The 72,089-nt window shown below is 44.9% G+C and overlaps 1 protein-coding gene and 2 long non-coding RNA genes across 3 annotated transcripts in view; 1 reads left to right on the top strand and 2 right to left on the bottom strand.

The window, feature by feature from the left end:
* The window catches only part of DHX34 (DExH-box helicase 34), a 12,774-nt gene extending 6,898 nt beyond the window's left edge, over positions 1 to 5,876 (top strand). The window contains 8 exon segments of the mRNA XM_041121720.1: positions 88 to 330; positions 410 to 577; positions 669 to 780; positions 943 to 1,049; positions 1,135 to 1,392; positions 1,522 to 1,698; positions 1,796 to 1,919; positions 2,171 to 5,876. Coding sequence (XP_040977654.1) covers positions 88 to 330; positions 410 to 577; positions 669 to 780; positions 943 to 1,049; positions 1,135 to 1,392; positions 1,522 to 1,698; positions 1,796 to 1,919; positions 2,171 to 2,304 — 1,323 coding nt within the window. The 3' untranslated portion in view covers positions 2,305 to 5,876.
* An 11,374-nt stretch (positions 5,877 to 17,250) lies between these two features.
* LOC115337682 lies at positions 17,251 to 22,214 on the bottom strand. The gene is made up of 3 exons (XR_003922219.1): positions 22,093 to 22,214; positions 17,741 to 17,938; positions 17,251 to 17,608 (listed from the first exon to the last, which is right to left on the bottom strand). It is a non-coding gene; the product is annotated as an uncharacterized LOC115337682 (long non-coding RNA).
* Positions 22,215 to 41,071: 18,857 nt separating this feature from the next.
* On the bottom strand, positions 41,072 to 53,165 carry LOC115337683. The gene is made up of 3 exons (XR_003922220.1): positions 52,940 to 53,165; positions 47,476 to 47,716; positions 41,072 to 41,128 (listed from the first exon to the last, which is right to left on the bottom strand). It is a non-coding gene; the product is annotated as an uncharacterized LOC115337683 (long non-coding RNA).
* Between the last annotated feature and the right edge of the window lie 18,924 nt (positions 53,166 to 72,089).

Raw genomic sequence — 72,089 nt, 5'->3', positions numbered from 1 at the left:
AGAGGAGAGCTGAATTTGCCCGCGTGCCCACAACCTGCCTGTCTCCCGGCCGTGGGGGCTCAGCAACCATCTCTCCCACCGCCCCAGGAGCTTCTTTGAGACCACCAGCTGCTGGAGGAAGCCTCCAGCCAGCCCAGTGACAGCTACAGCCGGCAGAGCCGACACCGGGAACGCCGCGAGCTGCACCGGCTGTGGCGTTCCCACGCGGAGACGGAAGGTTGGAAGCGCAAGGTGCTGCGGCTGCAGGACGGAACAGATGCACCTCTTCCGGCGAGGAGGAGGACGACGGTGGCACCCGTGGGAAAGGGAGAGCGCACCATCGATATCCAGGTGACCCTTGCATCCGTCTTCTCTCCCGAGAGGCAGGCTAGGGCCATGCAGGCCCCTGACACCCTCTCTATCTCTGCAGGATGTCAAGTTTAAGCTCCGCCCCAACGTGGACGAGCTCCAGGCTGTATCCAGCTCAGTTCTCTCCTCCTCGCAGCTCGCCCTCCTCAAGCTGGTGCTGTGCAGGGGGCTTTACCCCCAGCTGGCCGTGCCTGACCAGCTCAACAGCGGCCGCAAGGACTCTGATCAGGTCCCTGTCCTCCCCCTGCCCTGTCCCCCACCCCAGGGGTCCCCCGGCAGCCCCTCGCTCTCCCTCAACTCCCATTTTGCTCTTGCTACAGATTTTTCACACCAAGAACAAGCAGGGTGTCGTGCTTCATCCCACCTGCGTCTTTGCTACCAGCCCGGAGTTGCTCCACGCCAAGGAGGGACTGGAGTGCGGTGGGATCAAAGGTGGGACAACCCCAATCGCAGAGGAATTGGCTCCCCTTCTCCCTGGCTTTTTCCACATTGGATGAAAGCGCTGTCGGCCTCAGGGGGTTTGGCAAATCCCTGGTGCTGGGGATGGGGAGAGGTTTGGGGTCCAGCTGAGACACCCCTTGTTGCCCCCTGCAGATCCCGCGGAGGAGCTGAGCCGCCACCACCAGCTCCTCGCCTTTGTCTCGCTGCTGGAGACCAACAAACCCTACCTGGTGAACTGTGTCTGGGTACCAGCCCTACAGGTGAGCTTTTTGTTCTCTTCCTCTTCCTCTCCAAGCCCTCTGGTAGCCTTCATCACCCCAAACCAGTTGCGTTCTGCTCCTCCAGGCTCTCTTGCTCTTCTCCCGTTTGCTGGACACCAGCACAGACTGTGCCTGGCTGGTAGTGGATGGATGGCTGGAGATCACCGTCCCCGATGCGGACTCTGCCCTACGCCTGCTCTCCACAGCCCTGCAGCTTCGTTCCGCCTGGGAAAAACTTCTCCACCAGCTGCTGGAAGGTCGGGGAGAGGAGTCGGGCCGCCGGCCGAGCTCCCGGGACGTATCCGTGCTCAGCCGGAGGTTGCTGGAGTTCCTGCACATGGAGGTGATGTGGCCGTGAGGGCGATGCAAGTGGTTTTAATCCATCTCCAGTGCCTTGCATCGGGTTGAAGGCTTAGAAAGGAGGATGAGGGTAGCTGGTGTGTCCCCCCAACATCCCTGTGTCCTCTTGCAGGTGCCGTACCGCCTGCGCCAGCTCACGGGCCTGGAGAAACAGAACCTCTACATCGGTCCCCAAACTGTGGCTGCTGCTCCCCAGCTCCCGGGGCTTTTCCAGGGGATGGAGATGAAGCCCGACGAGGTGAAAGGCGGCCACAGGGTGATGGACTTTCTCACCTACAACTGCTTGGCTGTGAGTACACCCCTCTCCCACTCTGCCTGCTCTGCCTGCCACCCCCCCCCTACCCTAGGGGAGTCCGAGCATCCCCTTCACCCTTTGTGTCCCACAGACGGACACGGACCTCTACAGCGATTGCTTGCGGAGCTTCTGGACATGTCCCCACTGCGATCTCCACATGCCCTTCACCCCCCTGGAGCGCATGTGCCACGAAAGCGCTTGCCGGCCCTCCGAGGGTGAGTTGTCCCCCCCCAACCCTGCCAAGGGGCTGTGACAAGGGACAGCTGGGGACAACCAGCCTGGGGGGAGCATTTCTGCTCTGTGAGTGACCAAGGAGAGGGGGTGGCAGTGAGCTGGGCTGTGTTTGTGCCAGCTTTTAGCAGTGCCACTGAGGGCCCCATTTTGGGGGTGTGATGGTGGGAAGAAAATGGTCTTGCAGGGCTTTGGTTTCCTTCTGATCTCCATTTTTCTCTACATTTTCCTGCAGCCCCCCTGGAAGAAGCGGCCGAAGCCTCGTCCAAAACCTCTGCCCTCCACAGATCCTACCACTGCGACGTTTGCCAGCAGGATTTTACCTTCACCCCCACGGAGATCCTTCGGCACAAGAAGCAGCACCGGTGACCAGGTGCTCACTGGGATGCTCTCACCGGCTGGTGGTGGAGATGGTGCTGGGGTCCTCCCGAATCCCCGGGGAGACGCAGGAGACCCCCGTAATGGCAGGGAAAGTCCCCCTACACTGCTACCTCTGTTACTCTTGGGTGAGTCTGGCTGGATCCCAAAAGGGATTTGGTGTTTTAAGGGTATTTTAGTGGCTCCTGGAGCTCATCACTGATGCTTGCATAGGGGCAACCTGATTTCGCTCCCCTTTTTTTTAAGAAAACCATGTAAATAAATAGCTTTTTGGAGAAAGTCAGTGCTGGCCCGGAGCGTGTTGCCGGACGATGGGGTTCCCCTGCCCATGCGGGTGCCCGGTTTGGTGTCTGCACCCCCAGATGCAGCATGGGTCAGGGGCTACAGGACAAAGGAATGTTTGTGGGGTCTCGGGGATGTCTCCTGCCTGCGATGCTGCCTGGCGCAGGATGGCCAGCATGTGGCACTCCTATACTGGAGTCATCCCTGCCTCATCTCCTTTTCTTTCTGTATCCTGTGGGCAAAGCATCGGAGCGGCAGGTGCGGGGACTTTACCACTACCAGGACTCCCTGCCGCCCCCACCCCCAATATTAATAACAAGGGACCTGAGTGGCCCTTCAGAGGATGCTCACTCCCAACGTGGTGAGAAGGTGCTGCCTTAATATAACAAGAGATCTTGCTTTAGGAATTGTGGCTGGTTCTGGTGCTTTTTTGGGCTGAAAATACCTGGAGAAAGGCAAATCCAGAGTGGCTTGCACCCACACACACCCTGCGGAGGCAAATGCCACGACAACAGGAACTTATCAGCTGTCTAAACCCATTTAAAATGCATTAATTATCAGCCTGTGTGCTGCATTAGGCTCAAGCAGGGTTATTAGTGGGGCCCCTTCTAATTAAAGCAATTTGATGGTATTTTTAGCTCTGTGGCATGTTGCATTTTATTTACCAGGCGAAGAAAATAATAAATAAGTGTGGTTTAACTGGCCTCATGATGCTTTGGGGTAAGGAGCTTCTCCAAGAGCAAAGTTTCCTGGTTTAAATTTTTGAAGCCCCAAGGTTCTCTGTAAGGAATTATCCATCGCCAGGGCTCAGTGCATGTTGCTGGCCGTAAAATAGGTGGCAGAGGGGAAAAGAAAAAAGGGGAAGGGTTCTGAATGCTTCCTCATCCCCTTTTTTCTTGTTTAAATTTATTTTCTTCCTTCCCCCACTCCCCCCAACTCACATCCTTTGCAACTTGCTGCTTGTCTTCCCTTTCTTGGTTGGGTTTATCTGCAATTAATTACCACTTGGGTGCAGGTAATTCCTGGCTGGTGGTGTCGCAGCACTTGCAGAAATTAATTAGGCAGGTCATTTGTTGAGCAGATTATTTGGTTTGTATGTGTGTGTGATCTATTTTGAGCCTTTACTGCAGGCAGCTGCCTGTACCTTAGCCTGGCAGGATCCCACCCCGCTTTTGGAGTGTGGGGAGAGTCGTCTCACCCAAATTTAACAGTGGGGGACATGGGGATGATGCTTCTATCGAGCCCCTGTTGCTATGGCAGCGAGGTGAGATGGGAGATGCTCCTGTCATGGCAACAGGCGTCGGATGGGTTTGGCTTTGCTCTTTTCGGCTACAGGAACCCCAATTCTTTGCTCTCCCCATTAGGTTGAGTAATGGAGGGTGAATTAAAGCCCAGCTGACGTTTCTGGAAGCCAAATGTCAGTGCTGGTCTGGTCCCGCATGCTCTGAAGAACTCGGTTTTTACCCTGAAATGCTGGGCTTTGCTTTCCAGGACGTTGATGGTAGTTTGGTCCCTGGTTCCTGTGCCACAGGGGACTTTAGCTTTGCTCCGGGCCACCTGGGCCCACTAAATGCCACCCACAACCAGCCCAGACCCACTCCTCAGGTTTCAATTAATCAAAATGAATACTCTCACCTTAATAAGAAGAACCCAACAGCTTTCAGCAATAATCATTAGGGCTCATAAAGCATAAACCTGCTCTGGCTGTTGCTCGCCCTCTTGAAAAAACACGCAATATTGCTCTTGCCTTTAAGGCAACAGCAAAGCCTTATTGCTTTTAAACTAAGCTTAGAGCAAGTTATTTACATAACAGAAAATTAAATAAGGCCACCACAGCCATAAAGAAGTGGGATTAATTTACTTTACTAATGAAAGCCACAAATTGAGGTCTTATGTGAGAAGAACGCTGGATTTTTAATGAAGTCCTCCACATTTCTGTCCCTGTGGTAACCCTGGGGTGTTTGGGATCAAATCAGACCATGCTCGTGCCCTGGTTTTGCTCCGTGGTGGTCTAAAGCCATCAGCTGGATGCTGGTGTAACCTCAGGGGGGCCAATCCTCAGTCCCATCCTGGTCACCACCTTCATTAAGGACCTAGATGATGAGGCTACCTCAACATGGGGTCCTGGTGGCCACCAGGTTGACCATCAGCAACATGTCCTCGCTGCAAAGGTGGTGAATGGTTTGACCGCATCACAGAGCTGCCTTAAAACCTGAGCTTGAGTTTTAAGATGTTGTTTAAAAGCAGAAAACTTCATTTTTTTTCTTTAAAAAAGATGCTGCTCTTCACCTTGAATCTGCCTGTAAGAGTGAGACACAGATGAAGGTCACTTGTAGTGGGTTGAGAACAGCCTTGTGTACCCGGCTGTTGCTTGTTAACGTTAATTAATGTCACAGTGTTGGTTGGGTGAGCTGTAATTTTCAATCACGCCAATTAAATGGGTGGATTGAGGTGGGGGCTGGTGCACTGTGTGCTGTGCTCGTCCTCTTAGAGGCTGCTTCACTGGAGTGGTTGGTGGTCCCCATCTACCATCCTTCATGGCACCGGGGAGGGAAAGGCTGAGAACAGGATTCTGGGGGGAAATCCTTATTTTTTCACCTTTCCAGAGAAAGCTAGACCAAGAGCAAGGCACTAATCCTCATAATTTCCCTGTATGGCACCTATAGGGTCTCTAACACCACCAATAATGCTGCCATCACACCCTGACGCACAAAAACTCTCCCCCCCCGCCCCTTTTTTTTTTTTGCCTTTTAATGACTGAAATTGTTTTCCTTTCTGGATAAATGTGTTTTATTGAGCTCACTTGCTCTGGCAGGAAGATTTTCTCTTGCTGCCTGCTCTTTTTCCCCAACTGGGGCATCCCCGTCCTACCGACGAAGCTCCTTTGAAGGTTGTTTCTGAGCATCCACTCCAACCCAAGCTCCATCCTCAGATGGGCGAAGTCCATCATCACAAATTTCCAATGAGAAAACGATTTTCCCTTTTTATTTTTTCACCTACCAAACCTGATGTTAAAAGACCCCTTGGGATGAAGACGATTTACCACATCTCATGGCAGCCCGTTCCAATGGCTAATTATCCTGGCAGCTAATTACCTGCATATTTCCTTTCTAGGCTGAATTTCTGAGCTTTGATTCCCACCAACGGGCCCTTGTGCATTGCCTTTACTGGATAAAAACAAGCCGATAATATCGAGACGGCCATTTCTTTGGGAGACAACAACCCCGCATCAAACCCTCTCTTACAACTCCTTTAATTAGCGATGGAAGAAGTTGGACAATCTAGAAAAAAAATCCCAGGGGTTGAGCGCTCCCAAGGAAAGCTTAACGCTTAAATGGAAAAAAAAAAATTAACAAGCAGATGAGGTTTTTTTCCTTTACAAACAAGGGCTTCTTCCCAGCAACGGCAAGCAGAGAGGGGTTTTTTATTTTATTTACTCTCAATTTGCACACACCAAGCAATTACCAGCCACCCTCTTCAACCCAAGTGAATGACCTCATTTGTTCTTTGCAATGGTATTATTATTATTATCATTATTATTATTATTATCATAATTATTACTATTTTCCTGGAGGTTGAGGCAAACACGTTAGCCTCTAATTGAAACCAACTGCGTGTTGTTTGGGAATAATTAAATTAATTGTTTGAAAGGTCAAGTGAGAAGGGGGGGGAATGTCTGTACCTATTAAAAATTAGTTTGGAGCAGGTAGGAGGATGCAGGAGCTCGTCCCTATGCTTCAGCTCCAAGCCAGCAAACCTTATCCCATCCCACTCCTCCCTCGTCGCATTTTTGGGGCTCCGGAGCATCCAATTTATCTGCAGGAATCTGTCTTCTCTTCTCCAGCCTTAAAATGCAGAGCTGACAGCCAGATTTATCAGCAGGAATCCATCTTCTCTTCTTCAGCCTTAAAATTTACAGATTTAAGAGCAAAAATTTGCTCCTGCTGCCCTTTAGGTTGTGTACCCTGGGGAAGTATATCATTAATAATTATAGAATTAATAACCAATAACCCAGCGATGGGTGGAAGTGCTGACTCAGCATCCTCCCAAGATTCATGGTTGGTCCAGAAGCCCAACATGGGATTTCTCCCCCTGGATACAGTGTGCATCAGCCTCTGGTGAAATATTGATCCAAAGATGGAAAAAACCTCTTCCAGCTGAATTCTGCCAATTTTGTGCTGGTAATGAACTGGAAGCAGGGATATATATATTTTTTTTTTAACTGAGATCTAAATAATTTCCAGGAGAAAAGGGTTCTAAGTCATTTGCCTGTGGAAGATGCTCTCAATAGGAAACTTCTTTGCTTCTTCCATGCTCTTATGTGATACTTTAAAATTATAAGGTGTGAGATGCAATTATAAGGGAAGGACAGGAGGCATATAAATGTTAACGTCAGTCCTGGGACTGCTCGACATCACTGCTGTAGCAAAGGGGGGGTCCCAAGCCCTCCTCAAAGCAAGCCAGACCCAGGAGTCTCGCTATTCCCACCACCCCACTTATTCCATTCCCAAATCTGCTGTTTGATCTTTTTTCAGTTTTTTGGGTTTTTTTGTTGTTGTTGTTGTTGTTAATAAAAATATATATGATACTAATAAAATAATTTAATTAAATTATTGGCTGATGACGCTCCTTGAGAGACCTTCTGGGGTTGGGCTTTTTGGACGTTGTGCAAAACTCAGCCCAGGCATCTCGTGCTGTTTCACAGCCTGCAGAGAGCAGCCTTTCCCTCCTCCATGGAAGGTCCCAGCCGCCTTCTGCTCTTTATTAAAATGCCGAAAATTGGGCAAAATCCAAGCACCCCACTCCTTCCCTTACGCTGTGACCCACCACAGAGAGATGAAGGCTCCCCAAAGGTCCCAAAATCGTCTTATCAAGCAGGAGATAAGAATTTCTTTTTTTCCTTTCTTGATCTCTTAGAGTTTGTGCATTGCATTGGATGGGGTGGAAATAAAAAATCATGTTTCTGGGGGAAAGATTATTTCATTGTCATGTGAGTCCAGAACCTGGGACTTTATAAAGCATCCTGAGACCTACAACAAAATGATGAGAGATTTGGTTCCTGCTCATGATCTGCTTGCACGGACTCGAATGAGCGAAAATCACGATACCTGCCAGTTTGGGCTATTTATGCTACTTTTTGGTGAGCCATTCCTCCTGCCGCTGCCAGGACAACCTTTCAGGACCACCATCTGCTCCTGGAGTCCATCCTACCCCATAGACCCTGATGTGGCAACCACTGGCAATGTCCTACTTGACCGGCACCCTGCAGCCAGTGCAGCACCACGTGCCCAACCCCTACGATGGAAGAAGGTTCGGAGAAGATGGACAAGGATGGTGTGCTCATGAAGCTCAGAAAAGAAAGTAGGAGGTGACCACTGCTATCACAAAGGGAGCTGAACTTACCTCAACACTAGGAGGACCAAGGGTGGCCTTCGTTGTCAATAAACGGCTCTATCAGTTGAGCTGGCCAACTGGCCTTCCCTAAAATAATCCATAGAAAGAATTATCTCCCTGAGCAAGCCAGACCAACACAAGGGAAGGTTACGTGTGGCTCAGCCCAACACAGTGTATAAAAATTAACCAGCAAAATGAGCTTTGAAGAGAGCTTCAACCTATGTCTTCCCATTGACTTGGGACACCCAGTGTCACACTGGTGAGCATCTAGAGTCTGGTAATGGGAATCGTGCTTGTATTGCGATTCAGCCAGGTATTGCAATTGCTATATTATACTTGTGTGTGATTTTTCAGTAGGCTGCTGCCTCACTTTTCTACCCACCCCCCCCCCCACCCCCCCCCCCGCCCCGTAACATCAAATATCTTCAAATAAGTAAATCTGGCATTAAAACATTAAACCCTCCTTGTGTGGAGTATCTAAAGGAACCTGGTTGAAGAGCGTTGGACTTCAACACGTGGCTGTTCAGCTCCAGTCCCAGGTGATGAAGATCCTGGGCAGTTTGGGGTCAGAGTCCCCACGCTCCTGTGCATCCCTGCTCCTACCCCCCCCTCCCCAGACTAGGAGCAATCCCACCCCATCCCATTTCCCACACACACACGTCGTGGCAATGAGGATAGATGGCTGTGAGGCGATGTCGGTGTGTCAGGTGATAATTTTATTCCCATTTTTCTGCGTGACACGGATTCTCTGCCTGCTTGACAGCTCAGCTGTCTCCAAAGCTCCTGTTTATGCAGCTGGAGAAGGAGGGAAGACAGGCAGGTGGGGGAGCAGCTTCTGCCAGCAGCAATATAGGAGCCAGAAAGAGCCGTATTTTTTTAATGTATCCATGTGTTTGTATGTAGATGGGCTCTCACCTCTCGTTGCATCATCCAAAGAGTTTCACCAGTTCCCAGCATCACCTTTGCAGAGCAAATGCTTTGCTGCAAAAATCTGCCTGATAACCCCCCCCCCAAAATGAGTCTTGGTTTGCCAAAATGCCTTGGACCCGAATCCAGAAATGCCACCTCCAAATTAATTACTAATTACTTGTTTACTGGGTGGGCTGGACCTTTGAAAGCAGCTGGTTGATGTCCCTGCTCTGTACGGGGAGGGGCAGAGAGAGCAAAACCTTAACGCAAGATGTTGCCATCCAAGATGTCCCTGCCCCACCAGGATGGGGAGGAGGTCGTTTCATGGATGTGTTGTCATCATCCCACATGCTGATGTCATCTGAGGCCAGCATTTCTCTGGGGCTGGCTCACTGCCAGGCTCCCAAAATCCACTTCTGGTGCAAAAAAGAGCTCAGGAAAGACCTTGGGAGCTGGGCACTCCCCAGAAAAGAGGAATGGAGAGCAACCCCCCCAACCCATCCTTCTGGCTGTCACAGAGGAGCCTGCAGGACCAAACAATTAATTCCTCTGGACAGGCTGGTGACAGGGATGTTCCCATCTGCATTTCATCCGTGCACCCCAGCATGGGATTCTGCAGCTGCAGGACCAACCCCCCACACTGCCCCGAGAAACGGCACCCTGGTTCCTCTGCAGACCACGAGCCAGAGGGGACCTGGGGGTCCTCCCAGAGGTGTCCTGATGCTTAAATGAGGGTCACGCCAGGCACTGCTTCCATCTCCAGCGAGGAGCTTTTCCTATTCAAAGAGCCAGGATTCGCCCAAGAATCGGCCTTGCAAGCTCCAAAATGCTGCTAGAACCAAGTTTTCCTGTTTTTCCAGGACCTTTCATTGCTCACCCACCCCTCAAACCCCCTCTAGAAGCTTTCCTTCAAACGGCTGAATCCTGCTCTCTCCGCTTCTTGCAGGATTTGATTTCCCCTGCCTGTAACTCACTGGAGAATCAATTCCCAGATCTGTGCTGAACAATCGTTAAGCCTCATTAGCCTCAAGCTTCCTTCTCTTGATTTCTGGTTATTGCCCGGGTAGGAATCAACACCTCTGTGTGATGGAGAGTCCCTGCTTTCCCTCTTAGAGTCAATCGTAACACCTCCTGAAGCTCTGCAGGAGCAAAGTGGGTAGAGAGCATCTCTTGGCTCCACTGTGGACGAAGGAGGCAGAAGCACATGAACCATCTGGGAAGGTCATGAAGAACCCAGAAATTAAAATGTGACTCCCCAAAGCATCGCATCCTTGAGCGTGAGGCTGTTCTTCCACATTGCATCAACTGCCGTGAGACCTTTGCATGCTTTCTCCTCTCCTGAATATATTCTGATCCTTCTTACGGGATAAATCACCCCGTGCTGGCTTGTCTTGCAAAGTTTTTCCTGCTGTGAATATCCTCAACCAGAGACAATTCAAGTGGCACAGCTGCATAATTAATGCCACTAATGAATAATGAAGCAAGTCTGATGTTGCATGCATTTTTCATGCTGATCGTGGGAGAGGACAAAACAGGTTGGTTTTTAAATTACTTCTTCAGCCGAGCGGCAGTCGGGAACTGACTGTGGGAGATGAAGGCTGCTAACGGCAGCGACGACCCTACGGTCCCCGGATGCTCATCCTGGAAGAAAAATGCTTGGGAAAGGCTGAGCTTGCCGTAAAAACCCACCTCCTGCGGCTGAGCAGCCGGCCTAAAATGAGATTGCTCTAAGTATGCTATGGAAAACTACTTTACTTTCTGTAGATGATGGAGACACACCAAATTGACTCTTCAGCTGGCGGACGTGCCAGCAGTTCTTAGTGACTTTTTTTTTTCCCTTTCCTTCCTATAATTCATCTGCTCCATGCATTATCAGAGAGGAGCCCGCTTATCACATGAACTTTCCTTGATGTGACGCGGAGCCGGGCTTGCAAAGGTGATGGGGACACCGGGGGAGAGAGACTTCCTTGGGAAAAGCCCACCCAAACTCAGGGATCTTGCTTGGAGAGCTTGGCACATGGAGTTTTTTGGAGACGTCTCAGTGCTTGCTCCCACCCCTGCTCCTCTTTCTCCATCCCCTCTGCCCTCGAAGCAATGCCAGAGAGGGGATAGTCCCCCCGTGCTTTTGCACAGCATCCGTTTTTCTACACCCTGCTTTGGCTCTTGCTGATGCAAATAGCTTTTACTGTTCCCTTTGACGAGCAAAAGGGGCTCCAACTGGGTGCAAAATAATTCTGGGCAGCCTGATTTTTTTTTTTCCCCTGACATTGCAGAATGAATAATTTCCTCCTCTCTTGGCCTTGGTCACCCAAAATTACGATTTTTCTGGTGTATATACCGTACCTCATAGGAGCATAACCCTTTTCCCAAGACCAGTGTCAAGAATTGACCTGCTCTCCCCTCCCGCAAGCTCTCAGTGATGTTGTCCTCCTCATCCTGACTCTGCGCCGCCACTATTGATCGCACCACCTGCCTCAGGGATTTATTTTTGCAGCCAGGCGTCGGCAGGCAAACGTGATTGACGGGCCAGAGCTGGCTGATCTGTGCTTGTGAAACAAAACAGAGGGAAACTGTGCCTTCCCCTCCCTTGATTTCAATTACAGGGAAATTTTCTCCTCCGAGACGTCAAACCTGCTTCTGGAGAAGAGGACTCATCTTTCAGCCCCCTCTCCGTCATCCTTGCCCAGGAACAAACAGGCTATTTACAGGCTCTTGGCAGCGTCCAACTGCTTCCCTAGCAATTAAGGGAGGGGGAAGATGGAGACATGAGGGGATTGTCCTCAAGGTCACGCTGGGTCTGTGGGGGAAGGACTTCCTCACCACCCTCAAGAGCCCAGCAGGTCAGCGGTAGAAGTCGTTTTCTCTTCAATTCAAGGACATTAGATATTTCTGGACTTTTTTTACAAGATGTGCTGCCTCTCACCAAGTCCTCTTCTCTCTCTGATGTCCCTTCTCCTCTGCTCCATGCGTGTAGGATGAGCAGAGCCCACCCACCTTCTCCTCTACTCCATCTGTGTAGGACAAGGACAGCCCACCCACCTACTCCTCTGCTCCATCCATGTAGGACGAGGACAGCCCTCCCACCTTCTCCTCTGCTCCATCCTTGTAGGATGAGCAGAGCCCTCCCACCTTCTCCTCTGCTCCATCCGTGTAGGATGAGGACAGTCCACCCACCTTCTCCTCTGCTCCATCCGTGTAGGATGAGGACAGCCCACCCAGCAGACCAAACCCCAGGGTGAAGCTATCCTGCAGATCACTCAAGCCTCATATTAGTTTGTATTCTCCTCCTGATAGTTTTGTGGAGCTCAACTGCTGTCTGAATAATAATCGCAGCAGAAATAAGGTAAGAGGAGGAAACAAGTCTGGGCTCAAAGCTGCCAAGAGCAGGCATACATTTTTCATTGCTCTGACACACTAAATTAACGATGCAGCTCAGCAAACCCTTGTGATGGGAAGAAAAGTTTGCATAGCAGGAAAACAAGCAAAATAAAAGTAGTGTGGTAAGCAGTGAGAGAGGCCGATGGCTTGACCGAGACTTCGCTCCTTGGTGCATTTTCCAAACAAGCCTTTGGATGTACAAATGAATCCACTGGTAATATTCCTCACAGTCTTGCAGAAAGTTCATTAGGAGGCTAACAAGGGGGCCAGGCATGGAGGATAATGCAAGAGCAATTACATATTCTCCCTAGGGTTTTTTTTGAGGTGAAAGCAGCAGAGCTTGCATGCAGCAGCAGTCTCCAGACTCTTCCCCACCCTTAATCAAAAATCTCCTTTTTTTTTCAGCTTAACAAAAGCACCTTTTCCTACAAAAGGTCACAGAACTTCGGCAGCTGAGCACTGTGATGGCATAACGCTCATATCAGCTCTCCGGTTTTCCCTGCGTCACATACAAAGCAAGGGTCATAAGCCTCCCCTGTGAGCTATACAGCTTTTATGCTCCTCTCCTCCTAGTGCTTTCACACCTCAAACCCATCCAATCTATGGAGATGACCCAGGAAAACTAATAGGTGTCTCTGGCATTTATCAGTTTGCATGACAGGGTCAAACATTTTCCTGCTCCAGTAAAAGGGCAAATACCAAGTTGCTGATTAAAATCCTATAGTCTTTTCCACTACAAAACACAAGATTGAGTTCTTCAGCTCCTGTTTCTATGGGAGAACCTCCTCGTCTCCTCTCCACCTCCTTCTTGGTGCAACTGCAACAGAAAGGCAACATGGCAGAAATTTACAGTCTCCTGTGGTCAACGAGAACGTCGAGTTGAAGACTGGACAGGAACCTCATGAAGTTCAACAAGGAGAAGAGCAAAGTCCTGCCTCTGGGGAGGAACTGGGGAGCACCTCTCTAGGCTGGGGGTCACCCAGCTGGAAAGCAGCTTGGCAGAGAAGGACCTGGGGGTGCTGGTGGACACCAAGTTGACCATGAACCAGCAATGTGCCCTCACTGCAAAGAAGGACAACCGTCTCCTGGGCTGCATTAAGTATTGCCAGCAGGTTGAGGGAAGTGATCCTTTTCTATTCAGCACTGTTGAGGACACATCTGGAGTACTGTGTCCAGTTCAGGGCTCCCCAGGACAAGACAGACATGGACATACTGGAGAGAGTCCAACAAAGGGCCATGGAGGTGATGAAGGGACTGGAGCATCTCTCTCATGAGGAAAGGCTGCAGGAGGTGGGACTAGTCGGCCTGGAGAAGAGAAGGTTCGAGGGGATCTCATCAATCTGTATAAATGAGGGGGCAAAGAGGATAGAGTCAGGATCTTCCCAGTGGTACCCTGTGGTGGGACCAAGAGGCAATGGGCACACACTGAAACACAGGAGGTTCCCTCTGAACATCAAGAAACACTTTTTTACTGTCAGGGTGACAGCACTGGCACACATTGCCCAAGGAGGTGGTGGACTCTTCATCCTGGGAGATATTCAAAAGCCATCTGGATGTGGTTCTGGGCAACCAGCAATAGGTGGCCCTGGTTGGACCAGATGACCTGCAGAAGTCCCTACCCACCTCAACCATGCTCTAATTCTGGATATAGCAGATTTTCAGAGGACCAAGGGTTGTACACGTCCTGCTATGCAAGACCGCTCATCTTGCATCCCCTGCACAGCACTGACCTTGCCTCAAAAGCTCCTCTTAATAAAACGCGAGTATCCTATAAGTCCAGTCTAAAAAAACCCCACCCAAGGTCATCTCAAGCAGCACCGTGTGGGCTGTAGCTCACGGCTTGTGTACTGCTTTGTTCAGTAGGAAGAGATGGGGCATCATTAACCACCTTCTACCTCAGACAATGCTGAGGAGGAAATACACGCCTTGACGTATGGCAGGCCATAAATTTGGCAGCACGGGTCTGTTGTGATATACATCACCTCTTCCAGAGAACATCAGTTACCCTCTGCCAGCGCATTTCTCTTTATTAGGTGACCAGACGAGCAAGGGTGTAATGCTGCAGATACCTTGCATAAAATCAAACATCTTTTTCTCCTCCCATTGACCTCCTTCCAGCACCTGAGCAACCTAACCCAATTATTACTGCAGCTGCACAGGGATTTTCTGGATAACACTTACGGTTCCCCTCTCCTGCAAGAGCATCCATGCCATGAAAGATCTTGTTTGGCACTCCAACACCTCCAGATATTTTATTGCTCTAAGCATGCCAGATTATGGCAGGTTAACATGGGCTTTTCTGAGACAGCTTCAGATAAAGCTGTCATCTACAGCTGCATTGTAAACTTGTTTTCTTAATTGCTTTGTCATTAATACTCGCTCCAACATGCCACTAGTTTGAAGGTCCCCCAAACCAGCTTGTTGCTGCAATGATCTCCCTTACCAGTAGATACTGGTGAGGACTGGCAGTGCATCCCATGAAATGCAGGTGGGCTGGTCCTCCAAAAGCAAGCTCAAACTGTGCAACCACAGGCTGCCTCCTGCAATAGCAAGTGCCTTCAAGAAAGCTCTACACGCTTCAGATAATTTAATTTGCTTTCACTTTGGGCTGGACTAAGTAAGTCACCTAGCAGCCGGCGCTATCTTTTCATGTCATATGCTTTCACATCTCTTAATACTGCTGGGACCAAAAAATATAGACCTGGAGATGACACGATTGCTGTTATTGTTCCTCAAACCATTGCCTTCTTAGAGGCTCACTGCACCTCCTGCAACACGGTGAAGGCTGCCCACCTGTAAGCAGAAGCCTTTGGTCTTCAGACAGTATTTCCACACCAGGAACCACTCTGTATATTTTTTTAAATGCACCTATATTTGTAATTATGTGTGCAAGCATGCAAATATCACCTGCAGAAGCTGCCCCAAAGAACCGTCTCAGTCCTTAATGGAGAACGAATGATCAAAGCCATAGAAGAAAGCCAACTACGATCCCTCAGCGTCCCAGAGAAAGGTTTCCTTGGCAGGTTGGGACACCAGGATGTCTTTTTTCTCAGCCAGCAAACCTTTTTAGCTCATCTGCAATGAGTAGGGGGGAATGGGCTTGGATTTGGGTCAAGCCAACTGAGTTGTGTTTGCTCAGTAGCAATGACCCTTTGCTCAGGATTCAGGTTTGAGAGTTGCAGGAATCACAGAGCTCAGGGAAGGTCCCAACCTCAAAAATGCCTTACCCGTAGTGTAGATACAATCTAATTGGCTTCCCGTATGAGTTAGAAAGCACCGTCCTTTTGCAGCTGCTGGAGGGAAGCAAGGGATGGAAGAGCAGACCCAGGTTTCACCCCTCCATGCCCCAAGGGTGGCTACAGGGGAGATAGGAGGAAAAAAAAAAGAGTGAAAAAGTCTGAATTTGGCCTCGATCAGCTGTTTTTGTGCTAAATCTGTTGGTAAAACAGGAGCAAATCCCCTGGAAAATGCCCATGCAAGGGTTTCTCCAGCCAGCAAAGGCACGCAGGATAGACACTGTGCTCTCCATCCCCTACAAGGGACCTTGTCTGCTACTTCTACCCTTGTGTAAGCAAACAGTGGCCAGAGATGAGCTTGATTAAACAGACGAAGCATCACATTTTCTTGTCGCTGGGCTCTCCTCTGCTGATTTAATTGAAAGGGCTTTGCAGAGCTGTGTCCTTGCCACTTCTTAAGTGGTCAGAGAATGGGTTTGTTATGCGGAGCAAAGCGTAGTAAGGAAAAGCAACCTCGCATCTCTCTTTTAATGAGACAAGAAAAAAAATCAGCGAAAGCTCTGGGCTGCTTTGCAAAAACCTCGCCTGGATTTTTGAAGGGTTCATGGGCACAACCTGAACGCAGTTGTGTCAACTCAACTGCGCCAGCACCGACGGCTTTCAAGTGCCATTTCGTTTCTGATTTGCTTTGAACTCTCGCTTCCCCTTGGAGATAAATTCCCTGAAAAATGTCACTCGACTACGGCAGATTCCTGCATGCAGCTGTGAAGCAGCTGCTGAGCATCATCAAAATAAGAGCTACATTTTACCATGGTATATAAGATGTGGATGGAGATTTCCTCACACCATGACCTCATGCACTGCAAAGCAGCTGCAAAAACCTCCCATTTTGAGTCGGACCATTTATCTGGCATGGCTTTCCCATCTTCAGCCATCAGAAGAGCCCATAACTGCGTGACCCAATGGCTCAGAGGGAAGGACTAAGGGTAGGAAAGTCACCGGCAGGCTTGTACCTACCTCCCCCAAAAGTATCCATCACCACCAAAGCAAGCCAAGCCATGAACGCCTTTTGCCCATTGGCCACTATCATGCAACAACCAGCACAGGTGTTTTGCTTCCCAAACCCTTTGCAAAAGCCCTTTCCCCTCCCGTAATGCTATGCCATGCATCCCATGGGCACGACAAGCCCCAAACCAGTGAGTTTGGGTGGACTAAAGCGAATACCAGAGATGGTTTCCAAGCTCCCATCATTCCTGTGTCACCAGAGGATCTTCCCCATACAAGGCAAGAGCTGAGAAGAAGCGTGATGGAGCTAGAAGTCAGGGACAGGAAGAGGAGAGCCTCTGCCTTTGGGTTTGCTGTAGGACTGGGTGCTTGGTGACAACATGCAAGAGCTCTCAAAAGCTTCTGGAAAAGCACGTGTCCTTGTTCACGTACCCTTCCTGCTTGGGGACAGGTCAGCAAGAGTTTCTCTCCCTCCCTGTACATTGGAGTTGACCATAATGGGCTTGGAAATGACATTAATTATTAATTAATCAGGGTTTTTTCTCCCCTTCTTCCTGGATTCAGGGATAAAATCTGCCAGACCCTGCAGGGCACTGACTATTTGCTTTGCTTCATGCCTCTCTGGCATTTGCAGATGCAGACCTGCAGCTTACTGACCCCTGCAACCTTGCTATGACTTTGCAAACACCTTCCCTCCAGCTTCGCTCCCCTCAACAGCCTGTATGGTTTTGCAGCATCATGCCATATTTTCTGTAGGATTGCACGTTCAGGATCAATTAGATAGACAAGCCAGGCTGAGATCTTCATCAAATTCACCCTAGAGATGCTTCTCCAGCAGTGTCGTAGGAGGTTGACAGAGGCCCATTGAAGCAGGTAATAAAGCTGGAATGTCACTTTTCTTCCATGATTACTTCTCCTTGGTGGATGCCTCAGGAGGCAGCAAGACATGGAGCTTGAAGGAAAGTGGTGGAAATGAAGCTTGTTGCTGGAGGGGCCAAGTCACCTCCTGGGCTTTCCAAGTCCAGAAGAGAGAAGCTTGCAATTTCTTCTTGCAAAGCTACCATCCCAGCTGATAAGGCAGGACAATCTCCCTGCAGTGCAGAACACAAATGAAACACAACACTTTTGCTAAGAAAAATACCTTCGTTAGATCCCAGCTACTTCCCAAAGGCTGAAAAAGTACTATGAGAAACAAATTTGGGGCAACCACCCCTGGTACTTACACATGATGGCAGCACCGATGGGATAAGCATCCATGGGGCTAGATGGCCCAGATTCCTCCTTGCAGATATGAATCTGCAGGTATTTGCTGAGGATGGGAGGTCTTGTAGGGAGAGAGATGCTCAGCAAAGCCCAGAGCAGATAGACCACAATGCGCTGATGCGTGTCCTTGGGGTAGAGCTTCATCCTTCTGCAAAGCTCTGGAGCACATTGGTGGTTTACATGTTAGACCCAAGCAGCATATGAAGAGGAAATGCAGCTCCTCTGACGTGGGAGAAAGCAGGAGGAGAACAAGAGATGCTGAGCACACATAACGAGTACCTGAGGATATAGCTTTTAGCTAACAAGTACATGAAATGATAGGTTTTTAGCTAAAAGCAGCCATCCAACTGACCCTATGGTCTTCCACAACCCATGAAGACTGGGGTTATTTTTCCAGGACCCTTGCTTTCTGGTACCAATTTACTCTTACTCAGATCCCATCACTCTTTGCCTACAATCAGGACACTAATGGGAAAAAAAAAATTAAAAAATAAAATAATTTAAAAAAAAATAAAATCAATAGGCAGCCAGATAATCCTACCATAAATACATCCTCATCCAATCTTCCTGTCCCCTCGATAAAGCAACAAGATTTGATCTAGGCAGCACACACAGAATGATAAACTGTGTGTGCATGCACAGGCGTAATGATTTAGCACAGCAGTCGCTTTGCAAGCCAACATCTAAAGCTTCCAAATTTAGCCCTTGTTCAAAGGCTTGTACAGATCTAACATTGTATTGATCTGATATGCGTGAAAGCCAAGGCAACATGTCTGAGAGGAGACAATCCCACTAGTTCCCTTTTCCAAAAATCATCGTGCATTTGTTGAATAAGCAAAAGAAACAGCAAATCCAGCAGATAGGTGAAGATCATGGGGTGGATATGCACGGTCAGAACAGATTGAGTTTCACCAACTTGCTCTGAGAGATTATGCAATTATTTATTTATTTATTTATTTATTTATTTATTTAAATGCAGGTGTTCAGGGTTAATTACCTATTAGCAGAGTCCTTGTCCTTAATGAGGATATTTAAAATGCACAGAAAGGGGAGATGAGTCCTGTTCTCAGATGATACCCTCTTGTATAAGGAAGGAGGATGGATCAGCGAGCATGTGCTGGATAAAAACTAAGTCAGTCCCCAAACCAGTCTTGCCCCTCAAAAACATCATGTTGTATTAAAGAAGAATGCATAATGGCATTCTAAAAAACAATTTGCCATCACAGATACAAAAAGCCACTGCCATTACAGCCTCTAGCTTGCAAGATCAGGCTTTCCTTCCATGCAACAGAGCCCTAAAACCAACTGGGGGTTTCAAAAACACCATGAAAATCCCCAGTCTGGGAAATATGATGAGTTTTGTCCTGGTCAGCTCAAACCTATGAGAGTTTTGAAAATGACTGGGTTTTAAATGGGGCAAAAGCTGACAAAGGAGCAACATGACTGGCATTACATCTGCCTGCCTTTGGCTCTCCAGGTAGTCACCTACGGCCACTTCTCGATGGCGTGGGCACCCTAAAAGCATTTACAGAATGCGAATCCTTGGCTCTTCTCCAACCCATCCTTTTTGAGGAGCCCAAAGTGCTTTCTAGTGCCACCCCAAGACTGGCAACTGATGGGACTGCCTGCAGTGGTCTAGACCCCGAAACGCAAGAGATGTAAGAGAGCAATGGGAAGAGAGCATGGGGATCCCAAAGGATGCTCAGTCACTGCGTGGTCGAGGTGGAAAGGGTCCTCTGAAGGTCATCTGGTCCAACCAGGGCCACCTAGAGCTGGATGCCCAGGACCACATCCAGATGGTTTTTGGATGTCTCCAAGGATGGAGACTCTGCTCAGCTCTTTGCTCCAACCACTGGGCTGCACCCACTCCTTGAATGGAGAAATAAACCCCCAAAGTGGGAGTCAAGCCCGCTGCGGTTTGCTGAGATGCCGGTTGCTCTGGACCGAATGCTTCTGGGATGTGGTTTTTTTTTTGACTGGGATGTATTTTTTTGAGGCAGCCTGGGCCTGTAGGACCGCTATCCATGTGGGTTCCTGGGCACTGTGCAGAAACACTGCTTCAAAAATATGTGATTAGATGTTCTGCACCCTGTCCTGAAGGTCAAGAACTCACTCAGTCTGTTTATATCTTTTAAAAAATCCCCACCCACAACCCAGCCCTTTATCATCTCTTAATGTGAAACGTGAGACTGCTCCCTCTGCCGCATGGTAATTTAGAGCCTCTTGCCTGTACCCTCCACAGCTTCGCCAGTCCTGTTTACTTTACATCTTCAGAAGACAAACTAGAAATATGCTTGAAATTAAAGACTGATGAAGAATTTAACTAATTTTTTCCCCATTCTCCTTTTTTTTTATTCTATTCTGTTCTATTCTATGAATTTCTATGAACTTCTATGAATTTCTATTCTATTCTATTAATTTCTATTTCTGTTTCTGTTTCTGTTTATTTTTATTTCTATTTCTATTGCTATCCAGTTTTTATTTTTTAATGTTTTTGTTGAGCTGAGCACAAATTTAAAAAGGTGAAAAAAGAAAAAACATTCCCTGCTTTTTTCCCAGGAATATCAGCATTTTCAGGAGACTGTGCAAGCTCCTTGTCACAAACCACCTGGGAATTAGATATCTGACACCCCACGAGCAGCCTGTAAATCTTGCCCGTAGTAAAAGCTGCCCTCCACACCCCAGAGACAATAGGAGGGGTGGAAAAAAACCGTCACCGAAATGCAGCATCACTATGCTCCAACCCATTCACTGCAGGCAGAGGTGAGCGAAGCATCAAGAAATAGAAGGAATGGGGGAGGTGGGTCCTTGTAAGGGTCACTGCACTGATAAATCAACTTTTTTTTCCTACAGCTCCAGCAGCATCTTTGGTCCAAAAGTCCTGGTAAAGGTGAATTCAACAGGACATTTCAGTGGCTCTGGAGTTTTGGGCTCTTTGCTGGGTGGCCCTTGCTGGTGTCAAGTATTTTTGAATATAGAACAAATACAAAATAAGCCTTTAAAAAAATACCAAAAAACCCACGACAACAACAAAAAAACCCACAAACAACCAACAACAACAATAATAACAACAACAACTCAATTTGGCCCCAAAGCCCTTTTTCTTCTTTCCAAAAGTCTCACCCTTTACACTTTTCTGAGCACCTCCACTCTCAGAGGGGCTGCTCATTAAGCCAAGCATAAAAAAAAATAATTGCTGGAGCTCTTTAACACTCACATCCATAAAATTACACGCTAAAAAGCCACAGCTCTGCCCATTTCTGCCAAAGCCATTATCTTTTTTAAACAGCTCCATGGCTTTGATGCTCTGCATCTGTTGTCTCGTAAGAGGAGACAAGATAGGGAAGGGAATGAAAAGAGGTTTTTTTGGGGGCGGTCAGGCTTTTACAGTCTCCCATAAACTATTTAGCAAGGGAAGGACATCAAAACCAGAACATTTTATTAACCTGACAATAAGAGAGTATAATCCTGAGAACAGTGCTTTTAAAAAACAGGGATGTCCAGTTTCATTAGCTTGCCCAGGTACTTGTGAAGCACGAGAGGAGGGGAAGGGCTGTAGCCTGAGGACTCATCGACACTCACAAATTAATTTGGATTAAGAGTGTGTGTGTGTAGTGAATTAAAGGAATTTTGCTGTTTCTACGCAGTGTCCAAAAAATGGTATTATTCAGGAAAAGCTGCTGTGGAAAGAACCCTGCAAGAGCTCCTGCCTCAACCATCCTGTGCTGCTGCTGCTGCTGGATGAGGAGAAACATCTCCAGAACCTGCCACGATGGAGCTGCAAGCCCTAAATTGCACCCTTTGGCAGAACATCAACGAGATTTACAGGGATGGCCCCAAAAAGGCCTTTTTCATTGGGGCTGAGCCTATGAACAGCAGATCACGTTCCAGAAGAAGCTGCAAATAGTGTCATCCTCTCTTCCAGAGCTTTTTCAAATGCATCCATTTAAAATTCTTGCAAAGCCTGAGCGTGATTTCTTCTCCCTCTGCATCTTCAGAGCTACTTGCAGCACTTTATACACACACACACACACACACACATATATATATGTAAATAAATAAATAAATAAAATATATATTTATATACACACACACCGCTATAGCTGTCCTGCTTTCCTCCATTCACAAACATTGCAAACCCATCACCATCTGCCCAGTCTCACCATCCACAGCCTGCCACCTCCATGGATAAATGAGGGTCGTGGGAGAGTAAATTTGAGGTGTCAAAGGTAAATGCTAAACCTCAGCGATGGTACAAAGGTGGCAGCCGCTGAAGACTTTCAATCTGCTGCGAGCTCTGGACTGTACTCACCGCAGAGTGAAGAGCATCCACCTGTGGAAGCTGCGGCCACAACCACCCATCAGATAACCTCGGTGTCATGATACAATCTGTGCAAGCAAACAAGGAGAGGCAGATTCTGCAGGAGGTGAGAGGAGCCTGCTGGAAAAAAATAGAAAAAAAAAAAATTAAAAATTGCGTGCAAAAGCACACCACCAATACCAACGTCTCCAGGAACCTGAAGGCAAACCCAAAGTGAGACACACTCAGCACGAAGCTCCTAAACCTATGTCAAGGTGCCAAGAGCCACCAGGGATTTTGCAATCAGTATTGATTTTGTGCCCAGGGTGCTCTGGCTGCTATGGTGATAGACAGCAGCATAAAACCTCACTACTGATTGACATCCAGCTCGTCAGGCTGGTGACGAGTACTGGATCATCCCACTTAACCTGCAGGGTAGTCCGTGGCAGAGGATCTCATCCATCTACCCCGGACTTACGAGCTCAGACTAAACTTAAGGTAAGCTTAATTACAAGCTTAACTAAAGGGAATGTTTCGACCTTTGGGGGCAGCCACTATTTTTCATCATTTCTGATAGTTAGCTAACTCTGATGTTAATTAACCAGTTCTACGTATTCTCCCTTAATTCGCCTAAGAAGCCACCTAGTTCTTCCTGGAGAGGTTGAACCAAACATCTGAAGGGTCAAGACAAGGAGGAGTCGACCAGGGAGTCTAGCACCATTTTCACATGTTTAAAGACCATGGTAAGGGTGATGGGCAACTATCCCTGGAAGCTGCAGGTGAGACCAACCAGAGATGACTGATGCATGCCTGTTTGGTCTAGCGCCTCTGAAAAATCAGATCTTGGGACTCTGAGGAGCACGACTTGCTCTTGAAATTAAGATTTTGTGTTTTCTAGGCTTCGTAGATGCTTCTCAAGCAGTCCATGGTTCAGCCAAAGCCCTGGAAATAGATGAATGACAGATCGGTGTCCCCTTAAGGGCAAGGAATTAACTCTGCAGGAAGAAAGGACACAGTTTTAGCAGCAAACATTTTATTAAAAGTCAGCAGAGAAAACTACTGTATAATTCCCAGCACTGCGGGAAATGCTGTGTGAGAGGTTACAGCCCAGCATTTGAATCAAGGCAAAGCAGATCTTCATAATGATGCCTTGTGACTTTGCCATCTGCTGCTACGGGCAGGTAAAAAAGAGAGGTGGGACATTGCCCAGATCTGGTCTTTTGGCATTTCTTTGCAGTGAAAAAGACCGTATTGAACAGCACATACATGAAGCATCATTTCAGCTGGAGGACCGACACCAGGCTCATCATCTTCATACCAGAACTGATGATCTCTCTGTTGTACTTCATGCACATTGGATTTTAGGTACTGGTCCCACCAGTCCAGTTGGACACACCTTCTACTTTTGTAGTCTTTGCATGGAGCGCATTTGCACAGTTGTCTCAAAAAGAGCATATTAACTGAATACATAGAAATGCAACATGAAAGCTGATTGAAACTAGCCCGTGGAGTGACAGAACGATTCAGTATTTTGTCATCCTTCCAGCAGCTCTTTGCTAAAAACATCTTTTCATTTCTAAAGGTTATGAAAGCCTCATTTCGAAAGGCCAAGAGGAACTTGTGCGCATTGCTGCACAAGGAGATGCACAGATGTCAAAAAAGCTGGTGCATTTAATTTTTCATCATCTTGGTCCACTTTTCCCTCTCTCTGGCAAGCTCAAGAGAGAAAATAAACTAAGGGAGCTTGCAGGAGTCCTCATAGCCACCTCCTGCCCTTTGCTGTCAACCCCCTGCATGGGGCAATAAGAAATGCACACTAACGAGCGCATCCTCGTACAGGCTCTGAAAATTGGCTCTGGCCCTTGAACTCCCAAGCATCCTCACTGTTTCCATGAATTTTTTCCTGCCTTTATTGTTCCTTCTGAGATCTGGGCATCAACTTTTCCATGCAGCACTCCTGGCTTAGGACTGAACAGCCTTGGTCTAACAAAGCACGGTATAACTGTGTTATAATCACAGTTATTCAAATTATTCTTCTTTTTCAGATACTCAACTGGTGCAAAGCAGCAAGGCGGACTAGTTTAGATTACTTCCACCTGAAAAACCACGGAGGACCAATTATTGAGCTTCATCCTGTGCTGCAGAGTCAGGATTTTGAGGGGGCTACTCAAAGACTTCCTCCAAACCGAGGAAATTCAGGTTGCAATTTGAAATGAAGCCCAGCTTGCACCTGCATTGATGTGGATGCATGCACAGTGCTGCGTTCCACAGATGGGACCAATATTTCCTATTGTTATGCATGTAGCATGCTTGTTCACATCGGAAGGAAAGCAGGGTTTTGCTTCTTGATCGAACTGGCAAGATTTCGTCCCACTTTGCACTGATTTAGTGTCTGTGTGAGGAATGGGACGTTGATGCCCACATGCATTGGGAACAGGAGTGAAGGTAAACTCAAGGTTTCACTCAAGCTGTGAGTAAAAACCAACCCTGGGGGGTTGTTGGGGTTAAAAGGATCCTTGAAAGGATGTTTTCCTCCTTTTTCTTCAAAGGCTTATAAAACCCATGGGGGTCAAAACCCCCCAGACTCTGGGCAAATTTAATCTTTGAGGAAGGACATGGCAAGCTCCTGCAGAGAGGATGAGCAATGGCAGCTGACCTCCCAGGGAACTGTGTCTCCATCACATCAGGTTCAGCATCCCAGCCCTTTTCCCAGCAAGGAGACAGCCCGTGAATTGTAGAGACAAGGACTGGGAGAAGCGGAGCGTCATGTAGGTTTGGCCAGATCCCATCACCAGAAGATGCAGATTCTGATGGATGCACCCAGTTAAATTTTTTTCTTTTTCTTCTCCAACACTATTTTTCTTCCCTTCCTCTCAACCTAACCCTCTCTTCTTCTTTAATGCTCTTTTAAATACTTTATAGCACATTTAATGATCCATTTAGCTTATACACAGCTGATATTTTCGTCAGATGATAAAGGGGCTTTTACCTCTAGAGATCAAGGGCTACAAATGCATGACATTTTTCCTTCACTGTAGCCATTAATTGCACTTTTTCATTTCAAAGATATAATAAATCATCTGAGTTACAGCTGCCCAGAGAAACATTTTTCCTTACACCTTTCCTGGCACAGCCCGTACTGCGGAAAGCCACCCAGTGCATGCTAGGGAAAAAGTAGCCCAGGTCTGAAGAGAGGGAAAAAGACAGAGCATGGCAGCTTTCTACTAAATGGCCTGATAAATGGGATTTTCTTTCTGCTGCCAGTTGTTTCTAGGATGCTACTAATTCTTCCACATAGAAAATTAGGTAGTATGCAGACAAGAGGAGCTTTGCAAAAGCCAGGAAGAACCTCTGAGTACCCAAGCTGCTGGCCACCACGTGGGGTTTTTGTCCTGATTTATTATGTAAATAAATCTCCTCCGAAGAAAAAGCAAGTTCAGGGACAGGACTCCCACCCTCCCATCCAGCATCCTTTCGATGCAGAATAACTACCAGGTTGCTCTTTCAGCTGGTGGGAAATCACTACCTCCCACGCAAGTCCCCACCAAAGAGCAAGCCCTTAGAAGACCGATGCAGTGTGTGTGTGCAGATTAAGCAGCAAGGTTTTTTTGTTGTTGTTGTTTTGGGTTTTTTGGGTTGTTCTGGTTTTGTTTTTGTTTGCAGCATTGCAGGAGGTCTTCTGGAAGATTAACCCACAGGCACTGTACATTTGAGATAATTAACGCTAAAATTGTGGCTCTTCACTAAGCACAGGAGAGCCTTGTGCATAATTAAGCTAGAAATAATAAAAGCTGGTATGAGAGAGATAAAACTACCCGCCCTGTCATTTTTATTTGCAAGTCATCCACATGCACCATGGGGAGTTCAAGCTGTGGACACTTAATTAGAGATGTTGAGTGATCATTTGTGGCACTGGTGTGACCAACCTGGTTTAGCCAAAATCACCCTGGTTCCCCATGCAGACGTGAGATGCTGATGGGATGAGGAGGGTGAATGTCACCCACAAATCCCCTGCAAGTGGGGAAAAAAGGGGTAGGGGGGGGGTCAGCAAGTTTTTTTTAATCCCCATCTTGCTCTGTGCTTTAGAGGAAGGAAACTTGCATTTCAGAGTGGAAACGGCCACAAATTGTGAATTTGCAGTTCTGCCAACATCTTAAGACTTTATATGGCCACAATAACGACATGAACTAAGAGGAGGAGAACACGCCTTCTGCTCTCCTGTCCCACTTTCACAGCTGCATGTGCTTTATGCACTTTTTTTTTGCAAGGTCCATAATGCTAAAAAATGCTCCAAGAAACATTTATGACCTCCGCTGCCTTCCCTAACGCTAGTTGCAGCAGACATACATTCCTCTGCAGCTGCCATGGCTCCAGGGAAGAGAAATATATATTAAGCCTTAGCTGATTATTTGCAATCAGACCAGAAATGGCAGAGATACAGAGAGAGGTGGAAAAGATGTGGTCCTCTTCACCCCTGGAAAGCTGCCTTCCAACATGCCGTTATACCTTGCATTGCCCTTGGATGCAGAACAGCCTTGTGCAAAGCAAATGCAATGCAATATCCTCCTTGCAGACCAATTTTCAGGCCTATTTTACATTAGCTATTTTGGCAAGGGGAGATTTTCAGAAAGGACACACTTTTTTTTCTTTTTCTTTTTTCCTTGTAATATTGAGTCAAGGTAAGCCCAGGCAGGAGATACTGCATCACTGGGGTGAATGAAGAATAGACAACTTCTGCTTCATTGTATACCTGCATTTTATGTTATATTTACTATTTTAGTGGATAGCAAGCTATAAAATGAGCCTAAATACAAGAAGCCTGGCTTAAGCTGAAAAAGCCCTTCTTTTCCCATCACAAAGATAAAACACTCCTGCATGAGCTCAAGTCCCCTCAGCCACTTCTCCAATTCATTAAAGACTAATTTCTTGGCTATTTGAGAGCTTTTCAAGGTCAGCCTGAAAGCAGCACACCTATGAACTGCCTCCCAGAAACCTGGCTTAGCCTTACATGGGCACAAAAGGCATAAGCTTGATTTTAAGAGGGGAGGTATTGTGCAAGGAGCATAGAAATGCTTGCAAACAGCAGAGCAGCCAGGGAAATTCCTGGAGAAGAAAAAAAAAAAGTATAAAAATTGCTGGAGGTGAAGTTTTGCTGGTATTGCAACTGAAGAAATAGGATATATGGAAGACATTCTCAAATGGGCAATGTGGCACAAGAAAAACTGATACAGAAATACTAGAAATCTGAATTATTCTCTATCTCTAATTTCATCAGCAGATGAAATTTTTTATTTTTGGGCACCAAAATCTGTAACAGAAGAGCTTATCCAGGAGAGAAGAGCATATGGTGAGTAAAAGAGAAGGAAAACTCCCTCAAACCCAGTGATTCATGGTGCTGGTTGCCCTGAAAGAAGTGGGTTGAGTCGGGAAATTGTTTTGGTTGGGCAAATTAAAGCCAGTTAGATGTGCATAAGGCACATCATCTAGGGTGGATAGGGGGAAAATGGGCTTCAAGTCCATAAGGAATCAGTTGCTGTGTGGAAACTTTGATTTTCCACTTCTAAACACTTACATAGCTGTAATTCTTATCATTTTGCTGACAGACACTGGTGGTTTTTTCTGGTTTTGTTTGTTTGTTTGTTTTAATTCCCCCCATTTGTTGTTGTTGTTGTTGGGTTTTGTTTGTTTTTTTTTCCCTTGTTTGGGGTGCATGGGTGGTTTTTTGTTTCTTTCTTGTTTTTTGGGGGGGGCACGTATTTTGCTTTCTGTTTTGCAGAGTCTTCCTGCCTAGACATTTACCCCCCGCTGTCCCATCTGCAGCACCCTGGGCAAGTCACACCATTTTTTCTTTTTTTTTCCTTGCTTTGCCTTTGAAGTTTAGCACCAGCCACGATTCTGCAAAGTTATAACCCAACTTGTTACAACCAGGTTAGAAACCTTGTTTTATAAACCAAATGACCCAGAAACCTACAGGCTTGGTGAGAACAGGACAACTGTAACATTGGATAAAAATGGAAATTCACGTGCACAGGGAAAGATAGCACCAGATGAGGAGATTTTAAATGCAGTTCCGATCTTGTTAAATCCTCAGCTCTCAAAAAAGAAGCAAGAAAACCAAAATACACAAACCAAACCCAAAATACACCCTACTCTTGAGTTTGCTCATATTGACTTTCTCCCATTTTTCTCCCCAGAATGCATTTCTGATGGTGATGCAGAAGTTCAAAGCGCGCAGCAGATGCAATTAAATTAAAGCTACAGCAAGGGGAAGGAGAGTCTGAAATAAGATTACACAGACAATTCTATTAAAATTTCCTTCTTATTCAGAGAGCACTTGATAGACAGCTTGAAGAACGGCTTAATTACAGTTTTAAACTTGTGCAGAATCAGATGTTTACCATACCGCTCGAGTTATTAACTCTGATTTCACAGGAACAAGCGACAAAATAGATACTGCAGGTTTACTGGTGCATTTCTCGATGCAAATTTAAAAAAAGGAGAATTTGAGGAATATACATGCACCCAAGAGACAGCAAATATCTCATAGTTGAGTGGATAGAAGTGGAACAAGATCCAGCTGTTGGAGGTATAAATCAGATGCACCCGTGCAGGAGGTGACAAATTGATGATCACAATAAAACCAGACTCACTTTGAACCGGTACAGATGACAGTGAGCACGTCAAGGTACAGAAGTCCTCCGATTTCTGAAGGAATTTCAATAAAACATTAAGAGAATAATTTTTAACATGAATTTTTAAAACCAATCCTTGTTCCCAACCTAGTTCAGTCCTTTTAACAGCCCTTGCACCATAAAAGTTCCTGAGTCATCCTCATTTTTAAGTAAATCCTTGAAAATTACTGAAGTGTGGAAAAAATGTAGACTGCTGAAAATGACACATTTTCTGCTTTAAAAAAAAATAATTAAAATAAACTATTGAATTAGAAAAAGTATAGGGGGGGAAAGCACCCCAAACCATTCACAATATATTCCCAGCATGGAGATGAGGGGAAAAGTGCCTTTTTTCCACCTAAATGGCTTAGCTGGGTTGAAAACCTTCCTAAGCACTTGCAGGAGCTCTTCCCACGATGTCACCTTAGTTCGAGCAGTAAAATGGGGTGAAGGTGAAGGGTGTGTGCAAATTCAGTCCTGTTTGACTGAATTAAGAATATAAATTGATTTTTCCCCTTTTCTTTGATTCAGAGTGCCTCCTAAATAAAGCAACACAGTTAATGAACTGGGGTATGGTTCAAATCCCAATTACCCCAGCAAAAGCTAACTAGCCAGATGCTGTGGTGGGCAGTGGAAGACGGAGCTCAGCCCATGGTGTGAGCACCATGGCTTGGAGAACAGGTTTGATTATGTCTTCTCAACATTTCAAATGTAATTTGGGGGATTTCAGGTCTTTCATGCTCTGGCTCAGAGCACAGTGGCGTTATGCGCCTCTCCAACATCTTTTACACCAAGATATTGCCCATGAAGGGTGACCCTCCATCCTCTAGCACCAAGTCAACCCAAGATTGAGTTTGAACAGCTTTGGGGCTTTTTTTCCTCCCTAAAATATAAGGACTGCTAATAAATCTACTGAGCTGAGAAATTCTGCCCTGTGTGACTCTTTCTGTCAAAGCAAGGCTGGGAGGGAAGACTGTATTGTCCACAAGCTCATCAGCTCTTACAGCAGTTGCCAGTTAACACAAGAGCCTATAGGAAGGCTTTGCCTGTGCCTCCTGATGTGCTGTTATCCATCCTGTTCATGTCAGTGGTAAACTCTCTGGGCGGGGATTTCTCTCCTACAGCTTCATCTCTGAGGATGAACAGGGCTACTAGGGTTTGAAGTGCCACCATGAGACATGAAAAGCTCCTCCTGAAGTTGCAGCATCAACTGTCCTGAGCAGGGCCACCAGAGAAACACATAAAACTCTTACTGAAACCATCTGTGGCCCTTCCTTGCCCCATCTTCTTCATCTACGTGTGGTCCCGTAGCAAACCCTACTCATCTAAACACAATCCTTGTCCTCAAACACCAGATATCCTGTTGAGAAGCAATGTGTGATTTGTGCATCAGCCCTACAGCTGCTGAAGATGGGACGATAGAACCCCACTTGCTGGTGAGAAGGTCCACTGACACCCAAAAGGGACCCAGCACAAAAAAATAATACAGCAGCACTGATTGAACTCGCTGCCAGGACTTGGGCCATAGTCCAGCTTAAGGAGCTGCAGAGATGCACATCACACTTTTGGTTTCTCCTATTGTTCATCAATTAATACCCAACTCCAGACCCAGGTGCTGAGGTTAACCACAGACACTGTATTTCTGCTCAGTCTTGACATTTGCATGCACAACGTTTCACCTGCCATTTCTTTAGCAGATGTTTTTTTCCTTCAACCTCTCATTAATGCGTCTTTGCAGGGTTAGCAGGAAGGTTATGTTTATTACCATCTCCTCATTGATTCTCCCTAGAGAAGGTGCTGGCAGGCGGGCAGTCCCATGATATATCGGCCCATTTTAGCAGATCACCACTGCCAGAGCCATTACCACGCTATCTGTTGTTATTCTACAGCTTGAATGATTTGACCAATTCATCTGCAGAAGATAAATAAATAGCGTGAGATAGATGGTTCAATTTTGCCTCTGCTAAGGTTGGGAATGACCAGCAAAATTTCAAGCAAGGGACAGAGTGACGATGCAGTGATGCCTTCAAGGGAGAAGGTGGAGGAGACAAAGAGAGGACAAGAGCTATCTAGAGCCATTTTTGTACCAATCAGTCTGCAAAAAAAGGAACTGCTATCAATTAATTTAGGAACAGAGAGCTCCCACCTCTTATGTGAAGGCTATTGCAATTTAGAGCTGTGTTCCCAGAAGAATTTAAAGGTTTGCATCCCTGCACCATGTCCTACCACTGCTTTGCATAATTTATATGCATTTGAAGCAAGTTCATGGGCTAACACTATGTTTAGCAAATGCAGTTTGCTCTTAAGTGGACAAACGCCCTCTCCTTTCATGACTTTTCTTGCCTCACCCCTTTATTTGCCCTCTGGGAAGAGCGTAAGTCACACAAGTAATCCAGGCTTCCCTCCTGAAAAAAAAAAAAAAAAACAAACAAAACTGGAGCAGATTTATGGATTGTTTGTGCAGGTTTTTTGGAAGAGAAAAGTAAACAAACAAGCAGCCTGTAAGGCTGTGAAACATGAGTCTAATGACTGACTTGTCTGCAGCAGCTGCAAACCAGGCTCAGCAACCCCGGCACCCCATATTGCATACAAGCAGAGTTAACAGAAATTTGCCTGAGGCGACCAAGAGAATCAGGTCCGAGAAGAAGACAGACCTCTTGACTCAGAATTGCCCAGTAATCAGGCTTTTTTTTCCCACATTCAAGCAAAAGGCTGCAAAGCCACAGAGAAGTGCACATGTTTGCAATTAGTCCTTAGAAGACGACAGGCTGATTACTCCATCACACTCACCACGCAACTGGTGACACCGTGGCCATCTGTTATCCTCATTCCTACCAGTACATCCCATTCCCAAATGCACTTACACAACCCAGCATTCTCCCATGCAACTGGGCATCCGTGACTAGTACCCAATATTGGGTGGCAGCATCCCAGTCTGCATCATGGTATCTTAAGGATACAGGCAGAACTGTCCGACATATATTCACAGTGCTCTGCAAACTGCAATTTAGCAGGAAGGAACACCCAGACAAGCAATAATTTATTATTGTTTGGATCATGGTGGCATTAGCCGTTTGCAGTTAAAGAGGAGCCCCATTAAGACTAGACAGGACACAGACAGGGGGAATATCTGCCAGGAACAGCTCTTGGCTCACTAAGGTAAGGAAAAGTAATTACCCCTACAAAACTTAAGGCTGGAGACCACCTGAAGGTCTCATATGGAAAGACAGCACCAAATGACCAAGATGGCAGGACAGGAAGGCTGAAGACTCGGTGCAAGACTGGGAGAGAAGGGGACCTCCTGAGATCCCCTCCTTCCCCACAGCTTGTCCAAGAGTGGTGAGCATTCAAGTCTTCTCATCTCAGGGATACCACCTGCATAATGCACTGCTTCACGATGTTAGTCCACCCCTTGCAGTAAGAGGAATATTTGTAAAGTGTTTTCAGCGTGGCTTGTTAAGGGAAAAACCAACCGCATGCAATTATGACCGGTGAAGCTCTGAAGTCAACTCAAGCTGTAGATTACATACCAGCAAAAGGTTCCCAAAAGGATTTGTTCCTCCTCTCCTCTTCCCCAAGAAAGCAGTAATAAGGGAAAATTCTATTTATATGTTGCTTCTGGGGGGGAGGATCAACAATAGCTGCCCAAGAAAACAGAAATATTGCTCTAGCTCGTTAAAATACCACGAGCAATTACCATCTCAGCAGGTGTGATTTTGTAGTAGGGCACAGGCAAACCAAAACACAGTATAATGTTCTCAGGTTTCACATAAAGGGTTTTTTTTTGCAGTTAGATTCTCATGCAGGCGTGAGCTACAACTTGAGCCAAGGGGGAAAGAAACAGTCAGTTTGGGAAAAACAAGGGAATTTTGCAGAAGAGTAAGTACGATCAAACTGCAAAAAGCATGCAAAGCATGTCAGATTCTTCTCAGAAATACAGGACTGGCCTTCAAGATAAATATTCCAAACCCAGGCAAAAACAGTAACCAAAAAATATGAAAAACAGGGGACCACTCAACAATTTAGGCTGGTGGAGACATCTGGAGGTGCCCAATTCAACCTGCCGCTCAGAGTAGGGCCAGCTCCAAAGGTAGAGCAGATTGCTCAGTGCCCTGTTGCGTAGGGCTCTATATCAATGTTATGATAACTTCCTATCCTGGCTCTAAAAACTTCTCCAGGACAGACTGCCTTGGACTGATGAAGCACACAGACTAGTCTTGAAAAAAAAAACCCCACCAAAAATGCGAACGTGTTGCAAAGACATTAATCCATTCCCTACTCCTTCACTTGACAGCTGCAAGTAGCCCTGGGCCTACACAGAGTCAATATGTGCTTTAATAAAAATCTATAAAGGAAGAAGCTTTGTCTGGATGTTGCCTGCAGTGCTTGGATTTCGTTACTCATCATCCACGATCCAAAGCATCCAACTCATCCCCCTTAATTCCCATATTTATAAGAGCCGCCTGCATCCAATGGATTATTTTTCATTATGCATCATTAGTTACGGTAGTTACAGAAGAGCCAAAGCGACAATGAAGATCATTGTTCAAAACACCCAAATCCTTCAGAGAGAGAGCGCGAGCATCTTTTGTTTGCTCCTGGGATATCTGCAATAATTGAAATACGAGTGGTCTGGGAACATAATGCCATTGGGGAATGCAGCTCGCTGCCAATCTAAGGTCATTCGTTAGGGTAATGCCAGAACTGGAAATGAGACACCTCTCATCCCAGGTCCATCGTCGAGACCATTGTTATATGCAGGGCAAGGGCAAGCTAAAGTCAATTAGGATCAGGTGTAAAGGGATGAAGATGACTTCCCATCCACACTGCTGGCCTCTAGACTACATCGTGGGGGAGAAGGGCATGGCCATGGACCCTATGGCCTCAGCACAGACCCCGGCTAAGAGCATTTTGAGGGCATTAAGCCCTGGTTTAACTGGGGAGCACCTCTATGGGGACATAAGCGGCCATACCTCTTCTCCACACCTGGAAGAGCAGAGGCATCCCCTAGGGAAGACAACCGCTCCCCCATCCCCATCTATTCTTGCTCACCCATTGGCTTGTCCAAGGCACACAGGAGATTTCCTGAGTCACACAGAGCAGGTTTTTATAGGGCAGAGGGTTGGGAGAACCAGAGAGAGACTCAAACCTCCCTTGCAAGCACTCAGCATCCCTCCTTCCAGCTTTCTCCCCTCCTCCAAAAGGAACCATTTCCACATATGCTGCAGTCTGGCAGCCACCCAACTGCACTCATTAAGCAAGAGCTACTGCTCCCATAAATCAAGGAACTGGCAGCTTGTTTAATGCAGGGAGCTGGGCTATGTTTAGCTGTTGAGCTCCCAGAATAGCATCTGTTCCCAGGTACAGACCACGGGCTTGAAGGCTGCGTCTCCAGGAGATGCCTGCGGGACTGGCAGCATCCTTTCGGGCTGGATTCTCACCTCCTGCAGCCCTCAAAGTAATGTTTATTTCAGACTCTGAAATGGGTGTCACGCTACAAAATGTCTACGGGGCCATGGATGCAACTGGCTGCAACAAAAAGCTGCGAGCTGTCCCGTTAAAGCAGAATGGCCCTGGGCTAGGTCTTCCAGCATCATCAAAACTCCCACTTTTGGGCTGTGAATCTCAATGTTTTCTGCTCCAACAGAAGGAAATAATAATAATAATAAAAAAATCAGAAAAACCCCATGTACTGAAATGATGGAGGGAATAAATCCCTACAAAAGCAAAACGCCATTGCACATCACCCTTTGGGAAAGGCAACAAGAAAGCAAATATCCTGCAGCTGGTTTATGATACAGCTTGCTAAGTCATGGGGGAAGGGGCTCAGACAACACCTTAAAGCCAGAGAGAAGTGACATTGCAAAGCCAGGAACATGGCTTTTTTATTCTTAGCTGCATTTATGTCCCAACCCACGAACACTGCAAGTACCTTTATAACAAAATGGTGACCCAGATTCCCAGCACGCTCATGCACTTTCACTTGCACATAGGAGAGAAGAGGTAACAACTTAAGGTACAGAAATCCAGGTTTTTTCCCTCGTTTCTCACCAAAGCTTCAGGGAACATGCAGTAGCAGTCGCTGCAGATCTGAACACCACATCAGCAGTTGCAATTATTGCTTTCTCTTTCCTGTGCTTGTTACCCAACTCCAAAGATTTGGAGCAGTGTCTGCCTTTGATGCGGTGAGGTATTTCATGCTATATGTATACAAATGCAGAAAAGCATTTTGATTTTTGATTGATGCTTCCAGCAAAGCAGACCAGCGTTTGCTCAGGGCACCAGAAAGCTCCTCGAATTGCCAAACTCTTATTTCTGAAATACTGAGAGAGAAGGGAGGTGGAAGGATGTGGGCTGTGGCTAACCTTGGGCAATTTCTGCTTGCTCAGCATTTCTCTTGGCCTTGCCCTAGAGGAGCTTCTGGGCTCAGCACCAGAAAATATGTGGATATCCCCCTTGCTTTTCTGGTAATGAGACGAGACACATGCAAGCAGGTAAATTTAGCAGCACAGGTCAGCAGGACTTGCCTTCAATTCCTCTCCTTTATAAATGCATTTCTGGCAAAGAAAGCGTAATCTGTATTTAAAAGTACAATTCAGCAGGTAGACGGTGGCCAGACAAAGGACCAAGCAGTTGGGAGAACATGTTCTGCCCTGCTCTTCTGTAGCTTGAAAGCATAACTACAGAGTTGCTGGAAGTGGTTTTTCCTTAAACCTCTTAATTTCAGTGCATGGACAGCACGATGCCAAATCTGAGGACACAGACCCATGCTAGCCTACAGCACTGGAGTCACCTCCAAAAATGTAGTTCTGGTGCTCTTGACGCACAGATGCTGCAGCAAATTTAAAGGACTTGGGGTCCTCTTCCACCAAGCCTGCCCATGCTCACCACCCCTCAACAGGCAGGTAGTTACCTCCGCTGCATTGACAGGGAACAAGGGTCCAAAGATGGGAACCATCTCAACTGCAGATGCTTGTGGCATAGTGTCCACCCCTGAGGTCTTTGCCAGGGTTTGTGCTTGGCCATTCTGAGAGCAGTCAAGCTGGGGAGATGATGGGTCCTGCATATTTTTCTGAGCATCTGTCAGTCTCCCCCAGCACTGAATGAGAAATGTCTCCGACTGCAGCAGGGAAGAGCAGGGAAGGGGATCTCCTCCAAAAAACACTGTGGAGGTCCAACCAATCGGGAGATCCAGCTTGGAGATCAGAGGAAAATGCCTGGCCAGCGTGCCAGCTCTCCAGAGATGCTCCACACCACCAGCCCCATCAGAGACCACATTTTGGGGAATGTTTCAATGCTTTTGGAGTACCCTACAAGTTCTGCAGAAGGACTCCAGCATGCAACAGCTCCCATGCTGCTGAAAACTCCTGAAGCCCCAAAGTGGTACGGGATATGAGAGGTCAAGGATGACACCTGGATTTTAATCCAAGACTTAAAACCCTTCAAACCAGAATTCTAGCATTTTCTTCGTCTTCTTTTCAGTGAACAGTTAAGGAATGCTGCTGAATTAGCAAAGGCTGTTATCTCCACAGATTTGGATCTTCTGTACTCCTCACAGCTCCTGTCACCTCCTCCAGACAGGACAAACCTGCTGAAGTATAAACCAGTGACGAGGATTAACTGTCAAGCAAAGAAAAAGGCTTCCAGCAAGAGGGAGGAGGAAAAACTAGAACAAGATGCCAACTCCTCAGCACCAAAACACCATCCAGCAGCATTCCCTCCTGGCTGCCAGATGGTTTTTGGCCATGTTGGCACCACTCCGCAGAAGCCCTCGATGCTGATTTGCATCGGCTGATCCACCTCCCCACTCCCATCTGCACAAAGCCCCAGGGACTGGACTGGGTTTGCTGCAGCGCACGTCCAGTGCCGGCTGAAACCGGCAAGATGCTTGCCAGCCAAAATACAATTTGTTTAAGCCAAATTACCCCGAGAAGATACAATCCCCAGCCTAGCCAGAGCTGTAGGACCTTGAACCTGGCAGGTCCTCATTCTCATGCAGCTGAGCACCACTGGTAGAGATCTTCCAGGCATTTCTCTTCCCTCTTTCATAATCCAGATTGTTTGTTTCTTCTGAGAGCATCAGCTGCTGGCAGACAAGGAGCGAGCATGGGAACAGGACAGAAAGGTCAAACCATTTAAAATCAAGGAATAAACAAAATGTCAGGGCAGAAGCATTAGTTGTGGCTCTTGCTTCCCATGTTGGCTTGCATCTCACTAACCTTGAGTGTCCAGTTCTGCTTGACCAGCATAGTTTGCTCTCTGTTAACGATATCCTTACTGCTGTCAGTAATTACTTACAGCTTCAAAACTATAGACCCCAACTCCCTACAAGCTGTATTTCTCAGCCTGCCACAGAGCATCCTGTACGTCAACGAGAAGAGCAAGGGATCCAGGTTCAGCTAACAAAGAAGGATGAATTATTACTCACATGCACCCTGATAAAAAGAACACAAATAGAGCAGAAACAAGCCAGCTCACTTAGGGAATGGAAAATTCACAGGGCAATGCTTCCATTTAAGTTTTCAATTTAGGATTTAATTCGCTCCTCATACACGGGAGCAGCAAATTAGTTGCCATGATGGAAAATTTGCTTATAGCAACAAACTGCAGTCTTATTTCCCCCCTAAATATCTTACTAAGAGGGTTGATTGACTCAGACATTTCTCTGTCTGAAGCCTGCTTCCACCTGAGTCTCCTTCACATATTTGGTGAGGGGGATGAAATTTTAAGATATCATTGCTCTAACAGGTATACTGTAGAATGCCACCCCACCAACACCACTATCACAGCAGTCTGAGATGTAAAAACTCACTTAATTCAGGATTGCCAGGCAAGCGTGGCAAGCAACGAGCTCTACATACTCACTGAAAATTAACATTCAGTTTAGAAGTGGCTCCACAACTGACCAGCTTTATTAACATTTAATTATTAACTAGCCCACGTTGCTGTTGCCACCTGCTAGCTTGGGACTCTGCTTCGCCCAGCCAGCTTGGGTTTTAGTACCAATGGAGGTATGCAATGTCAGACTACAGCATGACATTTATTTTTTTAAAATCACATGCCTCCAAAGGGTAGACTGCAACCAAAAATATCCACCTTATCCATAAGACAGTCCTATTCAACCTGTGAGGACCATATAAGCAAGTAGAGATAAGATTCCTGTTCTCCTTGCCCCAAAGCCCCTCTCTCCAAGGAGTCGTCCACATGGCTGACAAAGAGATGTCTGCAAGTGGGTCCCAACGCACCTACAAGAGGTCTCCCTCTCCCTGCTCCAAGTCATTACCATAGCACAAGACAAGGGTCTCTCCATCTTTCTTCTTCTGGCTGTCCTGAAAGCAGAGCACGAGGTCTCCAGCCTCTTGCTGGACCCAGAGCTCTCCCAGTATACAGAAGGGATGGCAACAAGAGCAGAAAGCTCAAAAGCACCAACAAAAGTCTCTGTCCAGGATCCCAACCCACTTCTTACCCCCAAAGAGAAGTATTCTACAGCACAGCTCTTTTTTAAGGGAATGTCATGGTTTAACCCCAGCCAGCAACTAAGCTCACTCACTTGCTCCCCTACCTCAGTGGGATGGGGGAGAGAATAGGAAAAAAAGTAAAACTTGTGCATTGAGATTAAGACAGTTTCATAGAATGGAAAGGAAGAAACTAATAATGATAATAATAAAATGGCAATAATAATAATAAAAGAATAAGAATATACAAAACAAGTGATGCACAATGCAATTGCTCACCACTCGCCAACCAATGCCCAGTTAGCTCCCGAGCAGAGAACTCCCCTGGCCAACTCCCCCCCCGTTTGTATACTGGGAATGATGTCACATGGTATGGAATACCCCTTTGGCCAGTTTGGGTCAGCTGCCCTGGCTGTGTCACCTCCCAACTTGTTGTGCCCCTCCAGCCCTCTTGCTGGCTGGGCACGAGAAGCTGAAAAATCCTTGACTTAGTATAAACACTACTCAGCAACAACTGAAAACATCAGTGTGTTATCAATGTTATTCTCCTACTAAATCCAAAACATAACACTATACCAGCTACTAGAAAGAAAATTAACTCTATCCCAGCCAAAACCAGGACAATTACAATTACAAAATATTAATGAAAAAGTCTTCCATTCTCCCTTTGCGCCATGCCTGCAAGTGTCCGATCCTTCCTGAAGGCACCCTAAGACACTCACAGTTCAAGGGAACCCAAAGGATGTTTTTAGGCCATAAACCCCTCCCTGAAGATGCCTACAATATCTCCTAGACCATCATCAGTCCTTAGCACAGCTTTGAACATTGACAGTCCCTTCCAGGCTATGGAAACAAGGAGGAGAGCACAGGAGTCCTTGCACACTTGTGCAGAGCAGCTGTTAATTGCTCAGGTGCTCCATTAAATGCAAGTGAAACTGCAATTATAGCTCCTGTTTCTCCTGCAAGGAGAACCCCCGAATCCGTAATAACCTGTCAGCTTTCAGAATGAAATCCTGGATTTTTTTTCCAATAGAAAATAACATTTCATTATTTCACTAAAAGGGTTTTAATTTCTTCTAATAATTGCCGCAGCAATTCAGCCAAGAATTTTTTCCCTTTTTCTGTAACCTGAGCTGATGGAAAATTGCTTTCATTTAATTTAATTACAGCTGTAGAATAATGCATTAAATATGCACTCCCTTTGTGTTTACTTTTATATTCAAGAGCTAGAATTAATTAGCCCTTAACTTTGAAAAATATCTGCAGCTAGCCACTATGTAAACAGCATAAGCACTTCTGCGACTGTGTTGAGGGTTCAACCAGCCACAATTTTTCCTCCCTCCAACTCCAAGGGAGAAGAAATAATATTGCCAAAGTATTCTACCTTAGAAACAATCACATCAAATATGGACAGTGCAACAGCACAGGCCCACGGATGCTCCCTCTAGCCCACCGCAAAACTGATTTAAAAAATAAGAATAATAAAAAAATCACTAGTTGAATACAGAAAAGGGAGAATTTCTAGCTTTTTGAACAGGCATTCGCAGGTCCTTTGGTTATCAATGGGACTAAAGAGTTTGTACTTGCATTATGCTAGCACCCAGTTAAGACATAGACATACCACATAAGACATCATCAAAACCCACCCCAGAAACAGTTGTAATGCTCAGAAGCAGCTTTTAACAGAGACATCAAGACAACCCTAGGCACACAGGCTTCCACTGTATCACTGTCCTACACCAAGCGTTGGGTCACAGAAGTTGCTATGCTAAAAAAAGCTGATAAGATGTCAACTTGGAGGCCAAACCATGACCTTTCATGCTGGGAAATTGAGGCTTTGGAGGCAGTGGAGATGACCAAGTGGCTAAGAGAGACTTGGTGCTTGAGCTCCCACATCTGTGGTAATGTGACTATGAGTCCAATGTTTGGCTTGGACACCTAAGACTCACCGACCCACATCTGGCACCAGTACAAGACTGCACAGAAGACAGCCTGATGTCTAAACCCTCAGAGAGCTTTGACCACTGACAGCACTGCAGCTATTAGATTAATTAATCCATTGAATTTTCCATTTGCTCAGCACTGTGCCTAAAAGCACACACTCGGACGTCTTCTAGAAGATGTTTTATTTGATCCCTCAAGGTCCTGAGCTTTTCAAACTGAGTTGGTTGTCCCTTTGGGGAGCCCCAGCTCCATTAAAAAACACCTTTTTCCCTTTCAAGTTTGTCTTGCTTTATCTTCCAAATTGTCAGATCCTGCTGTGCTTTACTCCAGCGGGTCAGAGGGCTTTTTACACAATATTTTCCTCCTCAACTTCAAGCCATTCTGTTTTTTTCTTTTTTTGTTGATTAAACAGATGGCATTTCCCAAGTCCCTCTCTCCAGCCATTTCTGTAAGCTACCACGTCATTTTGGTGTTTCTTCCTCGCATCGCTTCCAATTTTTTCAGCATCTTTCTAAAAAAGGCCATTTATGTGCCAAATACAGCATTCAGTGCTCAGACTGTAAAACCGTCTCCCTCTTCTCATCCACTCCTGCCGATCCCAGGCAAGAGCTGCACTTGTTATTCAGGTTTCTGAGATTTTTAACTAATCCATTGCCCTTCCTCTAGTGCAGGAGGAGAAGAAAGGAGAAAGCCAGCCTAGAAAAAGCTGTTTTCTGTAGAAATCAGCACTACTTCAAATACTGTCTCTACCTTAGAGCACACCAGGAACAGGAAACAGTCATACATTATTGCTTAATTACTCACAAATGTCTATAGACAGTTTCTATTAACTCACTGTACAATTTAACCAAAGGTAATAGGATTTACAAGGAAGGCAAGATACTTACCTCTTCCAATTAAAATCATCCTTTAGCAAAGCTGAAAAACTTTGTAATTTGGATACTGCTCCACTATCGCCACATACGACCTACAGGTCACCTGAAGAGGGAGGAAATAAAACACTTTTTTAAATGCATACTATCTGAAAACAGCTGATGGACAATTTTTTTTTTCCTTCACCAGCAATTTGCAGATGAAACAGCAGCTAGCAGGGAGTATATTGCACAAGTGCCGCATATGCGGCGTCTCATTAATCTAATCAAAAGAGGAAACAGCAAAATACCTACTCAAATGCATCTTGCAAACTAAAATAGTCCAGCAAGACTAATAGCCCCAAAAGACTGAATACATGAAAATAATTCTATAATGCTGAAAGCCCCGTTGGGTTCACTGCTCTAAGTTACTGGGAGGCAACCTCTCCACCCTGTGGCAACTTGATATTATTGTAAGTGCTTCTAATTGTGGCTTTGCAGATGCTGCTAATTCAGTTGACTTCTAGGACACTGTCAGCCAGACTGGATTTCAAAGTCAAACTAAGAATTTTCCCCTTCTGAGCCCATATGATGGCATGCTACATCTACACCGGGAAGGGATTCAAGTCAATAGGAGCAAGTCTGTAGAGCAAGATACCCATGCTACATGGTTTATTTCTCGCTACTCCGATCCCAGTGGGGTCCATGAACTTGATGTCCTTCAGCACCGAGGAGCATGTGTTCTGGTGTAGTTTCGTCTTGAAGGACCCTCTCTCCTGCACTAGGAAAGGACACAAACCCAAGACACCTCTGATTTCTCAGACTTTCCCTATTCACTCTTAAAACAGGACCAGAAGGACCAAGCAATGGGTCTGTTGTAGAAGCAGTTCTTGGCACAGCAAAGGCATTGCTGCTATGTCTATCAAACTCATGACCACAGCAATGTGGCTGCTGCTTGAAATTTATGGCAGCAAGAAGTTTGCTGCCCCAAACCCGTGGGTCCTTGCCCAAAGAGTGGGTCCTTGCCCTTGCCTACCTGCTGCCCCCTCCTTGGGGGGGGGTACCTTGCAGGTTCTTTGGCTTTGCAACCTCCATCTCAAAGGTCTGATATTAGTGCGGCATTAGTGGCCACGTCTTCACAACCCTTCTGGCTGGTGGGAACAGGCGGGGGTGGCTTAAAACAGCCTAGTTGTGGGACACAGTGACAATTGGGACAGAAGCTAGTGCTCCCCAGGATACCGCCAGAACTGTAACGAGAGGGCATATAATTAGCCCACTTGGAAGAAGTTCAGTTGGGAGGATGAGATGCTGAAGGACGAAATTAATTGCTTCGAGATCAAACAGAAAGGAGCTGGGATGGGAAGGCATCAGGCGCATTCGAATGAGTTTGAGGTTAGCAGCGCGTACCCCTGAGAGCGTGAGAGCCGAGCGTTTGCTGAGAGAAGCTTGCGTGCCAAGAACAAACACGAAGCCAGCCTCCACCTCTAGCTGTCCTGGGGGAGAGGAGCCTCGACACCGCCTGCGATCTGGCAGAGGCAGCACTGCAGTGGGAAGGTGGAGAAAAGGCTCTGCAGCGGAGCTGGTAACCATCACCTCATGGCTCAAAGCATCCGAGTTCAAGGGGAAAACCGGCCACCATGTCACCAAGATGATGCTTCTGCACTCTGCAGAGCTTCGCACTCCCCCCCCGCCCTGCCCCCAACAGTTCAGGTTTATTCTGCTTTCCAGAATATTTTATTCTGTTTGTCATTTTCAAGAAACTGCTTGACAAAGCCAAAGAACAGAAAATCAGTGTCCCATAGCACGCATGCTCACAGATCCAAATCCAGGGAGCAGAATCCATCCCAAACCCCCATCAGAGCAAGGAACGGCTCTTGGCTTCTTTTCCCAAGGCTGATGCACCCTCCTGACCTCAGCCAAACTCAGATGTGTCCAAAGAGGCTGAGAGAAATAAACCCACCAAATCTGTATCTGGTTTTGTTTTGGTTTTTTTTTTCTTTTCTTTTTTTGCTTTGCAGAGGTGCTTTTGTCTTGAATCCCAGAGGTGATCAACTGAGCGTGAGATTTATTTGTCTGCTTACAGCACCCTGCCCAGCCTGGCACCATTAGCACCATGGGCTTTTGAAAGCTGAGCTTTACACCCAGAATTCAATCACAGCTCTACCTAAAGCATGGACAAAAAGCATAGGATTTAAAGGTCTGTGCCTTCCTTGAAGGAAAAATAGAAGCTACGCATGCACACCCACTTCAGGGCATGCCATCCAAAACATAGCTTAGATCTAGGTGAGCTAGAGCTCCTCTAAGGTATTTCAGAAGAAAAGCTTCTGCACCTTCCTCATGCTGTTGTGTCTTCAGGCAGCAAAGTCTGAAGCGGAGATAAAGCTTGCGCTGGATCAGGCCTCAAGATACAGAGGTCTACCAGCCATAAATACTGGAGCTGCCGTTGAGGATAATATTGACTTGTGTTAGGCAAGGGAGCTGCAAATATATCCAACTTCTTGCAAACCATTACAACTCCCTCCTTGCATGTAGAAAAGTCCCTGGGTCTGGACGACAAGGTCAGGGTCCAATAAGAAGCAGGTTGTTAATAGGCAGCATTTATAGGACAGCCTGAAATACCATTGCAATTAGCAGTCATCTTCAAGGTGATTAAACATGAGCTGACATTCGGGGTGGTATCTGAGACTTGATCAACATGGATTGCACTGAAGAGTAATGCTGATTTTCTTTAAACAGGTTAGGCTGCAAATCCTTGTTCTAACATACATTTTGCTGTTGTGTTAAAAATCAACAACAACAACAACAAAAAGAGAACACCTTAAATAAGAGAATGTATGTGCTAGAGACTCCAACCCTTCTCAATATGACTTCATCCAAGGTCCTCAGGCACCTTGAGGAAACATGGGACCAGACTATGAATGAGAAGGGGATTTTTTTTTTGCTCCAGCCACTTTCCCATGTGCCTTGAAATGCCCACAAAAATATGGAATGATTCCAATTCTAGCTGCAGCTTACCTGTTCCTGGCTGATGTCAAGTTGTAAGGTAACATCTCTGAGAAAAAAAAAGAAGAAAAAATAAATCAATGAGGGCCAATACGAGATGCTGCAGCAAGTACAAGAAGCAGTCTTGCAGCTTCAAAGCAAATTGAGAATGGATCTTTTCATTACCTGATTGACACATACTTAGTGGTGCCACAGGCCAACAAACTGATTTATTTTCAGTGGCTGGAGCAGCAAGATAGCAAGAAGAGGCTTCTCTTCCCATGGGAAAAAAAAATTTTAAAAAAATTGAGCACTACTCGCATCCCCTTTCCATTGCACAAAACTCTCGGCACCCATCACTGCCAACAAAGACGCACGACATGAAATACCCTTGTGCAAATTGTTACAAATTTATATAACTGTGTTTCTACAAAATGCCTTTCTACTGCATGCTTGCAACCTGCAGAAGAGAAAACATTGGAAACCTGCACCTGTGAGCTCTGCTGTGAGATGGTGTCACACTCTCCTGTAAATAGCAGATGGGGACAACTGGGTGGTGGGTATTATCCTATAAACAACAGGCAAAGCACCACATAAAGAAGCAATTCGGAGAATGCACAATGCTGAGCTCTTGTCTAGATGCTATTTTCTTTGATGATATGGATTTTACTCTCTTGATATCACCTTGCACTTGCAAGAGTCCCCAGGCTCTCAGCAGAGTTTTGCTAAGTGCATCGCAATGTTTCCTCAGGAGCAATAAAAGTGGCACAGTGCATGTCCGAAAAAATTAATACCACCCGCTTCAGTTGTGCAAAACATAATGTTTGGACAAAAAAAAAAAAAAAGCTGACAGATGCATTGTTAACCTTATTTTACGGCTTGGAAGTGGGAACAGAAAGCAAACTCAGGACTCCCAAATCACCAGCGCATTCAACAGCTTAGGAGAATTATTTTGGAGAGGCTGGGTCTTCGAACTGCCAACTGCAGCAAACTGCCTGACATGCAGCATCTAAACCAGCAAAAGGCCTCCTTCAAAACACCTATGTGTTGTGGTACCCTCCCAAAGAAGCAACTTGCCCTGCCTTGGAGCCCTCCTATAGCTAAAGAAGGGTTGGGGAGGCAGACAGACCTTTAAGATGACCTTCAAGAAGAGGTCTGCAAAGATTGTCACCCAGAACAGGCTGCCGGCAGCTTCCACACAACCTGCTACTAATAAGTCTTGCATTTTATGCACTAGTTAAAATGCTAGCTTTTTTTTTTTTCTTTTATTTTAAATCTACACAGCAAAATGGTGTGACAAACAGGCACTGAAGACCACAGAATTATATCAGCATCTCTGCTGTGCCTTGTAAAAATCATTCCTTCTTTAAATGTGCTCCTGAGGACAATATTTATTTAGAATTAAAAGCCAGCAGTACATATTTCTCTGGGCTTTTTTTGCAGTGTTGAGCAAAGGCCTGTGTTTAAGCTGAAATGGGATGGGTACTATTTTCTGCGTGCAAAAGCACGAAGCTCCAGAAGTATCAGTAGAAATGAGAGACTCATTGAGACTCAAAGATGTAGCCCAGTAGATAACAACTATGGCATTTCTCATCCCAGATGTTAAATGGTATCCAGCAGCTCACCTCAAAACTGGCACAGAAGGGTCAAGGTTGGATGGGATCTCTCTGGTCCAATCCCCCTGCTCAACCAGGGTCACCTAGAGCTGGTTTCCCAGGACCACGACCAGATGCTTTTGAATGTCTCCAAGGAAGGAGACTCCACAACCTCAGCATTGGCCTTACCAGTGTTGTGTTCAGGGGAAGGACCACTTCAACCTGCTCGCAACACTCCTAATAGAGCCCAGGACACTGTTGTCCTTCTTCACAGCAATGGCACATTGGTGGCATATGGTCAACTTGGTGTCCATCAGGACCCTTCCTCCAAAGTTGCCTTCCAGCTCATTGCCGCCAGCACATCCTGGTGCATGAGGTTGTTCCTCCCCACATGGAAAAGGAGGAACATCTTCTGAACATTTGACCCTAATCCCAAATTGAATTATACCACAGCAGCTTTTCTGCAAGCCTGGCAGGTCTGAAGCTGGTTCTGAGAAGCACAGAGAAGGTGATTTAATCTTTTTTTTTTTTTTTTTCTTTTTCTCTAACCCTGTGGGAGTTTATTATTGTTTACAATAGATTCTCTACATTAAAGATGATTTTAATCTGAATCTTAGAAAGAACAATAAAAAGGCTGTTAGAACTCTACCAGAAATTTAGAGATGCATTTAATTAATTTGTCGGGAGTTAGTACTATAACTGTTTCAAGTGTGATCAGAGTTCTGCATAAATACGCACAGAACTTGCTGGAATTCTCCAGAGAAGATTTAAAACCAGATTTAAAACAAATACATTAGCACTAAAAGCAGAAGAAATTGTTCTAAGCACAGCTTTCCCCTCCTGCAGCCAACTCCGTAAATCTCACGCATTTTAGTTACCAACAGACAAAACCTCTGCCTGTGAAAGATATCCTCCCAGCTTTCTGGGAAGAAAATAAAGTCCACTTAAAGCACTGCAGCAGTGGGATGGTCCCACCAGGAGAGAGAAACCGAGGTCTTTCTGTTTCCGCTTGATTCTTACATGTCCCGCTGGAGACCAGAAACATCAACTGGTTTGCGACTCCTTGCTGTCTTTAGGAAACACCACTGGCAGGCATGCTCAGTTATTTAATGTATTTGTTATTTGTCTTGATCTGTTCCTCACCCCTCCTGAATAAATGCATTAGAGCGGGGAAGGCAGCATGTTAGGCAAGCAAACTAGCTACCAAAGGGTGGCAAGACCAGTTTGGGTTTAACGATTGTGTTTTTGCATGCAAATTCTGGGGTGCTGGAGGTAGGTCTGCAGTTTGAACAGCCAAGAGAGGAAAGGTGGTAAAGGGCAAGGATTTGAGTACCTGCTTTTAGAACGCAGTCTTGCATGCAAAAGGTGGTAGTGCTATTCAGCACATATAGCCAACAAGCACTCGGCAGGAAAAAGTGAGCCACAGGTCATGCTTTGATAATTCCCAGTCCTTTCTGATGGTAGTCTTATGCTTCCAGCCCCCAGCAATAAGCGAACACATAGAGTTGTTAACAGTGAAAAGCCCATTACCTGCTCTATCAGTAGCAGCTATAATAAGCAACTCCAGATCCATGGCAACTGAATATCCAAAAAACCTCAGTGTCATGCATGTAGGTGCTGTATTACCAGACAGCACCCACAGCTGCAAACAAGCAGCCTGACTCACGTGCAAATTGATGCATTCATCAAGGTTACCATACATCATTTTCAACACTGACCTACATATGCCCTAATCTTGGGCAAACCCATCCTATTCCCCAAGGGTTTTTTGAAAGCGTGACATGCCATGGTTGTTTTGCAGTGGGGTGGGTCTCCCAGGTATTCCAGTCCTGGCAGAGACACAACCCACCCATGCGTCCAACACACACTTCCAGCAGTCCTCCCCAAACCCTAGTACCGGCTCATCCATCCGTCCTCTGCCAATTTATTTCAGCCTCAAACACATCTCATGGTTCATTTTGTCCCATCTGTGTCGCAGCAGGTTGTCAGCTCCATCTTTGTAAGAAGACCTCATAGAGGCATCCAAAAAACCCCCCCAAACCTCTTCTTAATTTTTCCAAGTTCAAAAGTAAGTTGAGAAGGCATCCACTGTCCTTCACTAAAGGACCTGGTTCAATTGCACCAGCTATGGAATCCAACTGGAACACAACACAACAGTAACCTTCACCCCATAGCAAGAGAAGAGTTTTGGGTAGCTCCAATTCTTAAAGTTTTTAAAGTCATGACCACACAAATTCTTCTTCCCGTTGGATCTCAGAGCACAAAGGCTTGCACCACAGCTTATTAGCCAATGCTCACCCTTAAAGGTGAGGGCAGGCATTAATAAGAGTCATGCAATGTGTCACAAGTGCCAGGCAACTCCCAGTCTCACCGGGAAGGGTGAATGTCCTACAGTATCCAGATGGTGACAGCCAGCTCCACACTTACTGAAGATAAATGACAGTATTCATTTAAAGTGCATGAATGGGACTGCATCTGCAGTTTGATTCAACTGAATAGGCCTCCTGTCATACTCAGTACAAATTCTTCTCTAAATGATTCTGCATTTTCACATACAGAATGATTCATTTTACTTTTTTTTTTAAAAAAACTTTAAAACCCCCTAAGACTTGGAAATTAGCATTGTCTCCTTGTCTGGAATAAGGTTTAACTTGGTAGAGGAAGCAAGCAGGTTAGAGAAACTCAGGAATGTCTTTAACCCAGGTGCTTTAGCAAAAGCAAGAGCTACCTAAAGAGTTGCAGTGTTGTAGACACTCAGTTAGTAGCATCAGACCTTAAGGTCAGAAGCTGCGTCACCAAGAAAATTAAAATTCCAAGATAAGGCAAAGTAAAGAAGGTTATTTACTCTCTTGATGCCAGAATTATTACAAAACTGAAGAACAGTTAGACCTGACCGCTCTCTACCATGCTGGATGCAACAACAGCTAATGCTACCCCAGATGCAACCCCTCCTGTTTATACTAGCAAAAGAGCACCCAGACCAAGGCAGTTTACCCTCCTGTCCAAGGGGCAGCTCTGCCAGCTCCTGTGTGATACAGCCACACCACAGCAGGAATGAGGGTAAGCAGGTTTTTACTGGAGAGGTACATACTAATGCCTATAGGTCATCAGCTGATGGAGAAGTTCACCATCCATCAACAGAAGACTTGTCACCAGCCAAATCCTGAAATGCATGTCACAGGAGGAGCAGGGGGCAACGTTTCTTTTGGCACCCATCAACAGGAGAGGACCAGAAGAGTGTGTGGTCACCGAAAGGCATCATCAAAGAGACAAACCTCCACTTCCATTGGTATTCCAGGTGCACGCTTGCACTGTTTATACTAAACACTAATTATTTCATTTCCTCAAGGATGACTCTGTAATTAACAGGGAAAGAATAGGCTTGAGAGGAATGTAACAGGGAGAGCTGGCAAACAACAAGACAAAGAACAAGCAGCAGGTACCAACCCCAACCTTTTTACCTCCCCACCCTGAAACAGGGAACATGCAGCACATGAACGCATCACACCAGGCTACGGGAATCAGCTGCGAGGCAAAGACACATCACACCTACAAGGAGGCAGAAAGGCAAAGGACAGCCATCCCTTGCAGATCTTCCTAAAGACACATTTGACACCTGTTGGTCAAAGGAGCCTAATGGCAAACTCCAAGAAACCTTCTCTCTCGTTCCATGACCCTACAGTTCCCTGCCAAACCAATTAGAAAGGTCTCCACCTACTTGTCAGCTGTGCAACCACTCGTCCTGAATTTCAGCAGCCTCAGGATCCAACTTGCCTATCAGCTGGGCAAGTCATCCTGGAAATAAGAGGACCACACTCTTCTTAAACTGATGCAAAGTCTGACTTACTGCACTTGCACCACTGCTGCTGCCCTCCTGTCCCCGGGACCAATAACGGGTACTGCAGAGTTTCAGCTCACCCAAGGTCACAGTGCAAAGCTGTGGTAGGCTGGTACTGCCACAACCTCCCTTGAGCATCTCACTTTGGGCTTTTTGGTCTTGCACTGAAGCACGTGCTTTGTTTTTTGTGTATTTAATAGGGAGGAAGGTGCTGCTTGCTACTCACTGCTCTGACTGCATTTGCTGTTGTAACTAAAAATGGTTGGAAAACGAGAGATTAAAAGACAGTGGCTTCAAGGTAGGCTAGAGGGGGAAAAAAAAAAGAGCAACAGTCAGTATCAGGCAGCAAAAATGCCTGTAGCATGATATAACTCCCGTTATTCCCAGCCCTTTTTACATATCTATCACCAAATCAGTCACCTCACCCACGAGCACTTCTGCTGCAGCAGATGTGGCTCCGTTTAAGATCTGCAAATGGAGAGGAAAGTAGGTCAGCATTACTCGAAGCTCCATCCCCAGCTGCATTGCTAGGGATCGCGGCGATGTAGGGGTTTGTTAGTATTCCTGTTTTACACATCCAAAACATTAAAGACTGATGCTGCTCGTTACAGAGCAAGTCAGAGGCTGATGCTGCTCAGCACAGCTCACGAGAAAGCCAAGCTTCCAGCAGAGATAAACTATGGTCTAGTGCCCCAAGCAATAGAAATAATGTGATAAAGTCTCCAATAACATCAGTACGGGTGAACACTGGTTTCGGTCTTTATGTTTCTTATTGCCCATGACAAAGTCCTTGACCCACGCAAGTCAACCAACACTCTGATTTAATCCTATTGCCAACACCAATGATAGCCACAACAAAAGTACAGGGTTTCAAGCCAGCAATAAACAACCAAACAACACCCAGGAGCCTTGAATTTTAAATTAGCTTCTTCCTTATGTTTCAGGATGCACTGAGATCGCTGAATGAGTAATCTTTCTTATATCCCTGCATAGGGAAACTCTACAGAGAGTGCAATCACACTGTTTATTGCAGGTCTTCCAGCAGCAATTTGAACTCCAGTTGAGGCTCTGTCCAGGTCAAAGATGATCCTTTCATGCAGATTCCCTAATTCCCAGGGCACTCGCAGCAAGCCTCCTGCTTCCTCCTGGTTTTTTCCCATTTATACTGTAACCAAGTGCTTTTTCCCTTTCCTGCCTTTGTCCCCACAAGACCCCCATGCCTGCAGCAAAAAAAAGCATCCTCTGCACTTTCAGGCAGAGAAAGGTTAAAGAGCACCTGAAAACTACACACTCAAGAGATCTAATTTATAGCCATGTTTATCAGACCGGAAGATGCAGCCAGCTGGAAAAAAGGAAGAAAAAGCAAAAACACTTGACAGAGCAGGTTCAAAAAGTCTGAAAGTTATCCTTAACTTTTTTACTGCAAGGTTAAGAGAGAAAAGTCTGATTTTGCAGGGCAAGCAGAAGAAAAGTAGCGTGATTAAGATCCCTGTAACACCTCCATAAGCATATGGAAATCTACAAGAAAGAAACAATCCCAGGTTTTGACCGGGTCTGCGGTGCAGAGCTTTGTAAGGAAAGATAACCTCCACATAGATGTGGCAGTCAAAGCGCAAATAAAACAAGATAAACTAACGCAATCGTCCAAAAAAAGGTCATCTTGAATGCCATAAGCTCTCACCAGGCAGTCAGCAGAAAAAAGTACCTACTCAGCTCAGCGTGTGAAATAAAAATTAAAAAAAACCCAAAATCAAAACAAAACCAAAAAAGAGGCTGCCAGTGAACCTCCAATCCAAGCAAAATACGACTCTCAAGATTTATTTGCAGCCAGGTTATTTGCCCAACAGCTTCTGAACAAGACAGTGTGAGAAATATGAACAACATGGCTCTTTTATTCTCTAGACTACAAGATCCTGACAACCTCAGCCTTCTCTTTGGGAATAAGAAGATTGTCCGTAAAGAAGCTGGGGAATGGCAAACAGCACAATCATTATTAAATTAAAATATCAACAGCCAGCCCTGGGAGCATGGCAGCACCCTTTCCTTTAACTCCTTGCTATTTTTCAAGTCTGCAAAGAGAAAAATGCTCATGCCCTCAGCCAGACCATGCATGATGGACTCCAGCCCCAAACTCTTTAACTCTATGATACCTCTTTGACTCCCATTTTTTTTGCACTAAGCATAGAGAGAAAGAAGCGACAATGCTGTTGTGTAAGAGCACTTACAGTCAGACCCCTCTGTATCCTGCTGCCAGCTCTGCTTTCTCCAGCACATCAGTTTTCCATGAGATGCACAATCCAATCAACTCCCTTGTGCCTTAGGTAGGTCCTAAGGAGTTCCAATATCTGGAGGCATGGCATAGGCATAAGACAGGTGTATGAGTACCACTATATACCACTCTGAACCCAGACTGTATGAACGCACAGCAGGTGTAGCTGGAATTGCGTGTATGCAATAAAATCTCATGAACTACAGACAGGGTGCAAGGTGGATCTCATGTTGGATGTGCTAAGGAGCAACCTAAGCTCCTTTGAAAGCATCTGAGTCTAAAACTCGTCAACAGTACATGCATAAGCAGAACAACACTGAGGAAGCATCATCATATTAATCAACAGACCGCTCCTAAATGAGACCAGCACAGCACCTCTTCTAGCATGCAAAGGCAGAAGCTCAAAGCACCACAGGAGAGACTTGACAAAGTTTTTTTGCTCCATAATATTGGGAGAGCTGAGCTGCAAAAGCATCTCCGCAGCAGGGGACAACACAGTAAGCGCACAGATATTTGGGGGACAAATCGAACCGGTCAACTGGTCTGAAGTTGGACGAACAATACCAGAAATAACCAGAAGTGGGTGCAGAGTCAAGAAGTCCTGCATGAAATGGCTCATTGCTGCCTTCCCCTACTCGGGAGGGTCAAGGTAGGGTTTGGGGCAGGAAGGAATCCTCAGTTTGCCTCAATCTGTTTTGTGGCAGAGGGTCTATATCCATGGAAGACATCCCAAATGAGCAAGAAAAAAGAAGGGGGGAAAAAAAAAAGATAAATTTCACCTGAAAACAGGAGCTTTGCAAGAAGGACAGAACCCAGCTTCAGACCCATGTTCAATGCTTCACCTCTCCTTTGAGTCCAATAGCCTCGGCTGGACTGCCTTCTCATTTCAAAGGTGTTACTGAAATAGCAATGCCAATTTGGGTTGTATTTAAGCTTTCCCGTTCTTAGATTGAGTTAAGCCAATGTAACATTGAGAATTTGATTTACCCTAGCAAAAAGCCTAGCTAGGAGCTTTATCTTATGCTGTGAAGGCACTATGTTAATTTTCGTGCAGGATCCAACAGAAAAAATAATTTTAAAAAAATGAGCTTAAGCCAAGCTTGTACTTCTGGGCAAACTGCTCCATGTTGTGAAGTCACCACCGAGTTGCAAATATCACTGCCTGGCATGGAGGTATCACCATCTGCCACTTTGCTTAGGAGGACCCTTTACTGAATGAACAAAGAGAGGCATCGCTGGAATTTGCCTACTCACCCATGAGTGAGAGGGCTGTGCCAGAGTGGCAGGAGGCATGCTCCAGACTGACAGCCAGCTCCAAGAGACGTTTAATAGTCTGGCCTTGCTCACCGGTGTGGGACGGGCTTGGCACAGGCTACTCTGCTTAGGCTGGAAGAAAAAGCAACTGCTCGGTCTCAGTGCATCTGCCAGTTCACACCGATTAAAGAATGGAAAAACTCTGCAGACAAACACCAAGATCAAAAGTGAGAGCAGTCAAGTTTAAGTGCACATATAAGGATGTTATCCTCAGGTCTTTTAAGAGGCCAGTAATTAAGCAAAACCGCTCTTTCTCATCATCACCAGGCATGCCTCACCCCAGTGAGAGTCTTGACAAACACCAACACACATATACAGGAAACAAACAGATGGCTGCGTCCCAAAGAACAGCAGCCCAAGATGAACACTAGAGCAGACCAGCGATGAAGAAGATCATCACACAGGGGTTGCTGACAGAGGTTTTTCCACTTTGCTACAGCCTCAGGGCTCTCAAACCTTGGTTATTCATCCTCCAGCAAAGTTCACATTCACAGCCTGATTGAGGTTGGAAGGGACCTCTGGAGGTCATCTGATCCAATGACCCTGCTCAAGCAGGGCCACCCAGAGCCAGCTGCCAAGGATCATGTCCAGACAGCTTTTGAACATCTCATGGATGCCTCCACAACTCCACAACCTCTATGCAAGCAGAGATCAATAGGACTGAGGTCAGGGTCTGCTGATGGGTCCTGTGCTGGAAGACAAGAGACAGATTATATTAATTTAGTTCCCATCCACTGTCACTAAAAAGAGATGCATCCTCAACCCCTCGCACATCTTCTTGCTTTCCGAAAAGCCAGAAAATGTGCGTACTCACCACCCTCCCCTATTGCTTCATGCGTTCATTACAAGCCATGCTTGCTAGATATGGCTCTACTATTTTAGCCGTGTCAATGTCACACCACCACTTCATGTCACCAGCTCATCTTAGAACTGTCCTGCACCCTCCACTGCCTTTTCCTCGCTCTGCACTATCCCCACTCCCCAGCCTCCCAGCAAAACCCTCCAGCTCCCCTACTTTTGCATCATTTTCTGAGTTCACCTAATGCTGTGGCAGATCTCTCAGAACCTTTATGGAAACCTTCTCTCTAGGAGCATCCAACAGCATTCAGAGCATGCTCTGATGAGCATACCCATCATGACCCGATGCTCCCCCAAACCCATTACCCAAGGGGGGACACCCCCTTTGCTCCCCCCACTTCGATCAACACAAGCTTCTTGCTACGATACGGGTCAGGTGGACTCAGAATTGAGGACCCCCTTGGACAGTGTGGCTCAGGACAGACTTTGGGGGAGCTGCTGGATGAGAAGAGCCCTGAAAATCAAAAAGGAAGAAGCCTGGATACCCATTGATGATAAAATTTCTGTTGGTACACTAAGAAATCGTGGTGTTAGTTATCTGTCCATGTAGCCATGGGAAGATCATTTCAACCTCTGTTGAACTACTTAAGATTCATGCTATCTCAGTCACCCCCATACACTTTATCTCATGAGGAACAGCACACTGGGACTTGATTTTCAGCACCTATTTAGGATAGATGTATAGACAAATACCTACCTTTGAACAGCTGCCTTTTAAACCTACATCTCATGGGTGTAAATGGCAGAGGAGGAAAGGTGAAGCACCATGGCTCTGTCCCATCTGTGGAGAGGCAGCTGAAGGTAGAGCGCACAAAAATTTCACAGGTACCCATGACATGATCGACATTTTTTCAAAGATAATGCGATTTTCTCTTGAAGCTTTGGATGAAAGCAGACTTTCCTTGCCTTGGGCAGAAGCCAGTCAGGTGGAAAGGGACAGCAGGAACAAACCAACAGAGCAGAACATGGTTTGGAAAGAAGTTCAGGATTTGGTATAGAAAAAAAAAAAGCTTATTCTCACTGAAATCAGACAGACACAAGCTGTTAGGCTCGCTGTGCTAGCCCAGCCCTGCATAAAAATCCCCCTCGCCTGATCATTTGGTCTCATGTTTATCACAGATTTTTATTAAAAAGACAGGACCTGAAAGCTTAGTTCTGCTCTTGCTCTTCTAAGATAAGCAGGCAATTCCAGCTTTGCACTAAAAATAACAAAAATCAAGCCCCATACATTTAAACTTTCTGTCTTTCAAGTCACTTTTACGAGCTCAGGACCACAAGCCAAACTAGCAGAAGCAATCTTTTTCATGAATCCCATGCAAGGGTGACATCAGATGATGTCCAAATTTGTCCAATTTGTGCAAGCACAACCCTGGAGATGGCAGTTGGTCAAGCTGGTGGAAATCTCAGCTTCTATAGCAGCTCTGCAATGGAACAAGCACCAAACAGAGCCACAGGCTCTCTGGTGCCCGTTACATCCTCACGTCACAGCAACTGGTACTGTTGACCCTCAAGGAGAAGAGATGGTGATCTACCTATGGTGATCTACCTCCTTTTGGCTTTGCCACAGACCAGGGGGCTTTGGCCAAAACACTCAAAGTAGGAAGACCAAAACCCATCCCTGGAAACGTTCAAGGTCAAGTTGGACGGGGCTCTGGGCAACCTGATCTAATTGAAGATGTCCCTGCTCATTGCAGGTGGGTTGGACTAGATGACCTTTAAAGGTCTCTTCCAACCCAAACCATTCTACGATTCTATCATTAGACATCATCTCCAGTTTATACCTAAAATATTTTGGTTGGAACAACAAAAAGCTGAGAACCAGTAAATAAAATGAAGGATGCAGGAGGGGGAAAAGTGAGCAAGACACACCAACAGACATTTGTGAAAGACATATTGCTAGTTAGCAGGAGCAGCAGTAACAACTTGTCTGTGCTGTCGTTGATGTTTCAGATTTCTAGCCTTTTCCTGAAATTTTTTAATTAAAAGTGTGACTAAGTCTCTAGCTGCTACCAAAAAAAAAATTAAGTAAGGCTGTTGCTGACAAATAGGCTACACCAAGCAGAAGTTGCTGGCTCAATATAAAGCCACCGAGTGTGGTCCTATGACCCCTAACAGGTCAAGGTGGGGATCGTCATGATGTTGCCACCCTGAAATATATCCACGCTGCTCCATACGTTCGCTGCTTATTTTTCCTTTTTTTCCTTTTCTCCTTCCTTCTGGCCACCTCATCTACATTTGTTCAGCAGCTGAGGCCACTGCCCTGCAACAAAACACCCCGGGCAGCTTTCCTCCTCGGCTCCTGCCTGTAAGTCCCTCGTCCAAGAAGAGGGAAAAATCCTTTCATCGCCAAGGAAAATTGTCCCCGAAGCTTGTTTCAGTCTGGCAGGGAGCAGATGAATCATGCAACGGGCCTCTGAGCAACAACAGCAGGAGCCAGCTAGTGTTTCAGAAGAGGTAGTTCTGGGGCCATGGCCACTTCGCACAGTGAATACATCTCATGTTGGTCTGGTGTCAAGTCCTTCTCTTTACAAAAAAGGAATTTTTTTTTTTTTTTTAACGTAAAATAAGTCTTCAAAACAAACATCTCATTACTAAGTATACGATGGGTGGCTATCTAGAAAACCTCTCCTTACCATAGAAATGTTTTAGTGAAAACTCTATAGCTCCATAAAATGCTACGTTATAAAAGTGCCATCTGTTTCTTTACATTTTCCTTCCATCTGGGTATTTTATAGAAAGATTTTATAGCCTTTTGCACTTTTATATACATCTTTAAAAAAAAAAAAGCATACTAAATGGGCAGGATATCTATTCAGAGCAAGGGACAGGAAGGTGAGAAGGCTGGGAAGGGATAAAGAACTTGAAGGATATCCTTGAGACATTTCAATTAACAAAGAGCTACACCCCAGCAGTGCTGGATTCCTTCCTTTTTCTTTTTTTTTTTTTTTTGCAAATGGTAGGTGACTTTACAATGAAATACAATTTGTTTCTTCCTTTTAATAAACCATCTCCCTCCAGCTGGGAGAAAGAAATGATAAAAGAAGAAGAGGCTGTTTAGGATTTAAAGGACCATTTGAAAACTTAAATCCTGCTGGAGAGGGCAGAGAGGGGCTCTCATCTCACGGCACAGCAAGAGCACTGTGACTATGACATTCTTCCCACCAGCAGACCAAAAGATTAAATAATAAACAAGACAAAAGGACAGCAAGTCTCCTTTGTACTGGCGTTGCACTGTGCCAGCACATCTCCAGAAAAGCTTATAGAGTCACAACACAGTTGTACTCACTTTTTTCCCCTGTGTTTTTTCTCTCTTCCTGGAACTGCAAGAGAAAAAAAAAAAGAAATATCACTGCATGTTATTTGAATCCTGATCGCAAGTGCTTCCGGGCAGGCACCATCATGTCACGAGGAGACACAGAGGAAACCTTCCTACTGCTCTTCTCCATGTGCAAAATCAAAACCTCAGATAAATACTTAAAAGTTGACCACCCCTGCTAAGTTCATACCAGTATTTCCTTAAGAGAACTTGATCCTTTGGTGAGCTACAAATGCCTTATTGGTAAAAACTGATGCTACACAACAAACCCAAGGAGGATAAGAAGCAGCCAGACACGCTGTTTTCTAAATCCTCTCATGTTCTCAAATATTTATTGATGGACACATGCAGAGTCAAAACCCCAAAACTGCTGTTCAAACAGTACAACCATAACATGCTTCTCCATCGCCATCCACAAATGTGCTCGAGCTCTCACGCTGCCTCCAAGCTTGCTGCCCTCACAAAAGCAAACAAGCCCCCATTGACCCACACCTTTAATTTTTGGTCTCCACACTGGCATATTGATCAATAATTCCAGATGCTGTGTTCCTATTTCATGCTTCATCATTTAAAATCCTTTATTCAGTGGCTTTTCTCCTATGTTTCTTCAGAGGAAGTTATGACTATAGTCGTAACTAGTTGAAAATAGTTGAAAATAGGGGACACCAGCTGAAAATAGGGGTCACCAGCCAAAAATGCTGCAAGATATTACACAAGGAAGAACTTGTATTAAAGCAACACGGGGGTGGATCCAAAGAGACAGCAACAGTAGAATCGGACCTCAGTGATTGACAGCTGTCGCAACGAGCAGGCAGGATTTCCTCCAGGGCAATACTACTAAAAAAAAAAAAAAAAAAAGGAGACAAGCACTTCTTCAAAAGCTGAGTCCTGACTTCCCAGTAGGGTCTAGGGAGCTAGAGAAGTCGCACTCCCCCACTTTATAACCCAAGGTGACAAGTGAAGCTGAGGAAGGAGGCGAACAGGAGAGTTTCTCTTGCCTGGATAGGGCTGCAGCAGAGCTCTGCCATTTGAAGACCAGCTGCAGAGCCATCCTTAGCCTGCCACAGTGGATTAAGATAACTCCCCAAGCTCCTGGCACGTCTAAAAGATGCTCTCAGTTATCCCACTTCCCACACATTTCAGTTGGTGAGGACCAAATGTCAAGGGAGATCGAGAAGTGACATGACCACGTGTCCCTGCAGGAATAAGGAGGTCGTCTGGCTTTGGCAGTGAACGTCTGTATTTGCTGCTCAGCAGAGGATGGTTCTGCAGCTGTGCTAAGCCTGAGGTTTGACAAAAGTGTGCTAGCTCTAGCGATGCTTCCTCTACTCCCCCATAACATCTGGTCCTGAGAAGATCAGTGCTTTTAGGGCTGAAAACCCACAGCTTGCAAAAGGCATGGGTCAAACCATTTCTCTCGGGATAAGCCTGCTGACCCTTTTTTAGGTAGATTTAGTGCATTACCAGAGCTCCAGGATTCTTTTTTTTTTCATCTTTTTTTTAGGTTCTCCTGTACAACACACCTCTGCGTAAGTGAAACCAGCACCAAGGTAGAGCATCCCACTTTTGGCACATGGAGAAAAGGGTTGAAGAGGCAGAATAAAGCTGCATCTATATACCAGGCTTACAAAAAGCCTTTTGCACTTGGACACAAAGAATGTCACCTCCACCATTTATCACTCAGACAACCCAGAGATGACTTGATTACAGTGCGTCATATCTTAAAGAGGAGAAAATACCAGGTATTAAAGGATCTTTAAAACCAGAGGAAGGAGCTGTATTGCAAATCAACGGCTAGAAGCTGCAGTCGGCGATTCAGATTAGTACCAAAGCTCACGCTCTTAACGATAAGTAGGATTGAGCTTTGAAGAAAACTACCGTGGGAGGTAGAGGATTTGCCACTTGTGTCTTGATACCAAGACTAGATATTTCTGGAAGAGATGCTGTACTCCAGTTTATTTTTTGAAGAGGCAACTAGCTGTCATTTAACAATCAAGGGAACAGAAACTGTGACCTAGCAGCCTCTCCTTATCATGCTGACGGTTGGTACTAGATCCAGTAAAAATTTAAGTGGGCTTAGACAAAACATATATCCCTGCTTTTAAAGAGCAAGTATGCTGTGAAGAGCCATTTAATAAAAACAGTTATATCAGATACCATTCAAATGCAAAGAAATACTGCATAACGTGAAGCAAAGCCCTTACCCAGAAGTGTAGTTCAGGTGGGAACTCACTCTGCACACAACACAAATGGTGAACAATTTTTTTACCTTCCAAAAAAATGGAGTTCTGACTGAAAACCAGGCAGGACAATCTGAAAGACTGACCAAGGGTAGTAACATAGTATTACCTACTCTTAAATCCCAAAGGAGAATTTCGCTCGTGAGGTTAGTGATAAGTAAGCTAGGAGGGAGAACTCTTGATTTTTGCAGTTGTTAATATGGCAGATACATCATTTGGTTTTAATTATCCTTGGGAAAAGTTAAATCAGCTTATAAGTGGGACCATATGGTCTTTCCTTGTCCTTTAAGTACACTTAATTAAATCCCATTGAAGTTATCAACAAACAATCACATTTTAACACAAACTTGGAAACGGACATGAACTCACATTCAGTCTTCAACTGAAGACCCAGCAGCCAATTTCCATTTACACCATGAATATTTTGCAGATGCTTACATACAGCACAGCATGCAGAACAAAACACGTGCAAAGTCCTCTGTAACTAATGTTTCAGGCTTGAAGTATATCCTTAAGACACTTCTCTTTATCATACAATGGTGTCTGTTGCCTTTAACAGTCTCTATTAAGCTATTTAAGCAATAAGCCACCATAACCTTACATGGTAAGAGCTTTTGAATAAGAAATTAATATCCATATCCATGTTTTACCCCTGAACTGGAAATTCATTTCCTTTTAATACCACAACAACCAGAAAACAATTTATTTAGGAGTATGAAAATATGGATTTTCAACTCCGTATTTGCTGTTTGCAAATGTCCTGGACTTAATTCAGCTACGCGTAGATGTTCTTCCTGGGAAAAAAAAAACTGAAGCGAAACAGTTATTTAATACAGACTGTAATTTTATTTCTTGGTCTGTAAAATTGCTTATTTCCCAGGTAGCAGATAGACCAAAGGTTTTTATGCCATAAACAGGCTAAAATTGTTCAGGATCACTTTTCTGGTCATTGTTTGCACAGGAATCCAAACTATATTACGATGCTACAATACCAAATATTAAACAGATGAAAGCTCAGAAGTCAAATATTTTGATGAAAACCTGCTAAAAGCAAGAAGACAGTGGGATACAAACAGCCCAATGAGCTTTCATCCATTGTTCAAGCCATCATTTATTTGCAGAAAATGATTTTATCCTACAGAGCTGAATCTCCCTTCGAAATCTCTCATTTTGATCAGGTTTTGCAGCCTTTTTTCCATTCAAAAACTATTACCGGTTGCAGTGTCTTCTACAGAGTCGGCCACCACCAATGCCACGTAGCAGCACCGCGGGTGGCTAACCTGCCGCATCTACAATCATTTCCCAAAGTCAATGAAAATTGACACTTGGCCCTAAATTCTTGCTATTTCCACTCGGCATGAATATTTATGGCACAGCTGATTTTTTGGCTTGTGGGGAATCTCAACTCTGGTAATTATGCCAGAGATTCTATATGTGATGAAAAGTTAATCAGATTTCCTGCTAGTTCATTTGATGTTTTTACTTTTTAAAAAAGTGCTTTGATAAGAAAACATATTCGTTGAACTCCTGTCACATGGGGAAAAGTCGTAATTATTCACAGCTACCATGTGCTGTTCAACCCCAAACCCTTTGCAAAGGATCTCTAAGCCTTTAAAATAATTTGTAATGCACTGGAGCATGGAAGAGGCATAGAGTCCAGCATACAAAGTTAAGCTGAGTAATAATATAAAGGAAATACAGTGGAGGTAAGAATTAGTTTAGGCAGTGAAAATGTCAGGAAGGTGGAAAATCTTCAGAAAAGTTCAATAGGTTCCCTTGCAAAATAATAGATCCTGCTATCCAAGCAATCTAACCCTTTTGTTAGTGTTTTGGAAGAATATCCAACAAAAAAAAGTCAGTATCACTATTTAATGAGGAAGAGCCCTAAGCTTTTAAATATTGACAGTACAAGTTTAGAAATTAAATTAAAAATGTATTTTGCAAAAGGCAGCAGGGGGAGGAAAGGGGGAAAAGAGAGATAAATAGTTCAAAGGCCCTTCCACTTGCAAATTCAGCAGCAGCCCAATTCACTTTAAGTAAAGAACATCATACAAATTCCTCACCGACTTCACCCATACACCTTTTCTGTTTTAATTTGGGTTTGGAGGATGAGGATGAAAGCAGAGGACCATGAGAAGGTCTTTCAATATTGACCACTACCAGAGAAACCATCAACCCAACACATACAAACATATGACTTCAAGCCCTATTATAAAGCTTAAGTGAATTAGGTAAAAATTGGTAGCTGTTAAAAGCAGGACATGTCATCCCTCAAGTCTTGACGTGGAAGCACCTGCGTTTGTTGGGTAATTCGTTTTCAAAAGCAAGTTTGGTATTATATGCAGGACCTTGGCCAAACCTCATGGCTGTCCTACCTGTCTCCCACAGCAAGCTGTTCAATCCCTCTGTATGAAAAGCTAATTAGAATAATCAAGCTGGTTATATCAAGAAAACACAATATGCAAACCCCTTCCCAAATAGCACTTTTAATCCTAGTTGTAAATCTAACTTTACTTAAACCCTAGGATGGGCACACTATCCAGCTACCAGAAATAAAGCAAGACAGCTACATAAGTCATGCTTGGTTGACGTAACTATCTAATTAACCTAAGTAATAAGCAATTGCTGTGTTATTACTGTGAAGATGCCTCTTTGAAATGTCTCTTTTTTAAAAACAAAGAAATAAAATTTTTTTTCTTTTGTATTTTCAGTTTCTACTGAAACTAAATTGCTTTTAGGTTTATGTAATGCAAACAAAAGGGGCTTTGCCCTGTAGTGGTGTGCTGGGAGGATGCACTAAGTGGGCATTTTCTGTGCATGTGAGAAAGCCGATTAATTTACAAAAAAATGCTCTTCTAGACCCCCCGCCCCCGCCCCCTGCTGCAGTTCAGTTCAGGACAGGGCATTTTGACAGATCATAGGATGCTTCTCCATATGCAAGTGGTGCTCAGCATAAAAACCCACCAAAACCCAGCAATCTACTGAAATGAAAAGATATTCTGTGAAAGCGGGTGGGTGTAGCAGGGATGAGGTTTGGGATGCTTAACGTTGCTTTTACAGAAAGCCCAGTTTTTACAGAAACAGTGCAAAACAACAAAAACAAAAAATAATTTTTCTGATTATTGGCAGGAGTTTTACATAGGTTTGACTACTTCATTCCTTTGGGCTGTACTGTCAAGCAGGATTAAGATCCAGGCTGTCAGTACAGTCTCTTCCCAAACTAGACTAGACCATCTAGTCTTTGCAAGACACAGAGGAAAGAAAAAAACCTAGGAAAATACAGATTCTGCTCACACACACTCATGCCAGCGTCTCAAAGCTGCTCAGAAGCCAACACCACATTTTTTGAGCAAGCAACTCGCAGGAGACGGGATATGCACTTGCTATGCCTGCCCTAGTTTTCATTCCCTTTACGTTCCGCTGCTGCGAACAACGTGAAAAGGTTTTTGTCATCGACGTGTTCTCCATAAACCAGCAAGCAGAGTCCCTTACTCCACCCTCTCGAGGCAGAGCATCTCTCCCCCTTGGCAAGAGCGGCATTAAAACTTGCATCAGCAGCGAAAACTAGATGCAAGGGGTTATTGCCCATGCTCTCCCAGCAAGAGCTACCTTCCTCCTCCTCACTGTAGTTACCTTGGATGAGTTATCACCAGTAAGATGGAAACACTAAGTAAAACCCTTACAAGAAGCCAGCTTTTTGGAAATAGACGATAGGCAGAGTAAGTATTCAGAAAAGGGCTGTAAGTGCTGTCAAAATAATGTACGTCAAGAAATACAGCCTGGTCTAGAAAATGTATTGCTCCTGTAAGGTTGTTTGTGGTTTGTTTGTTTGTTTGTTTTAAAAAAAAGCCTTTCTTTTAATTGATATTTGGAAGAAAAATGTTTTGTAGTTTACAGAACTTACCTCTCCTTACTAAAAAAAAAAATAAAAAATTGCAGCGGAAGGGTGTTAAAAATAGAATAACCTTCAGCATCAGAGTGAACGCCTCCTGCATACAAATCGAGTCAGAAGAGACAGATTTTAAAAAATGGTTTGTGTATACTTCATTTATCAGGAACCTCTTCCTAAAGCTATGGCCTATGCAAGTGCCATAAATTTTCTTTTAGACTCATTTCGTTTAGAAGGAAACTTCACGTTTACCATCTTAAAAATGAAAAACAAACCTCACACACTACTCATTATTTCTTTTAATCATCCTGGTTCTATGCAGACCATAATTAATCTGCGAAAATAAAAGGCTTACCGTTGTATCGCATCACTCAGCAAACCTGCTAATTCAGCAAAAGTATTTATTACTTCCCATGCAACGCGTAAAAACCATGATTCAAACCAGGCAGAACTTCAGTGTTCTAGGTCTTGTTATAGGTTCGTTGTACTTTTAACTTTAAGCAAATTTTATTTTAAACCTTAGATTTCATTGGGATGCTGGTTTGAGCTTTGTATGCAGATACACCCAATTCAAAGTTATCTGTAATTAAATTTCTATCCTGCAATTGCACAGGACACCAAGAGAATATATGCCAGCTTCCCCAAAAATGGTGTAAAAATTAAAAGCCAGGAAAAGGGCAGTAAATAGATTTCTTTCCATCCTGACCTCAATATTGGATATATTATTTTTTCCCCTTATTTGATTGATGGCTTTTACATACTACCTCCAAACTGCATACGTGCACATTGTTCACTGACTTTAAATGACGATCCCTGCCACAGAATTAATGCAAACAGCTGCAGCTCTGCAGGTTTTCATGGTCTAAATTTGAAGGAGCAACATTACGAACACTGTTCTGGTCATGTAGATGTTTTTATTTTTTTCTAAACTGCTTGAATAAAAGTACATTCCTCCTGCATTTTCAGGTTCAAAGGTTAACATCCGATACTGAGGTTGAAGCATTCTCTCTTTTGTGTACTCAGGGAAAGAAATACATTATTTTTTCATTGCTGCAGAAGGCAGCTCCCCCGCCCCAGGTTTTCTCCTTCATTAACATCAAAGAAAGGACCTTGTAGCCCGGATATAATCCAGCCATAGGACTGACATATCAATGAGATATTCTGCAGTCCAGGAAAATTTAGTGATGTTGCTCTCTAATTCAAGGAAAAGAAAAAAAAGTATGTGGAGGGGAATTGATATAGATATTCACCCCACTTTTGACAACTCATGATGAGATAAGCTTGGGAAAGCCACCCTGAAGAATACATATCAACAAGCAAGCCTAAAATCCCTGGACTGCTCCATGCTACTTCAATGCTTCCCCAGAGCAGTCCTATAATATTTGATGCCAGGAGGACACCTGAGAGCCAAACGCATTAGCCAAACACCTCAGTCAAAGCAATAAATCTGTGCTCGAGGCCAGTGACCTGCAGAACCTACTCTGCAAGATGGGGAGCACGTGTCAGTCGCTCAAAGCCCAGGGTGAGCAGTCTCCATCACGAGCCACATCTGGACCAACATCCACTATCAAACCCTGTGAATATGTTTCGTGGGCTTTTATGCCTAAGGTGATCCTGCAATAGCAGATGCCACCATTACCATAACTCAAGAGTTTCTTTATGCACTAATGACATTTTTTGCAGTAGGGGACTCAACTGGATCTTCACCATGAGTTGTTCTCACCATCAAAAGCATTCACCCTTGCAGACTTGAAAAGGAAGCCTCTTCCACAGCGTAGTTATGCACCTCTTCCAAAACGGAGCAAGTCTTTCCCTTCTTCCCACATGTAAAGGAATATTGTAGATCTGTAGTCAAGCCACAGACCATCTAGCTGTCTGGATTCCCTTCTCCTACATGGGTTATTTTGGAGACATTAATTTAATTTTGTCTTCACAAGGGCGGGCAGTACATTCTTCCTTCACAAGGTATACACAAAGCTCCCTGCTTTGCATAAGCTGCTATTACCAACTATTATACAAATTACTTAAGCTGCAGCTATTAGTCTAAAAATACAAGATGATCCTAACTATAATGATAAAAGAGCAAGGAAAATATCTCTAGGGCATCAGACAGTCGCATGAAAGGAAAGCTTTACAACTCTATTTTCCATTGCTCCTTCAACTAATGCTCATAATTAAGTAAAAAGGGGGCAAGTATTTTTGCTCTGCATTTCTCTCTCTCTCTCTCCCATTAAACTATTTCGTTAATCAAGTTGCTTTCAAAGTCAAACTACAACAAACAGCCTCCTCTAGGAAACACGTGACCCATTACTAGTCCTTGAGTTAACTATACTTACACACTAATCAACTGAAAAGCAGCACATAAAGACTGTTTGAGGTCAAGTTGTGCATACGTTTACGTAAGCCTGGTCCTCCTTCATTTAAGGACCCTGCTGATGAATACTGGTGAAAAAGCAGAGCAAACCCAAATCTAGATGCAATGGGAGCGAGGAGTCTAATTTGGCTTAGTTATACCCTTTTTACATCATTCTGACAGCATAAAAAGTAGCTAAACTGTTGTGCATTGCTCTTTTTAAAGGTGAGAGCAATATAAAATCATCTTCACATCCAGAGAGTAGTGCATCCCTACACTCACCAGGAACTCAAGAAAAATGCACAATTTCCTCAGTAAATTACTCCCCTCCCAGTTTCTCAGGACTTCCCTTGGGCTTCCCTTCTGCAGCTGATGCAACTACAACCAGCATTTTATGTACAAGTCAGGGTTCCCAGTCCTGCTGACTGAGTAATCTGCCACAAAAATCTAGTTTTATCAGGAACACGAAACGGTTCTTCTCACTTCAAGACTGCAGGTGAGTGACTAAACTGAACAGGAACTGAACTATGAATATTTCTATCACTGAAAAAAAAAACCGAACCCACTTTAAGTTCACATTCAAGGGTTTTACACCTTGTTAGTGTGAATATTCCATGAAATGAACTAATAGAGCTCATGTTGCTGCTGCTGCAGCCAAGTGAGATGTAACCATCATCCTGACTGCGATTGTCCCAAGATGGTCTTGAGGGACTTGAAGACTGGCGTCCGTGACCATCGCCAGCTCACTTCGACCTTAACGTGGCAAGTTTTAGTGTTGCTGAGCATCAGTGGAAGGCAAGGGGTGGAGGTGGCTTGTCTCCATTTGCTCTTGCTTGAACTCACAAGACTTCAGAAAGCTGTGTTGGCTGCAGGACGGCATCCGACCCTTCCCTGGCAGCAAGCTCTCACTCCCACTCAAGGCTCTATATTTTTATTGAAGAAAGTAACGGTTAATGCTATTATGGCCATTCCCAAGCAGATGCATAACAAGATCACTAATGGGAGAAAAGATTTCCATAAAGCACCGTTGGCACTGCTGGCTTTTCTCCTTATCAACAGTTGTACAGGTTTTTCCTCATTTTCTACCGATCATCACAGTTTCTTTTCAGCTGCAGCCCCAGGAAAGCCATTTTCCAAGACCTCCCTTAGACCAGTCACTGCATGGCTTTGGGACCTGCATAATATGAAAACTAATGATTTGCCTTCTCCCCAGCCGCTGGTTTTCTTTGATAGTTTGGATGAAAGAGAGAATGAAGAGCGGTAAGAGGTGAGGATGCCCAGCACATACTCATGGGAAACCCTAAAGCCTTAAACCTCGCTCTTCCACACCAGAACAACCACCACCTCCAATTTTCAAAGGAATTCAAGTCTGCTCCCAAATTCACTGGTTTTGGGGGGTTAAGTTCATGTTGGGGAAAAAAACCCACCTCCAAAACAAGCCGTTTTGTATTTCATGGAAGAAAGCTCCAGGGGTTTTTTTCGCTTCTGTACAGCAAGCTGACAGACCATATTATTAAATGATATTGTGTTACAGAATCCTGAAATTTAACTAGTTGAACATTATTTCAACCCCTCCTAAGTATCCACCGCTTCCATTCATGTCAAGTTTTTGAGCTGTTTTAATAATGAAACTCATTCTTTCAGCACTTTGTTAAAATGTGGTACTTGAAGGTGATGATTGAGGCAGCAAAAAAAGTGGGCAAGAGACAACATACAACTAAGTGACAAAAAATAAAATAAAATAAAATAAAAGGGAAGCATCCAGGTAAGGAAGTTAGTGGAGCTACGGATTTAGTAGAAAAGAAAAAACAAAGTAAGCTTAACAAATGGCCCCACAATTTCACTCGATAGAACTTGCCAGTAAGGAAAACAAACTGATCTTTGAAATAATAACAAAAAACCCAACCTGAAACTGTAGTCCAGCACCTTTTCTAAGCACAAGCCAGTTGGTTATCTTTATGTCCAGGTTCTCTTCTAGCCCCCATCACTGATTAAGACAAAAATTGCAAGCTTACCTCTCCCAAGCTTTTCAATATCACACAGAAATTTTCACTTCAGGATTTTATTTCTTTTGTCCAAGAACAGTCCCCATCTCCTGATCAGGGGAAATTACATTCAGAAATATTCAGCTGCTTGCTGGAGTATGTCTGTCCATTCTGCAGTACTAAAGCGAGTTCTGTCCTGTTGGAAAATAATAACCAGGACTGAATTAGCAATTCCTCCAATTATTCTGGCATACGACTCTTAAGAATGTGAACGGTAGCACAATGCATGAAGCAGTTAATACCTTAAATGCTTACTTGATTGGAATCGTTGGCACAAGCCGTGTTTGCAATTACTTTCCCTGAGTGTTACTTAAATACCGAAGCCACAATATGCCACCACCAGGCCCCCAACCTTGCTTTCTGAAAGAAAAATTAAAACAGCTTCCATTGAGAGGGAAGATTATCACTTCAAAATCCCATTTAAAGACAATTTCGCCTGCTCTAGGGTTGATGCATGAGCCTGTAAATCCTTTCTGACCGCTTCAGGGCAGCATTAGAGAAAAATTCCAATGCACAACTGAATTTATTTTGAGCAGCACATCTGATAATCAAGACAAACTCCATGATATGGCAAATAAAACCCATGAGACTCAGTAAAAACGGCACTGCCCATGCAGGAGCCCATGCTATTTCTTCCACCAGCTTTAAAGCAGTGACTCAGATCAGTGGGGGAATAGGGTGCTTCTATCTTGACCAATGTTGTTTGCAATAGGACACTCTGCAGAGGTGACAGAGGCAAGCAACCCCAGTGTATTACTAAAATCCCTGTTTATTCGTACACATACAGCAGAGCCTGATGCTTCAAGACTTGGCCTCAACCACCTGCATTGCAGTCTCCAGGGAGAAGCATTAGATGAGTTTCCACTTCTCAGATATTTCATTGCAGCAGAACAGAACTCCCAAACATCATGTTTGCTGCTTCCCCTGCTCCCTTTGAAATAAAAATCTTGCTGCCAGATGAACTAACTTCTACCAGCTCCTCCGAGACCACCACAGCATGGAGTGATGTCAGGCATTTTCACGGCTTACCATGTTGAACACCTGTCCAAAGTCACCTCCAATACATGTTCAGGTTTGGAGGATTTAATGGGGTTAGAAAATCTAAATATTAATGTTAGGGACATAAACATTGCTAGTAAACGTACCACTGTCTTTATTACAGCCTGGGGAAAATAAACCCATTAATAGTGGTACAGCTCAGGTATTTTGGAGTGTACTCAGAGTCAGCAACAGCCTAGATGAACATTAAGGAACAGCTGTTAGCAAAGAACCACAAACAGCACAATCCTGTGCTGATTCAGTTCCTATTAAAGAGAATCTTAAGTCACCAGGTATGATTTTATTATGAAGGACAGGTCTTCGAAAATTCAGGCGAGTAGTTTGTTGAGTCAACTGGAGCAGGCAGCATGTAGCAGCACAGACAGCAAATAGCCTTGCAGCTGGCTTTCAAGGGAATTAAAATCTCAACTTGATGGAAAAAGTGCCCAAAACCTTAACTGCTGGCCAGGGTCAACCCATAATTTGTTATTGCGTTTCAACAACAAAAGGTCAGAGAACTTAGTCCCATTGCATGGAGTAGCATTATTCATCACGTACAGACTTCATTGCTGTATGCTGGGCTATAAGCAATAATACAAGATTAATCTTGATGCTGCCCATGCAGGTGGAAGTGGCTGGGTTGGGCACATTTGGAATTTAATAGGAAAAAGTTCAGTCAACTCTGCTATTGAATTATTTCATGAGTTTAGAAGAGAGTTAACTGGCAAAGTTCCAGCTGTGAAACAAGAAATCCCTGTCAATGTGATTGCAGATGTTTGCTTTGTTACCTACAAACTACACAGGCATCAGTACATGAGCACGAAGATGTGACAGATCATGTCTGAGCAAATGCATAAGGAAAATGAACTCAATTTGTGGATAGTAGGCAAAATTTAAAAAAATGGTTTAAGTTGGGGGGTTTCTTTTGTCTCCACTATTTGGATTTCAAGTGTTTCGAGTAGGCTAGACTGGACAAGCCTTGAAGTGCCAATTACTATTTCAGCAATCATGCTGAAACCAAGAACTACAGCAAGATGAAGTGTGGAAAAAGGTACAGGGTATTTACCCTTAAAACAGATACAGGGTATTTACCCCTGTTCCCATGAACAGCATCTCCTTGGGTGGAGATACATCTTCTCACGGGTAGCTAGAACAAGGCCAGAACACAACTGAAGAGAGTATTTCATTAGCAGACTTACCCAAGTCTTCTCCACCTCCAATATCTGCATTCCTTCTTCTGTTTGTTTTGCTTCTGCAGTATTAAACACGTCGGGTCACACGGTCATGATAAAAAACCAAACACAGTATGCTTAGTTGTGCTTGCACATACTGCTCAACAAAATAAATTGAGGGAGATTAATTCAACTGAATTCAATAACGCTAACAAAGGAAGTCAGGCACTTTCTGCTCCTCCTGTCTTCTTGGCATATTTTCCATTATCTTGGTGCTGGTTACACGGTAAAAGCCTTTGTAATCAAGTGATATGGGCAAAGAAACCAGACCTTACAAATGAGTTTTGATATGGAGACATCATAAACTGAATGCTCAGTCCATTGCTCTAAGTGGTACTCATCTACCTCAGATATCACTCAGATGAGTATGAGAGACCTAATTTGATTTCTGGAACAAAACCAGAGCATAATCTTTCCCCAGCAGGTCTTTCCCCCACCTGTCCCAGCAATACACAAAGAGCCACGGTGAAGAGGAAACACCCAAGACCTAGTTAAAAAAAAAAAAAAAAAAAAGCCTGCAGCACTGCTGGCACACAGTTCAAATGCTTCCAGGTGAAAGAAAAAACTGCGCACCCCAGCAAGACAACTTGAAGGTAAAAGCAGTGGCTCTTCTCAAGAGACCCCACTGTCACTAACGGCTCTACAAAAATCCCTGGCAAAGCAATCCAAGTCTCATCTAACCCACATTAGACTGTTTTTAAAGCCTTAGGTCCATACTAGACCCTATTTACTACATCACTACCAGCAACAGCTTCTTTAGAAGAGACACAGACAAAGAGGATCACGCACGCATATAGCGATTTCACCAATTTGGTCTTCATATGCCATTGCTTTCCCTTCTGGCGACTACTGCAGTTCCCTATGAAGAAACACGGCAGAGAAGAAATAAAGCTCAAGGGTTGGATATAGAAGCAATCCTCCATTAACATCTGAGCATCCCCAGGAAGAAGCAGGCTCAATGCAACGAAAGAGTAGTGGCAGATGAGATCAATGGACTTCATGTACCTACCTTCTCTCCTTTCAATAAAAAAAAATAAAAAAAAAAAAAAAGAAAAAAAAAGAAAAAAGGATCATTCAGAGGTTGACATGGTAACCAACTGCAATGTGGTACGCCTATGGCACTTCACAAAGGGACAGCCCCTATTGAGGCAAAGATATGCTGAAGTCCGCAATGCAGCCTCCGTGCTCCGAGCAGAGGCTGCGTGCAGCAGGATGGCATTAACTTGTAATGTCTTGAAAGTTGAAATTTTTTTTTAATTTTTTTTTTTTTTTTTAAGTGTAAGATGAATTCTGGTAGTTTTCTTGCAATAACCTTATACTGCAAAATATCAAAAAACTCAATAGAAAATACCTTGTTCAGATCAAAAGAATGAGAGATATATAACAAACCTCAGTATGAGAGAAACTAAGAAGAAAAACAAAGAATAATAAAAAAAAGAGCACCTAATAGCATGAAACAGGTTGGAAAGAGTGCTAACAGCAAGGCTAGAAGGTGATCTAAAGTGGTTGGACTGCCTTAGCGACCTTGCATCATCACTCTTACATACTCCCATCTGGCAGAGCCAGGGGCCAGTTCTCAGATGCAAGAGCTGCCTCCCAAGAGGTGTTTGTGTCTACCTAGCCGTATCCCTAACTTGGAGCAAACATCTCTACTCTTTTTAGCTATTTCATTTGCTGAGGAGGCCTCTGACAGCGATGCCAACAAGCAGAGGAGTCTTTTGGAAGAAAATACTGCCGTGCTACCTGAGGAGCTAGCACCATTTCAGGAAGGCATTGCTTCAGCAGCTCTTTGGGACCTTCAGAATTGACTGGAAACTCAAAGCGGTCATCAGGTTGGTTCTGGAGACCAGTCCACATCAAAAATCAGTTCCAGCAGGAATGACTCATTGTAGAGGAAAAGAACAGGCTCAAGAGGTGGTGAACAAGGGAAGGCGTTCTCTGGTAACGTTTACTTCTCAGTGTGGATAATACTGACCTCAGCTTTGGCAGCAAATCTTCATTAGTTCGTTGCAAAATAACCCGAGATCCCCCACAGAAGGTACAATGTCATCTTTTATGATGGTTTCAATGGTCACCTGGTTATTTCTTCCGATGTACAAAGAACCTTTTCTGATGTCTT

The sequence above is a fragment of the Aquila chrysaetos genome, unplaced genomic scaffold (assembly GCF_900496995.4).
Source record: "Aquila chrysaetos chrysaetos unplaced genomic scaffold, bAquChr1.4, whole genome shotgun sequence".
Classification (NCBI taxonomy): domain Eukaryota; kingdom Metazoa; phylum Chordata; class Aves; order Accipitriformes; family Accipitridae; genus Aquila; species Aquila chrysaetos.
This window is presented reverse-complemented; position numbering and strand designations above follow the sequence as displayed.